Source organism: Lactuca saligna, chromosome 9 (genome assembly GCF_052625555.1).
Source record: "Lactuca saligna cultivar CGN05327 chromosome 9, ASM5262555v1, whole genome shotgun sequence".
In the NCBI taxonomy this organism is placed as follows: domain Eukaryota; kingdom Viridiplantae; phylum Streptophyta; class Magnoliopsida; order Asterales; family Asteraceae; genus Lactuca; species Lactuca saligna.
Window position 1 is genome coordinate 12,181,064 of NC_136425.1, and position 71,703 is coordinate 12,252,766.

Below are 71,703 nucleotides of genomic sequence, written 5' to 3' on the forward strand. Positions count from 1 at the left end.
GGGAGCAATTGCAGAGACAGCCTAGTACCGAGCTACATCTATATTATTTCTTGTATTACTTTGATGTTGTTATGAAATGTAAACTATGTAAAACTATTACTATTAATGCAATGGTTGTTGTACTTTGATTACTATACTGCATATGTTGTGATACTTGACATAACGTCATCTACCCCAGAACGTTTCCGCCGTTCCGGTTTTGGGGTGTGACATCACCGGAGAGTACCTCCCCCCTCACCTTCCCACCACACACACATTAACAACCACTCTCGCCCCTCCCCCCAAAGAACCTGTCGGCTACTTCGATCCCTAATTTCCAATCTATTTATGTCCTTGGTGCTTTATAATTCCTTTTAACTAAATAAACAACACAAAATCCATCAACAGTCCAAAACCCAACAAAAACATCATCGGAAACCTACAATTATTTCCCCTAAATCAATCCCAAAAAAGTACAAGTATTTTCCCCAAACTGATATCTGAAACACGTAGTTATCTCGAGAGAATGTTTGTTTGTAGACGGGTCTGGGGTGGAGGAAGGCGTCGGTGACTGCCACATATGAAACTTATGTGTTTTTTCGCAACTCCAACGATGTCACAACTCTGTCAACATGTGAGCTTGTACAACTCCGATGATGTCAAAGATCATGGGTCTGTTTGTTTTTTTTAAGAAAAAACACTTATAGCTGTGCCATGTAGCACACACGCAACATTTAGACTTTTGCAACTGTTTTTTTAGAAAACTTATGACTTAAAAACTATTGTGTGTGTTGTGTGACACAACACTGGATCCTACTCTTCAAACCACTTCTCACATTACTTTAAGTTATATTATTCAATATAAATTTTGTTTTAATTTTTTTCAACATGTTTATTATTTTAATAATATTATGAAAGATATTATTAACAATTCGAGTATGTTTTACATAATTTCAAAACCGTTTGATAAATTTCATATTAATATTTTTTTTATGTTACATTGTCTATAACCAAATATTAATAAATATCTTTATTGAAGCTAACTGGAAGAATAACTACCGTTTTCGAAAATTTAACAAACTGTTTGTTCACTAAATTAACAATTTTATTTATTGTTATTTAACAATAAATAAAATGGCCAATTTTATTTATTGTTATGTTTAATTATTTTATATAAACGTCTTTAAAAATCATGTCATCTCAATGATCTTTATATTTGATTTGCATGTGATTAAACTAAATAATTTTTTATTTAGAATTATTTTAAATTATTGTATGGTTAATTTTAAATTATTGCAGTAACTTGCAGACGTTAAAAAACAAACATAATTCTTATTACAAGTTGCAGATGTTTGGTCTATACGATGTTGCAGATGTGGTCATGTGTTTTCACTTCGAAAAAAACAAACACACCTATGTGGGTTTGTGCATCAAAGATTATGTGGGTGGTAGTGACGAATATGTGCATAACTTGTGACGATGGAGAATGTCAGCGATTTAGAGTTTGGAAGGGAAGAGACCGTGCTTCATGGGACACAAAGAGTGTGGGGTGGGGGAATTTATTTTGGTTTTTATAATAAAATTTTATAAAATGATTAAAAATAATGGGAAAAAAAATTAGAAAGTTAAAATAGACCCTTCAAGTTTTTTTAGGGATCAAAGTTATCTTCCTTTCCTACCATATTAAATGTTAACATGAATCATATTTAATGAAATTTGTAATATTTTAATCCGTTTGTCACAATTTAATATGAAGAGGATGATAATAGGAATAAAACATAAGAGAATATTTAATTTCTGTTTTTTTAAATGTTAGGAACTCACCACATCATTTTTTCAATTGTCTTGGTTTTATATGTATTGAGAATTTGAGATACGTCTTTGTAAACACCAAATGAAAAGAATTTATTGATATCGGGGTCTATATAGAATATGTTTGAAATTCAGGGGTTAGATTATAAAAATGGATGGGGAAAAGATATCCAGTTATCCATTACAAAACACCATCTTCACCATCACCAACAAATTCATAGCTACAATTGCAGAGTGAACGCCCCCTCCTCGGGCCATAATCGAAGCAAAAAGATGGCCAGCGCCACAACTACATGGAGCATGTCGTCTCTGAAATCGTCACTCCCTTCGATTTCTTGTTCGATTTCTTCAAATCCCCATTCTTCAGTTCGCTGTTCATTTCGGCCCCCAACGTTTACGCGGTCTAAACCTAATTCGAAGCCTGTTTTTGGATCTTTCCTTGGTCTCGCCCCTCTCCATCCACTTCTGAATCTCACTTCTTCAGGTAAAGCGTATAATATATTCGACTGTCTGTTCTTCTGTGCTATAATGTAGAATATGGTGTCGGTTTGATGTATTTTCTGCTGTGCATTTGGTTATTACTGATAATTTTGTGCAAATTTAGGCTGGTTTTAACCTTGTTTGCTTACATAAGTTTGATTGATTTGATGGATATAATTTTGGTCTTAGAAGGATGTTACAGTAGGAAGAAATTCTAGGTTTTATCGAATAAAGGACACAGTAAGGGCTGATCATAGTCTTAAACAGTAATATGATTGTCGAACATTGGAAGCAAGTTTTAGGTTATCAGTTTGCTGATAAACCTTACCCTAAAAAGATTCCACATTTGCATCAAATTAGGCAAAAGCAGAGTCTGGAGAATGTTTTCTTCACAAACAATCATCTCCATACCATGAATGTAAATCTTTAGCATGAACCAATGGTTTTGACCATAACTTTGTTTAGCCTTGCTATAATCTTGTTCAAATTTGGTATCAGGAAACAATGGTTTTGAGCATAACTTCACCATTATTGACAATGGTGGCCGTGTGTCTGCCATGAGACATGGAAGGCGGGTCCCGAAGCTGAATCGGCCACCTGACCAACGCAAAGCACTCCTTCGTGGCCTAACCACTCAACTTCTAAAGCACGGGCGGATCAAAACCACAAGGGCAAGGGCCAGTGCTGTGAGAAAGTATGTGGACAAGATGATCACTTTGGCTAAAGAAGGTTCACTTCATAAAAGAAGACAAGCTCTTGGCTTTATCTATGAAAAGCAAATCGTGCATGCGTTGTTTGCAGAGGTCCCTGAAAGGTATGGTGAAAGAAATGGAGGGTATACAAGAATTATAAGAACTCTGCCTAGGAGAGGGGATAATGCACCCATGGCATATATTGAGCTTGTTTAGGTTCTGTGATTCTGTTATTGTTATTGTTATTGTTACTGTTTAGACTTTTTTTGAACTTCTATCGGTGTATAATATGATTTTGGATGTGTTCTAATGCTGGTCATGCTCAATGCACTTATCATTGCTGACTTTCGGGTTTGGCCATTTGTTTTAAAAGATGCAAACTTGTGTTGTTTTTGTTGTTGAATGTGATATGGAGTTTTGTTTAGGGCCTATGGATGCTCTTTTTAGAGCTGGTTATGTTGTCTGTGAAGTCAGCAATTATCAGTTTTTAATGTTTGAATCAACTTATTGTTCTTATTATCATATTATATAATTGATCAACGTTCTATTAGTTTCTTTTTAATTAGGGATAATGTCATAAAAACCCTTAAGTTTGACAGAAAATGTTGTTTTTACCCTTTGACAGATTTTTAGTTTGTTTATGCTGCAAACTTATCATTTTTTTGTCGGTTTTGCTCTTTTACCTGTAATAATAGGTTTTCAGGTTACCGTGAATTATTTTTTGCCAAAAAACCTTAAGTTTCCAAATATTTTGCAAAAAAACCCTTAAAATGATAAACATAAAACTATATATATATATATATATATATATATATATATATATATATATATATATATATATATATATATATATATATATATATGATAAAACTAAATAATTTTTAAAAATTTAAATGTCAAAAGTTTATATCAGACTAATATAAGTTTTACTGGATTTATATTATTAAACAAAAATTTGAAACATATTTTTAGTTTTACGTACAATAAATTTTATATTGGTTCGGTATAAAATTTTTATTTTTAAATTTTAAAAAAGTTATATAGTTTTATCGAAATTTGAATATATTCCTTAATTCATACTTAAACTTTTCAAAGTAATATTAAAAACATCTATTAGCTAATAATTAACTATGCTAAAATAGTTAAACATATGAATAATATGATACTTAAGTTCAATTAATTTTTTAAAGGAAAAAAATATTTTTATGTTTAAAAGGTTCGTATTACAGAAATAATAATGTATCATATTTTTTGGAGTTGTTGTATATATCCTTCACTCCTAAAGCGATTTTGGAGGTGATCATAGTCACTATATGGTGACATAATTTCCATGCATTTTTTTTTAAAAGAGAATGAAAATATTTTATATGTTTAAAAGTTTTGTATTTCAGAAATAATAATATTATTATATTTTTTTTTCTAAAAATAAATATAGTTGTATAAGTTATTATTTCTAAAACAAAAACATAAACATTTTAAACATATAAAATATAAATGTATTTGTCTAATTTATTATATAAATATATTTATTTTTATGAAAAATATGATACATTGTTATTTTTGAAATACAAACCTTTAAACATATAAAATATTTTTATTTTCTTTTTAAAATAATTAACTGAATTTAATTAATGTCATATTATTCATATGTTTAACTATTTTATCAAAGTTAATTATTAACTAACAAACGTTTTTAATTTTACTTTGAAAAGTATAAATATTAATTAAGGAATATACTCAAATTTTGAAAAAACTAGATAACTTTTTTTAAAATTTAAATATAAAAAGTTTATATCGAACAAATATAAAATTTATCGTACATAAAGCTAAAAATATGTTTCAATTTTTGGTTTCATAATATAAGTCCGGTAAAACTTATATTAGTTTGATATAAACTTTTGACATTTAAAATTTTTAAAACTATTTAGTTTTATCAAATATCGAATATATATATATATATATATATATATATATATATATATATATATATATATATATATATATATATATATATTTTAAATTTTAACGGTTCAAAATATTTGGAAACTTAAGGGTTTTTTCGCGGTAACCTGGAAACCTGTTATTATAGATAAAAAAGGCAAAATCAACAAAAAAAAAAATGACAAATTTGCAGCATAAACAAACCAAAATTTATCGAAAGGTAAAACCGACATCTTCTGCGAAGCTTAAGACTTTTTATAACATTATCCATTTTAATTATGCATAAGATCTGATAAATAAAATACCAAACACATTTTCAATATATTTTATTATTCAAATTAATTATTTTTTGTATTATTTGACCAAAATAAAAATGCTCGAAATTACGGTATCCTATCATTTTAATTTTACCTTTTAGCAATCTCAGTTTGTCCATTTCTTCAACGGATTGAATATTGCATACTTCAAACAAACCCTTTGAAGTCCCCGCCGGTGATCTCGCCGCCACGAATTCAATTTGCTGACTACTCTTTTCCTACACCCATTTAGGGTTCTACCCATTTTTTAAATCCAACGACGTGTTCACATCGTAGTCAACGAATTTTCAATCCAATGCCAGCTCCATTATATTGAACAAATATGCAATCAACGATGGCCACAAGGTGCATTAGGGCTCGTGAACTCATTCTTCGGACTACAACCAACAAGATGATGATGGGTTCGAGCCACAGCTGTAGTAGTAGTAGCGTTTCTCGTTCACTCCTCCCACAAACTTTCATTAGTGGTTCACACAGTTTCAGTAATCGTGTTTTAGTCAGACAGCTTGCCATCCAACCGCCAAATTCATGGGGTGGTTCAAGGAACTCTACGCGCTTTTTCAGACAGTTAACTGCGTTTGTCTCGGATTTCTCCTCTATTCCCCCGAAAAAACCTGTAAGTTTGTGCGCTTACGTTTGATATTGATTATAAAGAATTTCTTGGGCAGGAGGTTATTAAAATGTTGGTTGGTCATGGCGTTTGATGAAAATCGAATGTATCATAGCTTTTTTGTAGTTAAATTAGTTTTCTGATGATTAATATTGAGATAAAACACTTATTTCTGCAAAAGAAAGTTGCACTTTTATGTTACAAAGTGAGTCATGTTTTAATTTGCTACTAATTTACATAATTGTAATTAGCAGGGTTCAGTGCCAAATGGGTTTGCTTCATTAACAACATCAAGCGGAGAACAAGGAACAAAGCAGAAAAAGGAAGATGATGAAAAGAATCTTGTTACAAAAGGGGATGAAATTAGTAACACCAAGATTCTTAGTACACTTGCAAAAATCTTATGGATGAAAGATAACTTGGAGTTCAAGCTGCGAGTACTCACTGCCTTAGGTTTCTTGGTTGGTGCCAAGGTGAGTGCTCAGGGCCATGCTGGCGGGTCTATCCATGCCCTATTGACCCGACCCAAAAGTTTACCTTTTTTTGACCCATACCCATTTTGTTTCAGGTAATGAATGTTCAAGTTCCATTCTTGTTCAAGCTAGCTGTTGATTGGTTAACAACAGCAACAGGGAATCCTAGTTCAGTTGCAGAGTTTGCAGCTTCTAATCCAACAGCTTTAGCTGTTTTCGTGAGTCCTGCAGCTGTGTTGATTGGTTATGGTATAGCAAGAACAGGGGCTTCTGCTTTCAACGGTACTTCACTATGAAGTAATTGCTTATGCTTGTCTTCACATTTATATATATCTAAAAAATTATATCTAATAATAAAACAAACTATGAATGTATGTTGCTATGTTTTGCTCCAGAATTGAGAACTGCAGTGTTTTCAAAGGTGGCACTTCGGACCATTAGATCAGTTTCAAGGAAAGTATTTGCACATTTGCATGAACTTGATCTACGATATCATCTAAGGTATATTATAAAAACCATAAATGTAACATTAATTCAAAATCCTGTTAGTGGATTTGTTTCTTATTGATATTTTTGTTTGCAGTCGAGAAACTGGGGCTTTAAATCGAATTATTGATCGTGGTAGCCGAGCTATTAATTTCATCCTTTCAGCCATGGTATTCAATGTTGTTCCAACTGTATTAGAGGTAACCTTTCTTTATCTATGTAATAATGGTTTAATCACTATAGAAAATAGTTAAAATGGTGAAAATACTCTAACATGTGTTTTCAGATTGTTATGGTAGGAGGTATTCTCGCGTACAAATTTGGATCAGTGTTTGCATTGATTACATCTTTGTCTGTTGCTGCATACGTTGCCTTTACTTTGACTATAACACAAGTATGCCTTTTTTTAATATAAGATTGCCTTTTAAGCTCTAAAGAAAGTTGAGAGAAGAATATGTTACTTATATGCACTTTTCTATATTTTAATTTTCTAGTGGAGGACTAAATTTAGGAAGATAATGAACAAAGCTGATAATGATGCAAGCACAAGGGCAATCGATTCTCTTATAAATTATGAGGTGAGGAGTTCTTGTGCAAATATAATATGTAAGATCACAATTTACCTTTCGTTATTTTTTCTTTATCTTACAACTTTTTTTTTCTCCTTTAGACTGTGAAGTATTTCAACAATGAGCAGTTTGAAGCTGATGAGTATGATAAGTATTTAAAGAGTAAGTAGTTTTTTTGCTACTCTCCTTACACAGATTTATGTATGTGGAAAGGGTAAAAAATTAAGTTTTATAATGTTTACCTCAGGGTATGAAGATGCTGCCTTGAAGACACAACGTAGTCTTGCTATTTTAAACTTTGGTCAAAGTTTAGTATTCAGTACTGCTCTTTCAGCTGCTATGGTGTTGACTTCAAATGGCATATTGAATGGTCAAATGACTGTTGGTGATCTGGTATTATACCTTTTTGAGTCTCATATAATTCTGACAAATATAATTTATGAAGTGGTGTTACAAACTATAAACTATGGGGATTATGCACAGGTTATGGTGAATGGGCTCTTATTCCAACTCTCTCTTCCTCTGAATTTCCTTGGAAGTGTGTATCGTGAAACTGTGCAGAGTCTTGTTGACATGAAATCCATGTTTCAGCTGCTTGAGGTACTTCCATAGATTGAAGTGTTTTATTGTTATTTTATATATGCAAGAAACAGCAATGTACTTTTCCTATATTTCATATAAACCGGAGCCTATGTGATAAATATGTCAGTAAAGAAGAATATATTATATATATATATATATATATATATATATATATATATATATTTTTGAATGTACAGGAGAAGGCGGAAGTGGGAAATGCAGATGATGCAAAGGCTTTAAAGTTAGGAGGAGGTAGCATTGAATTTGAAGATGTTCATTTCAGGTAATAAGTAATGATTGATAAAAGGTAATTATTTTTGGATTTAAGTTGCTGATATGTGGTCTGGTGTGGTTATTTTAGTTATCTACCAGAAAGAAAGATTCTTGATGGGATATCTTTTGTGGTTCCATCTGGGAAAAGTGTGGCTATTGTTGGAACTAGTGGCAGTGGTAAACTTTCTCATCTCTTTTTTTTAAAAGTAAATGTAAATGTATTTAGTGATTGTAGTACAATTAGGCTTCAAAATCATATATATTGAATTTTTTTTTGCATCAAAGTCACGTTTCTTATATATAAATGTGCAGGGAAATCAACTGTCCTTAGGATGATATTCAGGTTCTTTGACACCAATTCTGGCACGGTAAGTGATTATTTTTTTGCATCAAGTCGCATTTCTTCAAAGTGGTCTATCCCATTCCATCATGCATAGAGTTTTTTTCTTCTTAATTCAATGGAATAAATAATTCCATTCCTTTGTCAAAGGATTTAGTCACACCTAACTTACTACTTACTAGGTGGTATAATATCTAAAGTATAAGACTTTCCTATATATATGACAGGTGAGGGTAGATGGTCAAGATGTACGAAAAGTTACGCTCGAAAGCCTTAGAAAATATATCGGCGTGGTCCCGCAGGATACGGTAAGTTCAAGAAACATCACCGATCACGTTTTTATTATTATTATTTTTTTTGACTTATTTATTCAAGTTTTGAGTTGTTAAGTTATTTACATTTCTCTTTTAAGTCTTTAAGTGAGATTGAAGCACCCTTGTCTTTGTTTCTTTGAGCACAGGTATTATTCAACGATACAATTTTTCACAACATCCATTATGGCCATCTTTCAGCTACACCTGAAGAGGTTGTTCCTTTGTGACATCACTTAATAGTATGTATTAAAACGGGAGCTTCATTTTGATTTTTGACTGACCAATTGACTTAATGCAGGTGTATGATGCTGCTCGAAAAGCAGCAATTCATGACACTATTATGAACTTCCCCCAAAAATACTCCACTCTAGTTGGTGAACGTGGTCTCAAGGTAACAACCATATTAAACTATGATGAGTGGATATTTTAATACACAAATAATGTGTTGTTTTTCATATTCTTAATTGTTAACAGCTTAGTGGGGGTGAGAAACAAAGAGTGGCTCTGGCTCGTGCCTTCCTGAAAGCTCCTCCTATTTTGTAAGTCTCCATTGCTTTTCAACTGTAACTGTAAATGATTTTATTATCATAATAACATTTCTGTTTGATTGACACAGGCTGTGTGATGAAGCAACAAGTGCTCTGGATAGCACAACAGAAGCAGAGATACTGACAGCATTGAGGTCACTTGCCAATAACCGAACAGCAGTCTTTGTTGCTCATAGGCTTACAACTGCAATGCAGTGCGACCAGGCAACCCCCTTCCCCTTCCTCTTTTTATTTTTTAATTCTAAAAATAAAAAAATAAAAAAAAAAACATTTTCTTATGTTATCGTGGGCTAAATATTTGTTTGATTCAGATTATTGTGCTGGAGAACGGGAGGGTGGTGGAGCAGGGTGCTCATGAAGCTCTGTTGTCAAATGGTGGTAGATATTCACAACTCTGGTCACAGCAAAACAACACAGTTGATGCTCTTGATGCAGCTATCCCATCAAATTAGATTACAAGCTTTAATTATAATTATTATTATTCTTCATGTTGATGGATTTTTGTTTCTTTAAAAAACAAAAAAACATACCTAGTCAAATCATTTTTCAGCTACTTGTATAGTTTTTTCTTGTGTTAATGTTGATGGCTGTGTGATACGTTGTGTATATCTTCTCCAGTTTTACAATATCCAATTTGTTTCAACTAAGCCACATAGCGATTGTAAGTGTTTATAGCTTTGTGTATTTAAAACTCTCAACATCAAAACGCAACTTGATTTATAAAGCACTTCTCTTAATTCCAAAAAAATAAAAATAAAAACTGATTATGCACAATGCTAAGTAGTAAAACCTCATAAAACAAAATAGAAATAACATTTATAGATTCACATGACCTTCTGTTTTCAACTTCTTCCATCTTCACATAATCAATCTCTTCCCTAAGCTGTCTTCAAAACATCAAGCTCGATTGTGGATGGGGTCTGACCCTTTCCTTACTGTTCTTTTGCTTGATTGACAACAACTGAATTTCTTGTTTACAGCTTCCTCAGATGATGGATTTCTTTTAGGATCATCCATGTCAATCACTGCCTTAAGCATGCGATGATTCATCACTAATCCATGGTCTTGTTTTGTGAATCTTAGTTCAATCCCTACACTTCTGATGCCAGAAACCGTATATGGTTCAACTGCTAATATCCCAATGCAGGTAACAAATATGAATAGCTTATGACTACCAGGAATCATAGTTCATATGTAAACGAGATAAGTGGTAAGAGAGAGAGAGAGAGTGTGTTTCCTTTAAAACAAGAAGGAAACAAGTAAGACTGATAGCTTAGTCTTACATGTGTACATCTAATACCCGGATTTATATATATAGAGAGAGAGTAAATGAGGTGTAGGACCCACGTGGCCTAGAAGAAGTTCCAGATTTATTCCAATCATCAGCCTTCAATCTATAAGCAGAATAAAGAAAGTAAAAGAATCTGACTAGGATGAATAAAGGAAAATGGAACAGTACCCTTGAGAAGCTAAGCATCTTTTTCCTTCCTCTTTGCTTTTGTCTACTAATGAAAGACCAAACCATTAACCATTGTCTCCAACTCCATTATATATATCTTGCCACATCAGCATACCCATGTGGCAATATCATGAAGGGTATTTTGGTATTATTACTTTTGCTTAGTTAGTAAGAAAAGAGAGACATGAGCAGCAAAACACCAAATAGGCCTTGTGTTTGGCTAGTCGGAAAGAAGAATAGTGAAAAAGCATTAAAAAAAATTAGACAAACTTATAAAAAACATATACTTTATGCGCTTTGAAGATCTCACTTTAGCATTCCAAGCTCTGTTTCCCATGCAACAAAAAGAACAGTCTCAGATTCTTGTGCTAAATGTGTTTCTTTGCTTTTCTTTATTTTGCTCTCATTCAAAACTAATCGTGCTCTCTCTCATCATCATCAAGGTGGAACATTCTAATTAAAGCTCATGTTTTTATGCTTTATCGATCGGATTTGATGGGTTTCAAGATCAAAGGGAAGATGACAATTGTTTATTGATCTGATCTCAATAAGGATAATAAAGATTTTGGCAAGGGTACATAAAAGTTAGATTCAAATGTGATGTACTTATTAGATACACTTGCTTCCTCACTTAAAGTAGAATATAATGTCATGATCTGAATCTTTAGCATTTTATACTAGTTATATAAATAGAAGCTCATAATTCAAAAAACTTGTGAGATATTGGCTTTGCAGCTTGTAGATTCTCTCAAGCCTGGTCTTAAAGAAATTGCTTTTGTTAACTTTAGTGCAAATTTTGGGTCCATTATCAAGTTATGCATCAAAATTCAAAATACTCTCCACAATTATAAGCAAATAATAAAAAGAGAAACAGAAAATGAATATTCAGGGTCTATTATAAATTCATAGTACAACTATCAATGCAATGAGTAATCCCTATAATGGATTTATGGAGATGGGACACAAGTTGTTGCAAGTTCAATGGTTTTATGTAAATTGGAATTTGATTCAAAATTTATGCTAAAAGGCGGGTGAAGGTATTTTTGCAAGAGGACAATAGGAATGTCACTATTAATGAGTTCTATGCTAAAGATGAATGCTTTATTGGTTACATTACCACCATTTATTCTATATGTTTTATAAAAGCAAGATTTAGATACGTGACATAAGACCGAGAGAGAGAGAGAGATATTGTGACAAATATAGAATTCAAGATCTTCGATAACAGTTATTTTTATTGCTTGAAAACCTAAACATAAGTTTTTTAGACGCTTACTATTATCCAAAGGCCTCGCAAAAACTTTATGCCAAACAAGCAAAATCTATCACAAGCTCAACTTGCTATTATGGCAATATGGCCCCACCCGAACACCCGCTTCATTTGGTAAATTGCAGCTCAATTTTCATTTTGTCCACAAAATAAACCCAACTTCTCTACCATTATAAAAGGCAAATTATGTGGAATAGCAACCATAATGTATAAAAGCAAAAGCCATGTAATTTGATTTCTTTACCCATACTAGCTTTTTCTTTTACCGATATAAAAACAGCATACTTTACTTATTACCTACTTAATATTTTTTTACCCATATTAACAGAAATGTACTTCATTTTTTTATGTATCACAGAAATGTAAGTATGTTGCTATTATATGTAACGCAAAACATAATCACGATGCTATTATGGTTTACGTACTGCTATTGCTATTATCGGCAAAGAAACATAACATGTGTTATGATTATGTGTAAATAAATGTTAAGTATATTGCTATTAAGGGTAAAAAAACAAATACATTGCCTACATTGGTAAAAAAAAGTAAAACATGTCAGCTGTTTCCTACAATTTGCCTCGATATAAAAAACAAAATACAATAACTGTGTCATCTTTTTTCCACCACAAAGATGATCCAATCCAGCATATAATAAGTGTTGCAAAAAGAAATGTAATGATTGAAGTACAAATCAAACAGAAAATTTTACGCCCTCATCATCTGTTGAAGTTCCCTTGAAGATTGCAAGTTTTCCTTTGTTTTCCAGAAGTTTAAGTGCCCTCACTAGAACAGTTCGGTCCATTCCATGGATATCTGAGATAGTTTCAAATCTTTTTAGAGCGATTGATTTGATTTCATTTTTTTTTAATCCGAGTAAATTTACATTTTTTGTCCCTAGATGTAGCCGGTTTTTGCAAAATTTGGTCCCAAAAAGTTTTATCATGCAAATTTGGTCCGTATTGAGGTCCTTGTAACGTTTTTGGTCCCTGTTCCAAGTGAAAGGACTATTTTTGGTCCCTGAATATAGCTAATTCTTTTTGCCAATTTTGTCCCAATAAAATAGTTACTTTACTTGGGAACAAGACCAAAAATGTTACAAGGATCTCAAATAAGGACCAAAACTGCAAGAGAAATTTTTTTGGAACCAAAGTCGAAAAAATCAGCTATAATTAGGGACCAAAGATGTAAGATAGTCTTTAAATTATTTTTTGCAAAAATAAATGGTCAGTGAAATTACCTGTTCCACGTGACTCGATCCCTGAACGTATTTCCTCAATTGTCATTACACTATCCTCTAATCCATTCTCCTTAACCTAATAAATCGATAATCATTAAAAAAAACATCCACTTACTCTGATAAATGAAAAGAATAGCATAGTACATACAAAGCGTATGATGAGGTCAGCCCAATCTTTTATACGATGCCACAAGATAAGACATTGCCTATGACTCTTGTCCATCCATTCTGCACGTCCTGTTAGGATATTACCATTTCAAACAGTCAGGACATGACATGACACAACAGGTGGTACTGTGTTTAACATGCCTCAGACTGTGCAGTCTGAGACCGGTGTCAATGAGACAAAAATGGTGATAGTTTGTGCCACCCAAAAAAGGTGGGGCAAGGATTCACTCTCAATCTAACATATGTGCAAAAGACATAAATGCCCTTATCATCCGCATCATTGAAAATAGCCCTAGAAAGCTTGTCCAGTCCATTGTTGTCCCGTGTAACAAACACAGCCTATATTTCTTACTAGTTTTACATATTATATTTATAATTTAAAGGAAAAAAAAAACTATTGTTGAATATGTGTGACTAGGAATCCTAACAAAAAGGGATAAAGAAAATCAAGAAAGTAAAATGGACACGAACCATCCAAGACTATGGCTGACAGGAAAGCTTCTCTTGCTTCATGATTCAGAGACCCTGCACTACCACATTCAAAACTTATTCACCACTACAGTTGAATAAATCAATCATAAATAATTTCATCTAATTTTAGCAATTTTGTCAAATCATTTCAAGAATCAAGTTGATATCTTGTTTAAGACTACCACATTGAACACAATGAAGCTTTGGTTTTTTCTTGGTTTTAAGGAAGTCATCAATGACATTTTGACAACTTATCATATATAAGAATCATCAATACTAATCACAAATAAGATACCAAAAAAAACACACACACACAGTACAGTCTACAGCGTGCAAAAATGAGCCATGGAACAATAGTTTATTTGGAACATAAAACGAAGTACAACGGTATGGAAAGTCGAATATGCCTCCAAGGACTATTTGACAAGTGAAAGAAGGGAGTGCTTACTTTCAATTGCAGGGTTGGAGAACAGGGGAAAGTCTTCTTCCAATCCAATTATAAATATCTTTTGTGTTCGACAATAATCAAGAATAAGTTCCTTCCATAGTTGTATTTGCTTCTCTCTTGTTTCTCTCACAGGCTGCAACCTGATGAAAGATGCAATGTAAATACAAAACTGATCCCAAACAGAGACCAAACCATGTCAATAGGGATTCTCAAGAAAATGCTCAAACCTAGTTACTGGATACAATTAACTTCAAGAAGGCAATAAACACTTATAATTTTTTTACGATAAACAGTTATCTTATCAGTTGTAGTGTAGCTTTTTCAATATCCAATTTGGGATTGCACGCATAATAGTTCTACTTGTCTTTGAAAGATCTTTGACTATTTCTACCTTCAGAAGGTACATCTTTTCTAACAATAACAATACAGGGACAGTAGGCGATTTATAATTCTCCATATAGATGGCTAGAGTGAATTTAACAATAAACGTAGCTTGGAAAAAAGTAAGTCATTACGTAAAGTAGGGCGGATAATTAAAGAAGTGGGGCAACTTATGATCGCCAAGTGTCTGCATCGTCTTGCACTCAGAATTAACTTCGTAATCCTGCAGAAAAATCAAATATGATGCTTGTTGTTATTTAGAATTGAGAAAAACCAGTCCGATTTCTGAGTGGTACATAAGTCATATAATCCCTTAAACTCTAATTTCGCAAACGAAATCACAATCATGACTCATAGTGCCTTAAAGTACAAATCTCAATTTCACCACCAAAAGCAACAGAAGTCGTAAGGAGTGTAAGAGAGGAAATGTTACGATAGCTTTAAGCGAGCAATCACAAATTGCGTTACTGTGAGCGTTCTTTTGCAACACGATGATCAATTAGATGTATCTAGACGAATCGGTTTGACCTAATAGATGTATCTAGACGAATCGGTTTGACCTAATTTCCCAGTAGAAAAGCTGTCTATGTGTTGGAGATACTGGTGATAACTGGTGATATCAGGTGACCTATGGATAGATTTGCGTAAAAGTAATGAACTTAAATTAGTTTAACTAGTTTAACTATGTGATAATAAAAATTTAATATCAATATTTAAACATTAAATATTTTATAAAATAATATTTTTAGGTAACATAATATAATCTTTTAAAATATTTATAAAAGAAATCAAATATTCTTTAAAGCATTTATGAGATTTTATTATCAAATTAATATAATTATTTTCTTTTCTTATAAAACTTGGTAGAAATTTGTGTAATTTTATTATAAGAAAATGGAAATTTTCAAAAAATGACAAGTGTAAAATAATAATTGTAAAACTCCTACAAAATTACATGTGACAAAACTCTTAAGAATTTAACAAGTAACAAAAAAAACCTTCATTTATTAGGGAGGATTGATCCTAATGTATTTTTCTTGCCTGAACAATGTACACATTGACGTGCTTAGTGGGGTTGGATATTTGCTTTTAGAATGATTTTTAATTTTTTTTAAAAAACTAAAAAAATGTTTGGGTAATAGAAAAGTTCTTTTAAAATGACTTTTTGCAAAGGAAATATGGGTTTCAAAAAAACATAAAAACCTGATTTTTTGTGATTTTACAGGTAAAAGTTACACGAAAAATCATTTTTTTAATCGAAACATATTTTAAATAGCTCATTTTGCAAAAAAAATCATTCTACAAAAAGGACTTTTGACGTTCAAAAACAATCCTAAACACCCCCTTAATTGGTCCTTATTACCTGATTTGTAAAACGAATCTAATTAAATCATTTATCTCCAACGCACCTTTTCCAAATCAAGGTAAAAAAAAAATACCATTTTTTGCAATTTTAAGAGCTTTGCAGAGGAAGTACACGTTGACCTACTTGGTGGGTGTTTGACATTGCTTTTAGAATGACTTTTAACTTTTTTTAAAATCCAAAAGATGTTTGGATAATAGAAAAGTTCTTTTGAAATGACTTTTTGCAGAGGAAGTATAAGTTTCAAAAAGTCATAAAAACCTGAATTTTGAGAATTTACATGTAAAAGTTACACAAAAAATCATTTTTTTTAATCTAAACACATTTTAAATAGTTCATTTTGCAAAAAATCCTTCTACAAAAAGGACTTTTGACGTTCAAAAGCAATCCCAAACACCCCCTTAATTGGTCCTTATTACATGATTTAACTAACTGGTTTGTAAAACGAATCTAATTAAATCCATTATCTCCAATGCACCTTTTCCAAATCAAGGTCAAAGAAAAACACCATTTTTTGCTTTGATCAGAACTCTTTTTTTTATATTTTTTTTAGGTTTCGCTTTTGCATTCAGGAGATTCAAAAACAATAAAATATTCAAAAACAAAATGAAAGCAACTTAATTTCATAGAGATTATGTAAGAATAGTAAAAGTTTGTGTTTTGCCCAACCCCAGTGCAAAATGGTTTTGTATAGTCGAATTTATGGGAAAGGGCAGAGTTTTCTATGAAATTAGGCGCACTCTCAATCACACCATATGGAATTGTCAACCGATAGAATCGCACAGCAAATGGGCAATCGTGCTTGAGAAATCACATATGAAAGGGTTGTCACGTACCTTAAGCTGCTGCAGGGATGAGTATTTGTATTCTCACAATAGGGGGCGTAAATAGAACCCTAGAATCAGACCTGGGTTCGAAGTTGCAAAGGGCAGGGTTAATTCGAGATTCTCGAGTCACACCAGAGGAAGTGTTGTATCTGGTAAGCGCTGATTCTTTGAGCCCTAGCAGTCGATGAGAAGGGCGTTGGTTAAAACGATAAGCTAAGGGAAGTAGCTGTTTGTTTTTTAACATTTGTGGGTTGTTAAAATAAACTAAAATCTAATTAAATTAAACTAATTAAAAACACATAAAAAAGTTTTTCAATAACTAAAATCTATTAACTTTTATCTACCATTATATAAAAAGTAAAAATAAAATTGTACAAATTAACATATATATTTGATAAAAACCAATAAACTATGATCACAAAGTTATACCTAAACATTGTAATTAGGGATAAAAAAACTTAATATATAAAATTGATGAAAATAAACTTTGATTTTAAATGAAATTTTTTAAAATTATCATTTTACTTTTTCAATTAAATAAATGATATTGTATTAAATAATGTTTTATAAACTTGGGGTAAATTACACGGATGGTCTCTATGGTTTAGGCTCCTCAACTCACCGAGTTTTCTCATTAAACCCCGCAACCCAAACAACTTCTACTCGCCGAGTTGAGGCCCCTCAACTCGTCGAGTAGACCCTTTAATCTTCATGATTCTTCATTTTCGACACGTCGAGTTGGCTCCTCTAACTCGCAAAGTTCAACTCCAAGTTGAGCTAAATGCCTAAATTCAACAATTAACCTTCTAGATTCTGGGTGTTACAAACAAAATAATTAATAAACAATTAAATATATATGACAAAATTGCAAAAATGGTCCTTGTGGTATGCATTTTTTTGGGGTTTCAGTCCAAAACCTCGACTTTTTTTATTCATGGTCCTTTTAGCCTAGTTTGTATGTAGAAATGGTCCCCCGACTTAACTTCCGTTAAGTTATTACTGTTAACCCCCTCATGTGCATCTCACATGAGGGTATATTTGTCTTTTCACATATAAAGGACCATTTTTGCACCTAAAAAATATATCCCCTTTTTTTAAAATAAAAATTAATACCTATTTATTTATTTTAATAATTAAAAAATTAAAAGGCCTCTCTCTCTCTCTCTCTCTCCACCCAAAACACAATCAACAGTTTTGATTTGTGTATGTGTGTGTTTTCATTTCTGAAGGTGTTTCTGGGTTTTGTTTCAACCACCATCTCTAACCCTGGTTTTTAGATTTGTAATAAATGTAGCTTTTTAGATCGAGTAAGGGAAGAAACGAGTGAGGCGGACGATTGGAGTCTCCAACGGTGGCTGGTGATCGTGAGGAGGGGTGGCATGGATCTCCGGCGAGCCCTCCTTCGTTGTTCCTTTTCCCGATCCGGCATCAAAACACACATGGGAGGAAGGAAGTTGCAGTCGCCGATCAAAGGGAGTGTCATAGGTGCTCAATCGGACTGATGAAGGAAAAATAAGATCGAAGGTAGCAAGGGCTGCTTAAGCATTGATCTGTGAAGGAGAAGGAATGAAGGAAGATCCGAGTGAAACAGGTAAGCTACGACAACAACTTCTGTAAGGAAAGGTGCAAAAGGGGGAAGATGTGATGAATAACCGAAGGAGGTGGCAAGGCTGCTCCCCGGCGAGTCTCATCGTGGTTTCTTTCTCGTCATCGATAGCAACGATTCGGAAGGGAATCAGAGCAGCTGCAACAACAACGATTGAGGTGGGGTGTTTGGGGTTGTGCTTTTTCGATTGTAGGAGGGTTGCAGAGGTGTTGAACATCGATTGCAGTCATCGAGAGGGTTGTAACTCCTCTTGATCTCACCGGAAACAACCATCCAAAAGTGTGTTTATTTGTTTGATGCTCGACAGGGGATTTTGGGTGATGCTTCTTCAACAATGGTGTTTGGGAAGAATGTCACAACTGGAAATTTTGTGTCATGTAATCTATACATTCAACCTAATGTGAATCAAAAACTTCAATCAAATACAATATACAAGCACTACAAGTAGTCACCAAACAATTGGAGACCCTAGAAGTTCTTGTTAAGTCCATTTTGGACTAGGACTTCCTATTTGGATCCAAATGGACCAATAAGCTTCCAATTGGACTATCATGGGCTTAGGACCCTAATTGGGCTCTAATTGGACCCACACTAATTTATTTCAACATTTTAGGTCATATTGGGCCTAGAATGAAATAAATCACAAGCTTTGATCCATAATTTAACCTAACCTAGCTTAATAAAGCATAAAAATCACAATTTTAATTTATAAGGCCAATAAATACCCTAAACTACCCCTAATGTTGGGCTTAGGGGCAAAAAGCCCAATTTTTCCTTCTTCCCTCCCCATTCTCGGCCCAAGCCCAAGGAAAAGGGAGAGTTGACCTTGGGTTGCCACCTCACCTTTACATGTTGGACTTCCATGCATATAACTCATGTTTCCAAGCAAACATCATATCAAGATCACTTCTTTTTCTCTCCTCTCTCCTTGTTTCGGCCGAGAGCAACACCACACACACACAAAACACTCACAAACTCTCTCTAAAATTCACTCAAGGCTTCCTCTTCTTCCCTCTCCAAAATCTCGAGTTCTAGGAAGCATTCAAGAGGAAATCTCCACAAAATTCTTCATCTAAGGTAAGATTATGCATAGATCTATGGTTTAAATTCTTTTGTTATCAAAATCCTTTCCTAATCTATGCAAAAATCGTAATCTTGTATCCTAGAACCATCTCAAAACTCGAGATCTTCTTCAAAGGGAGCTAAGGCCAAAAACACTTCATTTTCCTTCCATTTTTCCTTGCAAAACCGAATCAACACCCCAAGGTGAGCTTCATACCCCCTATTTTCTGTTTTTATGAGTTTTGTGGGGGGGGGGGAAATACAAGTGAAAGTGTAGATCTATATGTGTTTTGTATGCCTTGTATGATTTCCATGCTTATATGTATGCTTTTATGTGTTTTTATGTTGGATCTAGCATTAAAACCCATCAAAACCGAGATATATCTTGTGTTAAATGATTTTAGCTTCAAATATATTTCTAAACACAAAGTATTTCAAGAAAAATGGCTAAGTGGTTTAGTAATAATTTTCTTTGGGTTAAAAACACAAATTTTGGGCCTAAAATGTGAAAAATGCAAAAATAAGGGCCCAAATTGACATTTCACAGATTCTGATGGATGAAGTGTGCCAAAACAGTTTCCATAAATAAATTTCTGGAAATATACTCATTTAGGGGATTGAAAACATAAATTCCAAGCTTAATGGGCTAAAAATGAAAATTTCGGCCCAATAAGGCCCATTATGCGAATTTTTCTGTTTTGGAGGGCCAAAACTGTAACTTTCTGTAAAACAGCAGACTATAAGTGTTCCAAATCCTTTTCAAAGGTTTAAAATGCTTTTTAAATTTAAAAAGGACCAAAGTTGCAAAAATTTTCCAATTTGGGCCAAAATTGTCAAAGTTGCGAAAAGAAGGGATTAAAACCGAGAAAACTGCATTTTCAAGGACTTAAACTGTTTTCTATGAAAAATATGCTGAAAAATATTAATTTCAATAATTTTTGGTGTTAAAATGTCAAGAAAAATAGTTTAAGGACCAAACCGGGAAGTATTTAATAAAAGGGTTGAAAATGTAAATTTTACAAATAATGAGGGGCTGACAACAGGAATATTTCAAGGCTAGTTCAATGTACACAATTTGATCAAATAATTGCACCGCGACTATCGACGAAATACAATACATTACAATACCCAAAAGTCGTTGTTAAACGAATTGGCTCGGTCTCGAGCCAATAGAAATCTACAACTACTAACACTACGACACTACGATTCATACAAGTAACGTTTGGTAATACATACACATGCGAGTGTGCACAGACGTCTACGCACCATCTTTGGGCCCCACAAGTGTAAAATCTTGTTCGTTGAGCCTAGCTAGCCCAATGACCTGATCTTAAGGCTCGAAGACATTTTTTTTACGGTGTGTTGGGTTTTACCGATCCGACACAACGTAAATGGACTTTCAATGGCTTGTATACCACCGGTCCCCAAGGGTCCTTTGGTATTGCTAGTAAAGTCTACATTTCATGCGAGGCGGGTCGGGGACCCCTCGTACATTTTATCCCCAACCGGCTAATGGAGTTACCGGGGTCTTCGTGACCTCTTTCTCTTCGGATGTGGGACTACACCTAGTCAGGGCGATTGGATAACGCGATTAGTACTGACGACGCCTTCGGAGTCGTTAGTATAACTATAAACTGGGCGTTTGTGTAACGCGGGTTTGTAGTAAATAATCCTGCTCGAAAACCTTCCAACGTCGCCTGGGACTGACACTATACGCTATGCAATGGTTTCAATGTAACATCACGTAATTCAAGGAACTAGGAGAACATCGGGTTTTCCTAGGGTTTTCAATACTTACAAATTTGAAATGCATACATTCTAAACGAACATTTTTTTTTTTTTACAAGTATAGAAACAAACAAGCATACCTATGGATCTTCACAAACGTTTTCGGAAACTTATCTTTTCAGAAAATATCGGATTTTCTGGTGGTTCTTCAAACAATACAAAAATTCGATTTCAAACACTACTTATGAACTCACCAACATTTCATATGTTGACGTTTTTCAAAATACTTGTATTCTCAGGGAGCCAGTGAATCAAGGGAAATCATATCCAGTGACGGTTGCGGTTTATTTTTGTATGAATTGAACAACTTAATTTTTGGGGAATGTAATGTTTAAACAATGTATGATATGTAAACACTACTGGTTGTACTATGTTGATGAATGGTGACGAATGTTGTTATGTTTCATATATATTCAATGTTATGGTATTCAATTGAGTCACGACAGCCCCGGACGTTTCCGCCGTCTGGTTCGGGGGTGTGACAAAGAAGAAAAGGGAAGATAGAGTGAGGAAGACGAGAGAGAGAGAGAGAGAGAGAGAGAGAGAGAGAGAGAGAGAGAGAAAGAAATATGGTCCCTTAGGTATTAATTTTTTTTTATAAAAAAAATAGTATTAATTTTTTAATTATTAAAATAAATAAATAAATAATATATTTTTTTTAAAAGAGGGATATATTTTTTTCGGTTGCAAAAATGATCATTTATATGTGAAAAGACAAATATACCCTCATGTGAAATGCACATGAGGGGGTTAACAGTAATAACTTAACGGAAGTTAAGTCGGAGGACCGATTCTACGTACAAACTAGGTCAAAATGATAATGAATCCAAAAAAATCGAGGTTTAAATTGAAACCCCAAAAAAATGCATACCACAAGGACCATTTTTGCAATTTTGTCTATATATATATATATATATATATATATATATATATATATATATATATATATATATATATATATATATATATATATATATATATATATATATATCACAAAAGTAACGTTTAAACAACAAAATAAAGTCACTTCAAAAACAAACTAAAAAAACAATTTCATTCTTAAAATGAAACACAAACAATAAACCATTAAAATTGCCCTAATGAAAACATTTAAACATAAGAAATTGAATTAGAATATCGAATCACACACTAAAACTAAGGCATAAACACATTAGATTTTAGTAGCTAACAACACAACAAATTCTTGTGATTCGGCCATGAAATATGTTCACCACCAAATTCTTATGGTTCATCATCCAATTTGTTTTCTCTAATTCATTCACAATCAGAATACCCATTTTTTAAATTTGTTCATCTTTATTGTTTTATATATTATATTTGTAATGGAAAAGTTCGCAAAGAAAGACATCAAGTGATTCCTTTGATGTGTTTCTTGAATACCCTTCATCTTTGTCATCAAACTCATCATTGACCACAAAGGTTTAGTCTCATTCATGGTATTCTGCATCCAAATATCTATCTTCAAATTCTAAGTCACATACGTCTGGAGTCTGAGTCTTTGTAATTGTCATTTTCACTCTAATTACTCGAAAGTTAATAGAAATTTACTTTTTTTCACCAAACACACTTCAAACATTCAATACATTTCAGTTATGGTCTTCAATAGTGTAATTTCACGATCGAACAGTCTTCGATGTGTGTTCCGCTCCAGTTCATGATCTTACCCACTAGCCAAACTTTATATTGAATAAGTGGATGTTTAGAATTGAACTAGGTGTATGCTTGCTTTGAAAGAGATGTTTTTTATCCAGGTAAGTAATGATTCAAAGGATAATACTAACATGATAAAGACTGAGAAACAAGTAACTAAACAATTATTTGGTCAACACTTAACAAAATTGAAAAATAAGATTTTTAGTTTAGAAAAAAAGTAATTGTCAAAATCAAGAAAAAACAAAAACTTATTGTCTTTTGACAAAATTGCAAAAATGGTCCATGTGGTTGACATAATTCTGTAGTTTTGGTCCAAAACGAAATGTTGATGCACTACTGGTCCAATTTTAGATATCTTGTGTGGTTTTGGTCCTTATGGTTGTATTTTATTGTGTAATTGGTCCACATCCCACCTAAAATGACTAATATTCCCCTTAAATAATTATATTTTAATTTCTTTTATTTATTTTCTTATTCTTATAATAAAATGAAAAACAAAAAGAAAATAAACCCACCACTCACTCACTCGCACACACACACACAAACACACACACACACTCTCTCTCTCTATCTCTCTTTCTCTCTCTCCCTATCTCTCTCTCTCTCTCTCTTTATATATATATATATATATATATATATATATATATATATATTTCTCCTATTATTTCTTTCTCTCTCTCTCTCTCTCTCTCTCTCACACACACACACACACTCTCTAATACTTCGTCTGCTATGAAACATAGGTTGTGGTGGTGCGTCGGTAAGCCACCGAGACAACAACCTCATCTCTCGCACTTCTTTTCTCCTCCCATCTAGGAAACTCCACCGAACCCCCACCTGCCTGCCTTGTTCCACCGAACCATTCTTCTGTCCACATTCCCTTCGAGTTTCATCGTTGGATGCCGCCTCTGTTCTTATTTCTTCGAGCGACCCAAGGTCCGTGAGTCAGTTACTTTGTGTCTCTTAGATCACTGCCGAAGATGAGGAAGAAAACCCCATGAAGGGTCACCACTCTCGAAGAAATGCTTCATCCCTCTCGATAGAAGGACCTCTTCCTTGTTTCCTTTCTTCATCACAATGAACACAGCAGGCCCTCATGTTCTTTTCAAAATGCTTTGTTTATCCCCTTTTTATCCTGATTAAAACAAGAGATGGGGCTTATGAGCCCTAATTTCATTAAGCTCCATGTATTGATGTCACTCCTACGATAAGTTTTTTTTACCAGAAATCATCAATTTCTCCTCTATCAATTTTACATGAGTTTTCCAAAATTCGATCTTACTTTCAATAAAAATCGATATTACTTTCAGTGGAATTGATAATCTGAAATCGATGAAACCAGAAAAATGGCGATGTTCATGCGAAGCTATGTGATTAGGGGATAAACAACTGATGATGGAGTCGATATCTTCATTTTTCAGATATCAACGTTGCCACCGCCACCATCTGAATAACCTTAACCCAAGTGCAAATATAGAAAACTCCTTTTGTTTAAAACACTATCACTAGGTGGCGTCCGGTGATTTCTAGGTGGATATGGAGGTGCTTGAAAGTGGTGATGGTGGACAGTAGTGGCACTTGGAAAAACTAGGAAAACTCCTAGTGCAGATATATAAAACTTGTAACGCTTGTGTTTCTGAGCCTGTCATTAATGTTGATATAATAGTATAGGTTAACATTTGTAACCCGTTTTGAAATAATATAAGTGTATTGTGACAACCCGAAATTTCCATTTGTACGAACATTATCTATTCAATTGAAATTAGTCCAATTTCAGTGAATTTCAGACTTTTCCGTATAAGTTTGTGTACATTAGGGTTTACAGTTATGGAGTTATCAGGAGAGTGGATGCTCATGGGTTTGTGAAACTTGAGCCTTTCAAACTTCATAATGTTAGAATCAAATTTCGGAATAAAAATATTTTTTGTCAAAATAATTCAGGACTATAAATAGATTTCTGAACTAAATTCATTCATTATTCACATTTCCAACTAGAGAAAATCCATTTTCTCTCTCACGGATCTTCGGGTTTTCATCCCAAATCGTGAGTCTACTTTCCTAGATGTGTTTTAATGCTTGTTATATGCTTAATAACATTGTTTACATGTCAAATATGTAAGATCCGGGAGTTTACCGCCCAAGAACGTTCTTGGGGAGTAAACTCCAAAACGAAGCCTAAAGGCTATCTAGTCTCGTTTCCTTGTTAGGTAGCTAGTTAAGGACATTGTGTAGAATCATTTGAGGCTAGAAATCAATCAAGAACACAAAGCTTTTGGAGTTGACGACCCAAGAGTTTCTTGGACCGTAAACACCAATTTCAAGGGGCTAAATGAGCCCTAAACACCCCTAAGGCTTTAAGACAATTACCCTCTAATACTTGTAGCTAATTTGGAGACTTAAACTCATCAAAATCATCCCTTAAAGGGAGTTTACAGCCAAGGAATATCTCTTGGTCCATAAACTCCAAGTAAAGGCACAAAAGTGTGCCTAAAGTCCCCTTTAGCCTTAAACAAAAACCTAGAAGCTATCCTTTGTGTGCAAGAGGCTTAAAAGAATTAAAACAAACACCCCATAGGAGTTTACGGCCGTAAACTCTAGGGGTTATGGTCTTTAGGTCGTAAACTCCTCCAAGGAGCATTCTAGGGCCCTAAACTACCTAAAGGATTAATCTACCAATGCTAGGCTTATTCTAGAATTCATTTAGCACACTTAAACACCCAAAACCACCAAGACAAGAGTTCACGGCCGTAAACTCAAGGGTTTACGACCGTAAACTCCTTGTGTGGATTTTATTGGGTGGTAAACTCTTATACAAGGTCCTTGGAAGCTTTTCAATCCTTTTGCCTTATCCCATATCGACTTAGATGCAACCCTTAGGACCTATAACACTTATACAAAGTGTTTACATGTTACTAAGTGTCCCAACTTATTTCATTAAGTTATTAATTGGCTAATTAGTTATATATATATATATATATATATATATATATATATATATATATATATATATATATGCTCATTATATGATAACTAGGCTCGTGCATGTGAACAAGTCTCCGTTTGCCACCTAGCACGGTATCCGATACTTCAATCCAATCCACTCACCACATGTGAGTTCATACCCCTTTAATTAACCTTTGAAATGCTTTTAAATGTTTTAAATACTTTAGGGGGGATACAAGTTAAATACTTATAGTTATTACATCAATCACATGTGATTACATTAATCACATGCGATTAATAACTAGAAAACCAATGATTTTATCACTGTTCAAACTGTTTATCAAACTGTTTCACTTCAAAATGTTTTACAAACTCTTTTACTTATCAAATGCTTTTATTAAACTTTGTTTTACTTCTTATAAATTGCATGCCCATATATGTATAGATATATAAGAAATGTTTAAAGGGCTTAGGAAGGCTATCCACCCTATTTCCTTTTCGCGCATTGAGATGTGGTCTGGTGGGATTTCGGGTAACCATCCGAAGGTCGTTTCAATATTAATTATATATCAAATATACATATATAGACATAAAAGTACTTCCATATTCATACTTATCAGTACATCATTAGTAAGTTACCATCGGGGTAACACAGGATCATACTACTACAATTTCTAGATCAACGAGTCAGTTCATTCATGAGTCAATACTTATTACTAAGAGAACATATACAACGATACTAGAACAAGTAACATTATATTACATATACACGAATACGTTAACAATTGTGATCCACTGTATGGGAGCATGCCTTAATTGTCATGACCCGAGTTATAGCCAGAGTCTCTTGGAGGGAGAGCGTGAGTTTGCGTATAGATCTATACTGGATTGACTATCCTACACCTCGCTGCTAGCTACAGCAGGACCGACAGGTCTGCGGGTGCCAAACGTCATACCTTATTTTTCGACTATACATTGTCGTTGTTACCAGTCGATAGTATTGTGCAATTTATCACATGATACCTTAATATAAATCCGGTTTAAGGTAGTTAGTACAGCAGTAGTTCCTATAATACAACACTACAATACTACATTAATTTACTCTTTACACAATTAGTGATCTTTTCACTTAAACAATTATGTACAAACTATAATTTGAAAATGATAGTTACACTTGAGTAAATTACACACTTTTACAACAAACGAGCATACAAAACAATTAAGCCTTGGTAGAAGGCTACTTTAATAGAAAATATAGGTTTTTCTGAGAGATTCAAACTTTTACAAACACTTACAAACATTTACATACATTTTACAAACTTACACTTGATAGATGTTCAAACGTTTTTGGATGACAAATACCGACACTAAAATACTTATGAACTCACCAGCTTAATGCTGATAAACTCTTTCAAAATAACTTGTATTCTCAGGTCATCAGTAGACAGGTACCGATGCCAACTTTTGAGAAGATGGAGCGCATCCAAGACTCATCTTATTATTTTGATATACATTATTGTTGGTGTCTATACTGTACAGAACACGTTTGTATTAAAATTATATATTTAATGCAATGGATGATGTTGTTTGTTTATTTACATTTACTGTGTTGTGATACTTTACATGACGTCCTCCACCCCAGAACGTTTCCGCTGTTCTTGGTTTTGGGGTGTGACATGTATTATTTGAGTATTATGTGTTTTGTGCTTAATTGCTTAATTATGTGGTTTGATTAATTAAGAAAAAAATAAGCATCAAAATTTAAGTATAAAATAAACTTGATATCTTTGGATAATGTTGTAGTAGTTGAAACAAGGTTTCCGAAGATATAAAGAATGCCGAAATCCGAGTTGTAACGAAGAAGTTATGACCTGTCGAAGTTTCACGACAGAACCGGCAACGCTGAATGACGTAAAAAGTGAAATTTACATTAGAGCGATATTTAGCCTTAGTGATCTAAACGAGAATCGAAGATCTCGTTGTTGGTATTAAAGCGATAAAAAGTTAGGCGAGAACGGACGTCAAACGAAGAAGTTATGAATTTATAACGAAATTTTCTGTCCCGGGCTATTAAAAATAAATAATAAAAATAAAGTCAAAATTAGCCGACGGAGTCTAAACGAAAGTTGTGGAGTGTAGTCTCACCTTCGCGTGGATATAAAGAACGTCGAAAACGGAGTTCGTATGAAGAAGATATGAATTTTCGAAGTTTATTAAATAATTAATAATTAAATTTAATTATTAAAACCGGCCTTATCCGAAGGGGAGTCACCGATCTGATCCGAAGTACGCCCAACGTACTAGCGTACGCCCCGCGTACAGCGAAGCATGACATGCCTCGCACTCGAGTTCTTCGGATGACACATGCAGTGACGAATTCGGAGGCTTACTCCCCGCGTAAGGTAGTACACCCCGCGTACTTCGAGGCTCCAGCCTCCTATAAATAGGATGCGAGGGCAGCCGACTCTTTTGCTATTTTTCTCTCCTCTCTCTCCCGTTTTGCATCGATTTGCGTGCCAGAAGTACCCCGAAGCCTCGGTAATATTCCCGAGTCCCGAAGCAAGTCCCGAGATCCCGAAGATCCCGAGAAGTGCGGTTTCCGAGTCGAAGCTCTGTCCGCGAGAAGTTTGATTTTTGTAGAGATCTTCCAGATCTCTACAATAAGGATTACTACTTTTACAAGCCGTAGTGCTGTCCGATCATCTTCTGATCAAGTGAGTGTGTAGTTACTTTCTTCTAACGCATAATTATGAAGTATTTTATACGAAATACGTGTTATGTGTATAATTTTGTTGTTATGTACGTGAATGTATATTCACTCTCTTCAATCTCATAGATCTGATTTGTTTTCTATGAAATACGTGTTATGTGGGTATGCCTCATATGTTATGTGAAATATGTATTGGATGAAAATGCTATACAGGTTTTAAACTATGTATAAAAATATATATTTTTATCTACTAATATGTTGGGTAGAACATGGGTAGATAGTTGATGTGTAATAAACAGATGAGAGGCCTCGATATTGTTGTTGTTGACCTAGTTATTCAGCGGAGTATGGATAACGACCACAGACTCCTTCTAGACAGTCTCGTGGAACGCTAGCAAGTTCATAACCTGTAGGTGTTGTGAACAATGTGTTCACCGGTGTACTCTATCCCCCTCATGGTTGCCTTTAGGATATCTATTGTTGAGGAAACCCCTTAGCAGTAATGTCCGTCCCGATGAAATCGTAGATTAGGTCCCTTGAGATAGATGTTGTTTTAAGGACGTAAAGTGAGGATAACGGGAATGGGTAATCGAGATAGTGATTGGTTGGTGAAATTAAATATAATTTATTTATTATGGGTTGAAAACCCTATATACTCACCAGGCTCCCAAGCCTGACCCAGTCAGTTTTATTTGTATTACAGGAAGTGGCGCAAGGGCGTAAGATGGATGAATCATCAAGTTGTTTTGTTTACAAGTCTGTATATGTATATATTTGTTGAATGACTTGTAATGTTATCGTTTATGATTTATGGTCTGTATCGGAACATGACACCCCGAGTTTTAATTATATAATGAAAATGCATCTCTTGATGAAATGCTTTGATAAATATTATTTTATCATGTTTTGTTTTGGGAACAAATTCCGTAACACTTTTAAATCAAAAGGATTTACTCTAAAATTATTTTAAAAAGCATAAATGAAATCGGTCTTTTCTGCCCGTGATTTTGGGGATGTCACAAAACTCCTCCTCTTATGTGTGTTATTCTTGAGTATGCATCTTTATAAATTTGTGTGTGTGTTTAAGAAGACGAAGTTAAAGAACCCAAATGAAGATTGAGAGAGAGAGAGAGAGAGAGAGAGAGAGAGAGAGAGAGAGAGAGAGAGAGAGATGTGTATGTCTGTGTGTAAGAAAGAGTGAACAGGATGATAGTGAGTTTTATTTTTTTTATTTTGAATAAAAATAGATAATAAAAAAATGGAAAAATAAATTATAAGGACAAAAAACAATAAAAATATCTAATTTTGAATTAGTGGTGCACCAACATTTCGTTTTGAATAAAAACACACAAAATTGTGTGTTGTCAACCTCATAGACCATTTTCGTAATTTTGTCTTGTCTTCTATATCATCTGCCTCTAAAAATATTATATTTTATAGTATTAAAGGAAAGAAATCGATAGTTTGTTTTATTAAAGGATAATATGAAGTATGATGCATAAGTGTTTTGAAATAACAAAAATAAATTGTATATTTTTTATATTTAACCCCTAAAAAATATTGTTATAAATAAAAAGTGCCCGTTTTTACATTTGTAGCAGTCAATATATGAGAGGAAGTGGAACTGAAACCTGTTAGGAAATCGAAACGTTGACCACTTGAGAGCTATATACAGAGGGGCTGTCGGTGGCAGAGACTCGACGGGAAAGGGAGTCGCGGAAATTGCTTCTATATCGGAGTTGTTGACCAAATACGTGTATCTGCATCGGCACCTACGTATCTGAAGCGGTGGTGACGGTGGTGGTCGTGGTGGCGGAATAATTTTGTGTGCAAGTCTATGGCGTATAGGAGACGTCAAGGATTCGTGAAGGATTCGACCTCTGCGGAAGAATTTAGAATTCCTAACCCTGATTCTAGACGTCACAGTTCTCCGACTTCGCTAGAAGACGGTTCATCCTCATCTGCCGCCGCGTCGGCTACACCGTCTCTTGCAGCTAAAGCGATCAGAGCGTCATCCGCCAACCGTGACTCTGCCCTCTCTTCGGCTTACGGTCAACCCGCTATTTCACCAAGGACCGCCAAGTCCAATCCACTTCGATCTTCTCAGTCCTCTACTCCCAAGGTCCTCTCTTGTTCTGTACCTAATTGTATCGTTTCTTGTATGTTTTGATTTCTCTGTTTTATATGCTTTTGATAAAAAGCTTCAAGTTTGATTGATATGATTTGTGCAAACAATCCTCCCATTCAAAAAGAAAGTCAAATGGGGTACTATTCAATTCCAAGATCTATGTGGATTAATAGACATGTGATTTAATTTTCACAAGTTAAATAAAACTTTATCTTCTGCTAACAAACAATAACAATCGATGAATAGCAAGAACAAATAATCATAATGGGAGTGCTAAGTTAAATTGCAGCAAATTCACAAAAGCTTCTTTTTGGAGTTTCCATTTACATGTAATAAGCTAAGTTGAATCCGAGAGTAAAAGCATTACAAGCAAAGTTCCATAGTAATTACCAATCACTCTGCTTGCTTAATATCATAATTAAGAAAAAGAAAAAGAAAAGTGCAATTAGAAATATCAAAGCAAAGAATGATGTGAAAATGTTGTTATTGTCCAACTTGATTGTATGCATATGGTGTTTGAAGTGAACATCTGATGTGATTTGATGAACATTATGTTATAGGATGATTCCATGAAATATGACTACACATCAATGAAGAATTTGGAAAAATCCAAGCCTGGATTTTGGGGTGGTTTGGCTAGAAAAGCCAGATCTATCATTGAAGACGATGATGAACCTCAACAATACGAAACACCAGAAAGGAGGAGGCAGCAAATGTCAGATCCCAAGGTAATTATGATTAGATATAAGAAGAAATTTTTAATGCTAAGTTGTTTACCATGATTCATACCATTATTATTATTGTTATTATTGTCTTTTTCAGAATTCTAATGAGCACCAGTTCCAAGAAAGTCATGAAAAAACAGAGAATCCCGGATTCCAGAAGGGGTTAGGAGCTATTGCATCATCTCTTAATTACATTGGTGGTACAATTGGTAATGCTCTTGAGGTAAGTTTCTAGTTTCTACTATAAATAATAACCCCCCCATTTGAAAAATATTTAGCATCTAGCTTGTTTTGTCTTCTAGGAGGGCAGAACAATTGTGGAGAACAAAACTGCAGACATAATTCAAGAAACACGCAAACTACACGTAAAGAAAAAGAGTGGCATCATCCCTGAATCTGATCAAACTCAAACTTCAAATAAGCAGTTGCAGCCTCCTCAACCCTTGCTACAGACTGATGTAGAAATTCAACTCAAGGCATCTCGCGACGTAAGGTGTACCTAATCAAACAATCATTAATATGGAAATTGGAACCTGTTTTTATATACATCAAATTCAAAATTGGTTTGGTTGGTAATAATATAATATGGCTTTTCGGTTTTTTCCTCACACAGGTTTCAATGGCAATGGCTGCAAAAGCAAAGCTTCTACTTCGGGAACTTAAAACTGTCAAGGCTGATCTTGCTTTTGCAAAGGAGCGTTGTGCTCATTTAGAAGAGGAAAATAAAATTCTCAGGGAGACTGGTGGAGATGGAGACAACCAGGAAGACGATGATTTGGTATGTTATGTTATGTTATGTTATGTTATGTCTGTTAGTTTTAAAAACTATATATAATAGAAACAAAACTTTAAGTTTATAATTTTGTCTTTGTAATATGTGAATCGACACATGGCAACTTTACTACTTTGCACTTGAAGCCAAAGTTTAATCTTTTTTAAAATTTCCCACCATCCCCATTTGGAAATGAGATCAGGCTCAGTGTATGTGAGCATGTGACTGGAATATTATATTATTACTATTAGGCATCAAATTGTCATTTTCCTGTCCCATGAGGATTGCAACTTGCTTAAATAAGAATGTACTTTTGTTTATTTTTTTATTGTAGCATCTTACTTTCATTTCTTTCTATTACAACAACATTGTACTTTTACAAATCTATCTAATTGGATAGATTTTTTGAAAGTGGGATCCTATAATTGGGTAGATTATTCAAGTACAATAATAAATTATTAAAAATACAATGTTGTGAATGGTTTCTTATATATATATATATATATATATATATATATATATATATATATATATATTGTTGCAGATTCGGCTACAACTGGAGTCGCTTTTAGCAGAGAAAGCTCGGTTGGCACAGGAGAATTCAGTGTATGCAAGGGAAAACCGGTTTCTAAGAGAGATTGTTGAATACCACCAACTCACAATGCAAGATGTTGTTTACATTGATGAAAACACTGAAGAGGTCACCCAAGTATTCCAACCCCCTATCAATAATCTTTCATCAACACATGATTTGCAACTGCAACTGCAATCAATCATAATACCAACTTTACCCTCAACACCTCCCAACACAAACCCACAGCTACAATATCTTTCTCCCAAGACTCCCTTCGCCCCGAATACTCCTTTTATGTAAATAAACCATTTTGCACCTATTTCTTTCACATGTAGCTTCATTGTTACTTTTTTTTTTCCTTTTGAGAAAAATTTGCTGTTTGTGAAATGTTGTTTTTTGTAAAATTGGTGACTTGTTGCTATCATATCGTATTGTACATGTAAATGTAATTTTTATGTTTTGAATCTGTTTTTTGGTATGTTTGAATCATTTTATTTTGTATTTGCTAAGGGGTAGTTTAGATGTTTGACTATTGTTAAAGATTTTTGTTCAACTGTATGTAGGTGTCTGAGTGTTATCTATTTCGGAGCCAAGGTTTATGTATTTTTGGTGAAATATTCAATTTTTTTATAAAAGTTCCAACTAAAATTCATAGTCCATACAACACGCAACATAAGGGTTACTAAATGAATGGAGGTGATAATTTGTAATTATATATAGGCAGATCGTTGAAGTAGGTTAATTTGTTAAAGCTAAGGATGAAATAAGTAACCTGAAATAGAAACGGGTAATGTGCTAAATTATTAATGCACGAAGTATTCACAATTGATTCATTCATAACGTTAGATGTCATGTATTTTGTATCTTTTTAAATTCACACTTTAACATATTTATTATTTATATGAAAACAAACAAAAAAAAAGTTGTCTGTAGGTCGATCTAATTTGACTCGACTAGCTATAACATGTTACCCATCTTATTCAACCAGTGCATTCTGTCAGCAACTGGATTTATTACTTGATGTGGTCGTGACATACAATCATTCAGCTGCTGCATCTTATCTCAAATTTTCATTCAGTAAGGTGGCATTATATGCGATGATAAATGTAAATCTTGTAAACTTAGTTGATCAAAATATAGAATGCCAAAATTATATAGAGATAAGTTTTAATTATTTTATAACAAAAATCAGTTAATTAGTGGTATTGAGAACGTCTTTGGATACTTTAGATTAGTGGCTATAAAAGATGAAATAGCTCAAAATGGTAAACATTTGTTTTTGTGGAGTAAATTGGGAGGTGGTGTTGGTGGTCTAAAATTGGAGGTTTGCTAGTGGTCATGATGGTGCTGGCTTTATTTCGCCAGTGTCAGAGAACAGTTCACTATGTCTAAATAAAGTGGGGGACCTTTATTCCTCATTCGATGAAGAGTAGATTATAGTTTTGGTCCCTGTTGTTTATATTTATCTGCAGTTTTAATCCAACTTTTTAGTTTTTGACATGGCTTGTCTTGTGGTTTCTAAAAGCTACACTCATGGTCCTTTCCATAACATAGTTAGAGTGTTCTATTAAGTCCATTGTTAAAAGACTTTTTTTGCCTTGGGACAAAGTTTAATAATTTTTATACTCCAATGATCACATCTGAAAACTCTGTAAAAAATGAAATAAAACTCCAAATAATTAGCATCCATCGTTCTCCCTAACCATTATACTCCTTTGCTTCCCTCGAAAATGCTTCCGACCAACCACTATCATCAATGTAGCTTGGCACTGTCGTCCACAACGGCGTTGTCGTCTATAATGGTCAAGCTGCCATAGCAACCTCCTTCCCGTTCCATTTTTATTTGTTGTTATTTGTGTCTTTCTCCCATTTTAATGCCGCTATTGTACCTGATAGAACTATCTAACACATCTCCCATAGTTGGAACAGGAGGATCTTGAATGTTCAAACTATTTCTAAAATCCAAAAACAATTGTGTAGGTAGGTCATTAGTAAAAATGGTTGCATGTTGATAAGCGGATGGAACATGTAAAACACACACATTACCAATCGCGGCACGCTCCCTAACAAAATGGAAATCTACATGTTTGGTTCTTTGGTGCTATACTAGATTTGAGGTTAAATACATGGCACCGACGTTGTCACAAAAGATAAATGTGGCACGGGATAAAAGACAATATAACTCGAGAAGGATATTTCTAAGCCATGCAATTTCAACAACTACCTTAGCTACCCCCCCCCCCCCCCCCCTACTCGGCTTTAGTGCTAGACCCAGAAACAACATGTTGGAGCTTCGATGGCTAGGAGACGAGATTATCGCCAAGATATACACAAAATCCACATGTGGACCGATTAGTAGTATAAGACAGCCAACCCAATCAACATCGAAATAAGAGACCAAATGATCAACGAATATGAAGACCATGCGTTAAGGTACCTTAAGATGCGCTTAAGAGCCTGGAAGTGCGGGACACGCGGGTCATGCATGAATAGACAGACCTGCTGAACAACATAGGAAATATTAGGACGAGTGAAGGTAATATATTGCAAGGCTCGTGCAAGGCTTTGATATAGAGTCGGATCAGAAACCGGCCCACTAGCAGACGAGAGCTTGGATTTCGTTTCATCCGTTGTGCTACATGGATCACACGTGACCATATCAGAATGAGTAAGGATTTCCTCAGCAAACGCATATTGCAAGAGAAAAAGAGAGGAGTCGGTGCGAGTAGCAACAATCCCCAGAAAGGAGAGAGGACCAAAAATCAAGATCACTCATTGGAAACTCCGAGGAGAGACGAGTGATAACCTTGGTGATGAGAGTCGAAGAAGAAGTAGTAAGGATAATATCATCTACATATATATGGAGATAAATAATATCTTTACCGTGATGAAAAGTGAATAGAGAACTGTTAGACTTGCTATTATAAAACCCAAGAGACGAGAGAAAATGGAAAAACACCGGTACCAAGCACGATGAGCCCGATTGAGACCGTAAAGGTCCTTACAAAGGAGACAAACATGATCGGGAAACTAAGAGCTAATGTAGCCACGAGGTTGGCGCACATCCACAGTTTCAGCAAGATCCCCGTGAAGAAAGACAATATTAACATCCAGTTGATGAATAGGAAAATTCTTAGAAAAGGAAATACCCAGGATGGTTAGAATGGTGACAGGTTTGACGATAGGACTAAAAGTGTCATCAAATTCAAGACCACGTTGTTAGAAAAAACCTTGAGCAAAAAGGCAACGTTTGTAACGATATAAGTGACTGTTACTGTCAAGTTTATGATGATACAACCAAGAACAACCAACAATGTTGGAGTGCATGGGTTTAGGAACAAGATCCCATGTGTGATTGGAGAAAAGAGCGGGCATTTAAGAGTCCGTCGCATCTCGCCAGTTGGGATTTCACTTAGCCTGAGTAGTGGAGTGAGGAATCAAAGAGACATTAGAAGTAATATAAAGATTGAAGATCTGGCGAGGTCTTAGAGAACCAATGCGATATCTGGTGACCATCAAGTGGCTAAAGGGAGGAAGTGGTGGTATCCGATGTCAAAGAGTCGTTAGTAGGAGAATGGGGAGAGGACGAAGGCGAGTCCTCGATGGAAGTAGAGGAGGGAGGGTTTAAGGTGACAGTTGGAGGGGAGAACGTGGGCATAGTAGGAGTATCATCATCCAAAAGGAAGGAGTTAGGAAGGAGTCATAATCGTTAAATGTAGGGGAAGGATGAAATTCAGAATAAGGGAAGCGAGTTTCATATAAGGTAACATGATGAGAGAGAATGACCTTTGAGTGATAAGATCGGTACATTGATACCCTCGATGATTAAAGGAAGGTCCAAGGTAAACACAAGCAGATGAACGATGATAGAATTTGTGAGTGGCAGTGGATGAGAGATTTGGGTGGCAGAGGCACCCAAAAACACGAAGGTGTTCATAGATCGGAGAAACCCCGAAAAGAAATTCAAAAGGGGTTTTGAGATGAAGGGTATTAGTAGGCAAGAGATTAAAAGTATGAGCAACAGAAAGAAGGGCTTCAGCCCAAAACGTAGGAGAAAGAGAGGCTTGAGTTAAGGACGTGCGCATAATATTTTTAATGGTACGGATGGTGCGCTCAGCTTTCCCAATTTATTGAGAGGTATAAGCACATGAAAATTGGATTTGTATGCCATGATCATTAAAAAAAATCTAAAATTGGCTTGTTGTTTAATTCACAACCATTGTCACATTGAAAAAGTTGAAATATCGGTTTTAAATTGATTAATGACATAGGCACATAATGTTTTAAAAATAGAGAATACTTCAGATTTGGTGCGCAATGGAAATATCCATAAAAATGAGAATGATTATATAAGAACAAAATGCAATATTTGAAGCCCCTGAGACTTGAAATAGGAGAAGTCCACAAATCATAATGAATTAATTCAAACACACGACTAGTTTTAGTTTGAAATAATGAAAAAGGTTAAACGACAATGTTTTCCTAGTTCACACACATGAAACAGAGACATGTTTTTATTTGGACATGAAGTAAAATTACACGATTGAAGAAATTAAAAATGGAGGCGCTTGGGTGACAAAGTCTTTGATGCAAAATGTCATGAGAAACAAAAACAAGCACAGTAGATGAGTTACAACTAGCAACGGGAGGAAGAACATGATAGAGATTGGAATGATTACTATCGCAAAGTTGAAGAGGAGTACCTATGCTAAGATCCTTGACAGTAAGACCAAGCGAGTCAAACTCAACGGAAACATAGTTGTCAATAGTAAATCTACGAATGATAGTATCAAACTTCTCCAAATACAACTCCAACTCCAACACCTACATCCACCAATGACCCACTTCCATAAATTCTCAATTACCAAAATACCACTAGAAGTCAAACTGCTCAACCCTTGGTCAAAGTCAAAGTCAACGTTCAAGGTCGATGATCAACTTTCCTCATTATTATATCATGACGTTGTGACCTTCCCTGACTCACATCGTATGAGTCAACTCGTCTTGGATCGACACAGCATCCCTGGCTCACATCGTATGAGTCAAATTGTCTTGGATCGACACAGCAAGTTAACTCAGTTCACTCATTTTAGGGTTTCAGATCGGGGCAAAGTTGTGCTCTCATCGTGAGACCATCCTTCTCACGCTGTGAGAACTATTCTGTGAGCATTATGCTCTTAATCCTTTTTTATGCATGTCGGGACTTTCAAGGATACCATATATAGCCTAAAGGACCATACAAATCATATCTTTTCGGTCATGCATGTCTCATGCATGACTTAAACACTAGTTAGGTCGAAAGATGGGTATAAACATTAAGATTCAACTTTGGAGTCCAAAACTTGCACCAAAATCTAGATCCCTGAGTTCTAACACAATAAATGACTCAACGGTCCATAAAGTTGCAAACTTTATGGACTTCATGCATGATAATCCAAGATCCCATGCAAAGAAGGTAACCATAACCTAGATCTAGCAAGATTAGAAGAGAGAGGTGATATATTTGAGACTTACAGAGGCTTATGAGCTCAGAAATGCCACTAGGAGGAGCTTATCTTGCCAAAGGAACCACCACAAGAGCTTCTTCTTCTTCTTCTTCTTCAAGGAAATTAACCACTATAAGACACCAATACCACCAACAATGGCTCAAGGGCTTAAGCAGGCTGAATCTAGGGTTTTTCAGTGACTTGAGAGTGAAGGAGGCTGAGGATAGGTGACCTTAGTCTCCTCATTCTGTTTTATACTCGATTTTTAGGGTTTGGAACCATCAGGCCTAGCTGACATCGTGAGGTCTTATGCTTCACGCTATGAGGTTCGAGAACATGGGTCAAACAATCAATAGTCCTATTCACGATGTGACCACTATGGCTCACGTCGTGAGCCTCTTCCAAATGCAATTAAACTTAAATTAATATTTTTAATACTTCAAAACTTGGATGTTACAACTATGAAGGTGGGTTGCACCTGATCCCACATCGGCTTGGAAGGAGAATGGAAAAGTTTATTATAAAGGGATGTGGATACCTTCCGTGTGACAACGTGTTTAAAAGTCGTGAGGGCAGCAGATCCCATAAGAACTCTGCAGTTAACCGTACCCCGACAAGAGCAATCTAGGGATGGGTGACCCCTTGGGAAGTTTTCGTGCTGGGAGCCCAAAGCGGAAAAAATTATGATACATTCAAGAGGGGGATGTTACAAATGGTATCAGAGCTAGGTCACAGGTTGATGTGTTCGATAGAGACGTCGAACCCTATAATGGGGGGTGAAGGTGGGTTGCACCTGATCCTACATCATCTTGGAAGGAGAACGAAGCACTTTATTATAAAGGGGTGTGGAGACCTTCCTTGTGATAACACATTTTAAAGCTGTGAAGGCAGTAGATCCCACAAGAACTCTACAGTTAAGTGTGCCCGAGCAAGAGCAATCCATGGATGGGTGACCCCCTGGGAAGTTTTCACATTGGGAGCCCAAAGGGGACAATATTGTGATACATGTCATAGGGGGATGTTACATAATTCATGGTTGCAGTTTATATTTTAAACAATTTGATAAGAAATCGAGTTATGTGTTTTTTTTTTTTTTTTTTTCTGTTCTTCCTGGTTGCAAGGGATTGATCTACTGATTACAAACTTTTTTTTTCTAATGCTTGATGTGTTTTATATTCTCCTTATGAATCTGATTACACACTTTTTTCTGAATGCTTTTTGTGTTTTATACAGGTATAGAACTTATATTTCGAAGTTTTTTTTTTTATGTTCTTCCCGGTTGCAAAGGATTGAGTTACTAATTATAAACTTTCTTTTTTCTAATGCTTGTTGTGTTTCATATTCTCCTTTTGAATCTGATTAACACACTTTTTATGTTTGCTTGTTGTGATTTACACAAGTATAGAACTTATATTTATTAATTTTTTTATGGTCTTCGATATTGTAGGGACTGGGATACTAAATTAAGTAAAAGTGTTAACAAAAAGAGGGATGACACAACACTTAGTAAAAGCACGAGAGAAATGCTACAGGTAAGAAACTATTTTTAGTAATTAAATATTTTTTTATTACTTTATTCATAAGCTCTTTTTACTTGTATTAATTAATTTTCTGTTTTTTAGGTGTTCACAGTTTATGAAACTAAGGAGTTTGATTTGTCTAAAAAATCACAATTAGAGATGTACCTAGATGAGCCAAGAAGTGATATTACTGAAGATATAAATGTTCTTTCTTTTTGGAAAGCTCGCCAATATTGTTATCTAGAACGTGCTTGCACGGTTCGAAATATTTAAGCATCCTCATCTCCAATGTAGCATTCAAATCAACCTTTAGTAATGGTGTTTGTGTTTTTGATAATTATGGAAGTTCATTGACACATAAAATTGTTGAAGCTATAGTTTGTGCAAAAGATTGGTTGTTTGGGATCGACTTATGCCTTATGTCGTTTGACGGATCGGGATGAGCCCGAGACTCATTAGAGGCTGATATGTAACACATGGAATCTTGTGGAATAATTGTGGAAAGAATTCCCCTATGTAGGGTTAGAGACGATGTGTCTAAATTGAAGAAACGCGAATTTCTTTAAGGCCAACACGGTGTGTTTATGGAGCAACATGGCGTGTTGGTGGCTGGTTGAGAAAACTCTAAATTTTAGGGTTTTGCACCCTATATAATCTCCTTAAGTCCCAACGGGTTGTCTTTTATCAGCCTCCAACTCCCCATATCGACCCTTGAGAACCCTAATTATCTTTCCCTCTTATTTGTGAGCTAGTGTGGTGTTTTTGGAGCCAAAGAAGGAAGGAGTTGGAAGAAGGAAGTAAGGATCCAACAAGCAAGTCCTCATCCTTCAGTTTGGCACTCTTCTAGACCTTGGTAAGTGTCCAAGATCTGATTTTTATTCCTCTATGTTGCTAGATCTTGAATTTTGGCCCTTTTACTTGTTCATGAGTGAGGGAATGGTTGGATCTCATAAAGTTAGCAACTTTATGAATCTCTAGGTGTAAGCGACCTTGTAGAGTCCTGGATCTGGCATATAGTTGAGTTTTGATGCAATGCATGGAGATTAGGTCATAAATCCCCATTTTGACCTATTTTAGGTTCAATACATGCATTGGACATGCATGTATACAAAGCACCAATCTTTGGGATGGTTTTGGTGCTAGAATCTCTTCTGGAAAGGACGGGTTTCTGACTTCAAGGATTTAGTGCTTCTTGGTTAAGCCTTTGAACCTTAAAGCCTTGTGGTTGGGTTTTGGGGCCCTTAGAGTAGTCCCAAAGGATGAAGTTGGAAGCTTTATCCTTCTTGATAGCTTTTTGGGTCCAAATCTGAGCCTTGTAGTCCCTAGAATCGAAGAAAACAGTTGATTGTATTAAGCTGCTGGAACTTGGGCAAACACGATGTGTTTGCAAAGCCAAAATGACGTGTTGGCTGGAGTTTTCCCGGTCTTCTGAATGCTATCGAAACATAACATGTTTTCTAGTAAACACGACGTGTTGGGTCAACATGGACTGTTGACCTTAACCATTGACTTTGACTTTGATCAAGTTTGACCTTGAGGGTATTTTTGGTATTGCTAGGTTTTTGATGGAATTGATCATTTCATGGTTGTAGGCATCTGATTTGAGAGCTGAGACTCGGAGTTGGGCCTTACCAGTTATGTGCTGCTTATGAGGTGAGTTTCCTCACTATACTTTCGGGTCGAAGGCACCAAGACTGGCCTATTGGTTTGATAACCTGATATTGTTGATATGCTAAGTATGGGATATATATATATATATATATATATATATATATATATATATATATATATATATATATATATATGCATGCTAGGTTTGATATGCTAGTCTGGTAGATCTGTAGGACTACCTATTATTTCTTTCTGCATGATTATTTGTATATGTTTGTTATCTGTTGGCATATTATGATAGGTTGAGGTTGTACTGCTTCGTGTTGTAGCCAACAAACCCTGGAGTATTCCAGATATGAGCCGATGGGCGGGTAGGGCATGCCAAACTCATACTGAGGGCTCAATAGCATTCCAGATATGAGCTGAGGATCTGGTGGTATGCCAGACTTGTACTAAGGGGTTGAAGGTATCCCAACAATCCAGATATGAGCGGAGGGCTGGGTAGGGCATGCTTGACTTTTACTGAGGGCTTAATAGCATTCCAGATACGATGTGAGGACTCAGTGGTATGCTAGATTCATACCGAGGGGTTGAGGGTATTAGAGCAATCCAAGCATAAGATTTGGCCCTCGGGGGCAAGCCAGATTTATGTTGTGGGGTCAAGGGCAAGTAAGATATGAGATCTAGGTCCGTTAGGCAAGCTACACTCGATCGATGGGCTCAAGGGTAATCCAGTGTTTTAGTTGTGAACCCAGTTCATGTTGTTATATTATGTGTTCTATTTGTTTGTGTGTTGGTACTTTAGGGGAAGTCACTAAGCTTCGTGCTTACAATTTTGGTTTATGGTTTCAAGTACTTCAGTGGACCGTGGCAATGCGAATATGTGACTGTACACATCCTTGATTTTACAACTAAATGGATCTTGGGAGACTCTAATTTTAAATAATGTTTTGGAAATAATAGTTTGTAAACACTTTTATTAATAAAGGGGTTGCTTTTGAAAGGTTTAAATTTATTGAAATTTTTGGGATGTTACATGGTAAATTGGGTTGAGCCCGAGAGTCATTAGAGGTGTATGGATTGAATCAATATCGAGAGTCATTAGAGGTTGATAGATCGGGTCGAGCCCGAGAGTCATTAGAGTATTTGGCAGATTCACTTACCGAATTGTGTATTGGACGATTTCATGTGTTGGAGATTTTTAAATATAACACCCGAGTCTCGAATTATGTATTGGAGGATTTCATGTTTTGGAGGATTTCATGCTTACCGAAGGCATGACTGTACACATCCTTGGTTTTACAACTAACTGGATCTTGGGAGACTCTAATTTTAAATAATATTTTGGAAATTATAGTTTGTAAACACTTTTATTAATAAAGGGGTTGCTTTTGAAAGGTTTAAATTTATTGAAAATTTTGGGATATTACAAGTTGGTATCAGAGCCTTGGTTTGAGTGAATTGGAGGAATATTCGTGTGAATCCAATCTTAAACTAAGAAAAAAACGATTTTCAAAATAAACAAGGAGGATGCGATGTGTACGATCAGTCGGAGCCAGCAAGTAGACCCCAAATTACCACACAGTTATTTGAGATTATGTTGTGATATGTTAGAACAACATGCTAGTAATAGGATAGGGATCTTCAGGAATTGTATGATAGAATTGCATGATATATGATGCTTTATCTCTCGTAGAATGCCTTATTTATTGCTGTATGACTCTTTCATGTGCGAACTAACTATTGAGTGAATGCGCTAAGTCACATACTACATGAGTTATATGGCCTTATGGTAAGGGATTTGGTCCTGTTGCAAAACTCTTGTCTGAGTCCAACTATGGCAGGATTGAATCGTTTAGCATAAGATTATTTAAGTTGTGTAGTATGTGATAGTGTTCATGCTATAGTTATATGGCACCAATGGAGGGTCGTGGGACAGTTGGTGGTAGGATGAGTTATGTGGGCAGCCAACCAATCGTGATATGTTTAGCCTTCCTCTAGGGAGTAAGGATAGAGTGAATGAGTATGCTAGTGTGTATCCAAGATGTTTGGATATAGAGATCGAAATTTCATGTGAGAATCTGTCTAATTTTATTATGTTTAATGTTAGTCGACTCCACTGCTCGAATGTTGCTTGCTTTGTGCTTTGTGGGGCTCCTAAGTGATGTGAGTTAGCTATTGCATGAACATGTAAGGTCACATTTAATCAAGATTGAATAATCTTAGAGTGATGGGTTTGACCCTATTGCGTAGCTCTTGTCTGAGTTCAATCATTGTAGGGATGAGTCTTTTACTTGAAGGATCATCTGAGCTTTATTACATGTGATTATGTTCATGGAGTAGCTAACTAACATTATGAGGAGTTTTTCAGCAACTGATAGCATAGGAGATGGGGATCCTAGGTGAGCCTAGGAAGTATTTTAGTGAGGTTGTTTCACTGTTGAGCGGGTTTTGGGAGTATTATCATGAGTAGGTCTTAGAGGACCCGAGATGATCTATGGGGAAAGTATGGATAGGTGTGGAAGGTAGTATAAGGCCCATACTACTGGAAGCACATGATCCATACTCGAATTAAGGAGAGTTTTGGGGATTCTAAGGGTAGGTCAGGAGAAGATAGCATGGTTGGATACCATGATCCGTGGCAGTAGCTTTGTATCTATCAATCTTGGTCATGGTTGTTTGGGCATGAGGTCGGGTCTAGTAATGGTCCAGACCCAACAACGATATTGGTTTGGATTAATTAGTGCAAACATAGATGAGCTTGTTAGTTTTGAGGTCTCGAGGGTTCTGCTCAAGACCATGCAATTGAGTCGTAGGACTCAAGGATGGATCAACCATTACGACCAGTTTGGGGATTGCAGCTGGAAGTCGAGTGGTTGATTGATGGTTGGTATGTCATTATCTACGGTGGGGATTTGCCCTTTCAGTTTCTAAGTTCATGGAAGGAGTGAGTAGGCTTGTGACCTCCAAGGTTGGTCTGTAAGCCCAACTTGGGGTCTGTTGGTCGTGGTGTTTGGAGACAGGATGTCAGCACAGTAGTTTGCATATAGGTTGATGTGGTATGGATGCTTTGTGATGTGATTAAGTGTTCGTGTTTTTAGGTTATAGCAGGACAGGCATTGGTCTGGCTGTTAGAAGTGTAAGAAAGGAGTGTATGTTGTGGGATCATAAGTCGGTGTTGGTTTATGTTCTTGTAAGGGATCCTTAGTGTTAAGTGGTCATGGTTGAGAAATTTTGGAGATCTTTAGCTGAAATTTAGGATTCTCTTTGGATTTATATCTGGAAGACCACCATGTGTGTATTATTCACTCTCGGAGTCTGAGGATGGTTGTACTAGGTTGAGCAGGGTGAGTTATTGGTTAGTTTCACCACCAATGAGTAGTAGTTCGAACCCTAAGTGGGGGAGAACTGGGTATTCTGCTTGGAGGATTTTCGATCTATTCGGGATCGTAGTATTAAGGAATGGTTTAGGGACCCACGGTGCGAGTATGTGGAATCTTGGTTCAGGGCTTGGTCAAGGAAGAGGTATATAATAGGTAATGATCATATACATGTGTAGAGGAGACTCAGGTTTTCGCTCATCGGGAAGGGAGTGATCAAGGAGCTCGTTGCAGATATTGTTTCCTATTGGGGGTACCAATGAATAGGTAAGAACCATTGGGATTACTTAGGTCGAGTATCGATGACGGAAGGAAAATTATCAGCTAGCTGTAAAGATTTCTAATTATAGTCTAGTGTGAGGTAGGGATTGATCAAGGAATCAATTTTGGAATTTGGCGTATTCAGTCCCGCAAGGGCGTTGGTTCTTTCGATTTAATGTCATGTGTTCGCGCTCATTGGTCGCATCATTTGTTAAAAGCAAAGGGTCCTTGAAGGTTTGGGGTATGACAGTTGAAGTTCTCTGGATGTGTCATCTTATCTTTAGGTTTAGTATGTTTTAGGCTCCTTTGGTCTCTGGGTATGCTTACCCTCTCCGACAGTGTGGAATTTTGGTTCATAGCAGTCTTGGGTTGGGTGGCAATCAGATCCGTTTTAGAAACCTTCTTAAGTCGGGTGCATGTTGGTGGAACCTGTTCAATTTCAATCAATTGTGGAATCTTGTTTTGATTGATCATGAGGATGTCTTATGTGAAGATTGATGTTCGTTGTTCGATAGAACCTTGGTATTTCTACCCTTTTTGGATGAGGTTATGGGTTCACCAGGATATGTATTGTAGAAATCCGTTGTGTGTTTGTGGACTGGATAAGATATCATTGGGCTTGGATCGAATTATTCTCTTGGTGGTGATAGCCTTGAATTTGGATCAAGGGCACAACCAGATATCCTATTTTTGATCGGGTGTGACCATGATTTCGTTGAGTTTTGCATTGGTAGCAACTTGTTCTGTGAAGGAATTGGGTGTGGTATAGTTATGGCATTTTTATGCTCGGTTAGTGTTGAAGGGATGTTGTTTAGGTCCCTGCAAGGCATGGGAAAGAGGTTTAGAGCATGTTGGCCCTTGATGTGGGTCGCAAGTGCCAAGCGGAATATGTAATGTCAACAAGATCAGCGTGATAGCGGGACCATTCCAGTCATGGGTTGAGGGTTAGGTGAGGCATTCCAGATTCATGCTGAGGGCTCAGTGGCAATCCAGACTTGTGGTGAGGACCTTGTTAGGGTATCCCATACATAGGCTGTGGGCCCAGTGATCATTATTGTTGATTTCATCTGAGTATGGTACTTTTGGTATTGATGCATTAATGGAAGTCGAGAGACATAGTCAGCTGGTTTATTAAAGGTGGTTGGAAGTATCGTCCGTGTATTAGAAAGTCTCTCGGAATGTTTGCATTATAATCTCGTTGCCCTCAATCTGTTATAAGGGGTTAATTTTCAAGGTCAGAAACCAGTTATGAAGTCTCAAATCAAAGTTCTTCGTTAATATATATCGGGTGATTTGCTTGATGGGGGTACATCTGAATTGTTAAGGAATGGAGGTAAATGTGGGATTCCTGGAATTCTCATTCTTACTCGTAGGAGTAGTGGTTGGAGTGGCGTGTCAGGGAGTCACGAGTTAATTAAAGGATTTTGGTGCATCTTAGGGGCCTTGGAGTAGTGGAAGATTCGCGATTTATATGATTGGGTTTTTTCAGATAAGGTATTGAATTCCTGGTTTTGAGCTGAGTAGTGATGGTTGTATTTTATCAGGGATCTGGTAGGTGGTCGGGGATTTATGTTCTCGGGTATCTATAAATTCGTTCAAGATGGATAGGTTGTTCGGTACGGGCTGTGAAGTTGAGTTCTTGTGGGGATAGTTTTGTTTGATGCTATCTGTCATGGAATCCGACATTGTTCAGGGTTTTCAGTTTCAGGTATAACGGTTGGGTATCTTCTGATTTGGACTTGACAGCAGTAAGGGTGGGTGGTTATCTTAGTGGGGTGACTTCCCTAGTCATTTCGGGGTTCAGGGAGTTCATTTAGTATCGTCAGTTTGGTAGGAGAGATTGTAAGGAATGATTTCAAGGTCGAAATCTAATTTACGTGGGGGGAGAGTTGTAAAACCCAGAATCTTTGGGAATAGTTGTGGAAATAAATCACCTTTGTAGGATTAGACACGATGTGTTGGAGGAACCAACATGGCATGTCTAAATTGAAGAAATGCGGCTTTCTTTAAGGCCAACACAACGGGTTTATGGAGCAACATGACGTGTTGGTGGCTGGTTGAGAAAATCCTAATTTTCAGGGTTTTGCACACTATATAATCTCCTTAAGTCGAAAGGGGTGGTCTTTTATCAGCCTCTAGCTCCCTATATCGACCCTTGAGAACCCTAATTATCTTTACCTCTTATTTGTGAGCTAGTATGGTGTTTTTAGAGCCAAAGAAGGAAGGATTTCGAAGATGGAAGTAGGGATCCAGCAAGCAAGTCCTCATCCTTCAGTTTGGCACTCTTCTGGACCTTGGTAACTGTCCAAGATCCGATTTGTATTCCTATATGTTTCTAGATTTTGAGTTTTGGCCCTTTTTCTTGTTGTTCTTGAATGAGGGAATGGTTGGATCTCACAAAGTTAATAACTTTATGAATCTCCAGATCTAAGTGACCTTGTAGAGTCTTGGATCTGGCCTATAGTCGAGTTTTGATGCCATACATGGAGAGTAGGTCATAAAACCCCATTTTTGACCTATTTTGGGTTCAATACATGCAGTGGACATGCATGTTTATAAAGCACCAACCTTTGGGATGGTTTTGGTGCTAGAATCTCTTCTGGAAAGGATGGGTTTCTAACTTTTATAATTTAGTGCTTCTTGGTTAAGCCTTTGAACCTTTAAGCCTTGTGGTTAGGTTTTGGGACCCTTAGAGTAGTCCCAAAGGATAAAGTTGGAAGCTTTATCCTTCTTGATAGCATTTGGGTCCAAATCTGAGCCTTGGAGTTCCTGGAATCGAAGAAAACAACTAAATGTATTAACCTGCTGGAACTTGGGCAAACACGACATGTTTGCAAAGCCAAAACGACGTGTTGTATGGAGTTTTCCCGATCGTCTGGATGCTATCAAAACACAACATGTTTGTCTGCACGATTATCTGTATATGTTTGTTATCTGTCGACATATTGTGATGGATTGAGGTTGTACTGCTTCATGCTGTAGCCAATAAACCCTATAGTATTTTAGATATGAGCTGAGGTACGAGTAGGGCATGCCATAATCATACTGAGGTCATAGTAGCATTCCAGATACGAGTTGAGGACTCGGTGGTATACCAGACTCGTACTAAGGGATTGAGGGTATTGGAGCAATCCAGATATGAGCTAAGGCCGGGTAGGGCATGTCAGACTCATACTGAGGGCTCAATAGCCTTCCAAATACGAGCTGAGGACCCGATGGCAAGCTAGATTTATGTTGTGGGGTCACGAGCAAGTCATACATGAGTTGTGGGCCCTTTAGGCAAGCCAAACTCAATGGGTGGGGCTCAAGGGTAATATAGTCTTTTAGCTGTGAACCCAGTACATGCTGTTATATTATTTGTGTTATTTGTTTGTGTGTTGGTACTTTGGGGAACTCACTAAGCTTCGTGCTTACAGTTTTGGTTTATGGTTTCAGGTACTTCGGTGGACCTTGGCAAGGCGAAGGCGTGACCATACACATCCTTGGTTTTACAACTAATTGGATCTTGGGAGACTCTGATTTTAAATAATGTTTTGGAAATAATAGTTTGTAAACACTTTTATTAATAAAGGGGTTTCTTTTGAAAGGTTTAAATTTATTGAAAATTTTGGGATGTTACATGATAAATCGGGTTGAGCCCGAGAGTCATTAGAGGTTGACGGATTGGATCAATATCAAGAGTCATTAGAGGTTTACGAATTGGATCGAGCCTGAGATTCATTAGAGTATTTGGCAGATGCGCTTATCGAATTATGTATTGGAGGATTTCATGTTTTGGAGGTTTTTAAATATAACACCCGAGTCTCGATTATGATTTTCCCAACCTATGATTTGTGGTTTTAAAGTCCAAGGAAATGTAGAAGTAAATTGTAAAGTTTAAACGAGTTAATTGTAAAAATCTAAAAACCGAAAATTTGTGGATTTATACTAGGGCGCCATGGCTCCATTTATGGGGTACGAGGCGCCTAGGCCCATGGGCCGAATGACTTTTAGGGTTTTTGGGACTATTTAATGCACCTCAACTCCTAGGGTTTGTCATTTATCATCCTCTATTAGTCCTAGAACATCCATTTTATAGAACCATAGCCTCATTTGAGTTGTAACATCCCTCTCTAGCACGTATCACAATATTGTCTGCTTTGGGCTCCCAACACGAAAACTTCCCAGTGGGTCATCCATCCCTGAATTGCTATTGTCTGGATATGCTTAACTGCAGAGTTCTTATGTGATATGTTGTCCTAACGACTTTAAAATGTATTGTGATAAGGAATGTACACACACCCTTTACAAGGAATATTTTGTTTTCCTTCCCAACCGATGTGGGATCAAATGCAGGTAGCTACCCACTTCCCCCCCCCCCCCCCTCCCCCTATAGAGTTCGACGTCCCTGTTGAACACGTTGATCAATGCCCCAGCTCTGATACCATTTGTAATATCCCGATCTGACATGTATCATAATATTGTCTATTTTTGGGTTTCCGACACGGAAACTTTCCAAGGGGGTCACCCATCCATAAATTGTTTTTCTTTGGGCAGACTTAACTGCAGAGTTCTTCGGCTGATGTTTTATATCGGTTGCCGGTTCGAGATGTGCCCAAGAGTCATTAAAGGTTGACAGATCGGGTTGAGTCTGAGAGTCATTAGAGGTTGACGGAGCGGGTTGACCCCGAGAATCATTAGAGGTTGAGGAATCGGGTCAAGATAAACAGTTTTTGATTGAAATACTTGAAACAATGAGAGAAAAAAAAGATTTTAATGACCAAGACAAAACATACCATTTACTTTTATATGATGCTAATATTTAAAAGGTGTTTCATTTGTTGGAACCAATTGTATTGAGAAAACCTTTTACGGGTGTGAGAAACTAAAAGTTATAACTTTCTTTTTGGCTAAATTATAATCGAGAAGCACTTGTACGGATGTGAGATGTGAGATATCATCCGAGAAATTGTATTGATGATACATTGTGACTGAATACAGGATCCTTACACACATTCAACTTATGAAACGAATGTACTTATTCTATAGCTACGAATTTGTTAACATGGGGAATCCTGTTGGTAAAGTAGTCAAAATGTAATACATTTATGTATGAAGTACCAAAGTTTTATATACTGTCTAAAAAAATATTGATTGCTCATTTACTCTCTTCCAAAGGTTTTACTTCTATTATAAAATATGTATAAATAATATATTTATACTAAAATTACATCACACTTATTTCAAGAACCAACCGTTGTGCTCTCTCATACGGTCACACACCTACTCTCTTTACTCAAGATTCCTGATGCTTGAACCAAAAAAGTACTCATCTTGACGGAAACCCATGATTTCTTTTGCTTCTTTTTGTGTAATTTTCTCAGTTTTATTTACAACAATCCCATCGGTGAAATCTCAATCATTACGATCCACCGGTGAAATCTTTTTTTCACCAAGATTTCTTGATTCCGTTCTCCAAGACTATGCTTTCCGAGCACTTTCCCGGCACCGTCCGAGGACCGGAGTTGTCTACGACGGTAATGTGCCGTCTAATTTGACTGGAAGTACCGTCTCTGCCCTCCGCCTGAGAAGTGGTAGCTTGAGGAAAAGAGGGTTTCATGGGTACAAAGAGTTTGATATCCCCAAGGGCATCTTGGAGAATCCGTACGTTGAGAGGGTTATTTTGGTCTATCATAATTTGGGTAACTGGTCATCGGTTTACTATCCTTTACCAGGCTATTCGTTTTTGTCGTCGGTGGTGGGTTTATTGGCTTACAATGCAGTTAATTTGACGGCAAAAGGGTTGCCGGAGCTGGATCTCCGGACATCGGAAAACCCCATTTTGATAAAGTTCAAAACTTTGGGGGTTGCGCCAGATGGGTTTTTGCCAAAATGTGTGTTTTTTGATTTATTTGGTGGAGTTGCGTTTGATCGTGTACAAAATGGGAGCATTTGTTCGAGTGTAACACAAGGGCATGTCGGTATAGTGATAGAAGAAAGGACACCGGCGCCAGTGCCGGCGCCACCAAAAGTGCCGGAGTATCCTATTGCTGGTGGCGAAGGTAGTGGTCGTGGCGGAGGGAGGAAGAAAGGGTGGTGGGTTGGTGGTTCGGTAGCCTGTGGGGTTTTGCTGGCGACGGTCTTGGTGGTGTTGGTGTTGTGGGTGAGGTGGTGTAGCGGGAGGAAGAGAATAGGGAAGATGAAAGCTGCAGCGGAGGGCGGTGCTCCGTTAGCGGTGACCGCCGTTGGTCGTGCTAAGGTACCGGTGGCGATGGGTACTCGGACAAAACCAGTTTTGGAAAATGAATATGTAAGCTAGATTATTAATTCTAAATATAAATTTTTTAGTCATAAAAGTAAATATTTAATTTCCACAAAGTGTTCTATACTCTATACTTTAGTGGCAGTTATATTTATTTTAATTGGTTTTTAATAATCGTTTCATCATTTATTGTCTTGATTTATTATCCCATCTATATCATAAAAGTTTCACTATTTTTCTGTAGATGCAAATTTTCATTTTCTAAATATTTTATATATTTGCGTAGTGTATATTATGAACTTTTACTTTTATATCGCTATGTGTAATTTGTTTTATAGATATCATCGCTAATAAATAGAAATAATTTTACCACATGTCACTTTTTCGTTAATTTGAACACATATATTTTTTTTGTATTTTTGATTAAATATTTTTTTCATTTGTTATTTTTTTTTTTATCTTTTCTTAATTAACAATTATATTTACACCTCAATTAATAATTATCTTAATTAAAAATAACCAATAAATTACCATAAGTATTCATATAATTTTTAATATTTTCCTTTTAAATTTTATATTTCAAATTTAAATAATTTTCTGTTTAAACTTTTGACATTTCTTCAAATTTCTACCGCATATATCAACATTCATTCCATTTTGATGCCACGTTACCTTTCTCTTTCGGTTTGTGGAAAAAACTTATTTTGGATTATGTACTTTTAGTTAATTGTCATTGTAGGTAACATACTTTAAGAAACATGCTTATCGAATTTATAAAAAAAAAAGATTTTTCATAATTAAGTCTTCATTTAATTATAGTACTTTTTTTAATAACATTTTAATAAATAACCTACCATTCACATATTACTCATTTCGTGGTGGACCAACTGCAAATTTGTAAATCGATGTCGTTCTTGCCAATGTACGATACAAAATGGCCCTCTTCTATGTAAATCCGTACGAAATGAGACCACCGCAAAATGGAATCACTCTGAAACGGGCACACAATAAAATATAAGCATTCCAAACGTACAAATATAAGCATTCCAAACGTACAAATGAAATCACTGTGAAACGAGCACACAATAACATATAAGCCATTCCAAACGTACAAATGGAATCACTGTGAAACGGGCACACAATAAAATATAAGCATTCCAAACGTACAGTTAAATCGGGCACACAATAAAATATAAGCATTCCAAATGTACCGTTAATTTGGTTTTTGGGCCTCTAAATAGATAGACTTCGTTTGAAATTTTAATAATTAAAGAGTTGTTTGATAGTTGTTGATTTAGTTAGAGCAAACTAAGTGAGATGATTGAGTGAGATGGGTCGGGTCTGATTGACCTGTCACACCCCCAAACCGAAACGGCGGAAACGTTCGGGGGTGGAGGACGTTATGTACAGTATTACAACAATTGCATCATAGTAATCAAAGTAAATACAACCATTACATTGAAAATATAGATATTTACATCAGTTTGGTACATAGTTTGTATACATTAAAAGTATATTAAAATATAAAAGACGTGACTCTATACTCTCCGTCTTCTCAAAAGCATGCGGGAGTACCTGTCTATTGATTTCTTGAGAATACAAGCGATTTTGAAAGAGTATCATCATTAAGCCGATGAGTTCATGAAAATGTTTTGTAATGTAAACCTGTCATTGAATCTGTAAAGAATGTTTGTATGTTTCTAAAAAAATCCAATATTTTCTAATGTATATGTTTGTTATAGTGTTCCATAAAGTATTAGTCCGTATGCCTGGTTACTAGCAACTGTTTTGTATAATGTTGTTTTAAATGAAAACCATTTGTATGAAAACCCTGGCTATCACTAGTAATGTAAAGAATGTTTTGTTTGAAAACCCTAGTTACACCCAGTATGTATCGTAGTTTCATTACTTAGCATAAAACCATGAATTGTATTCTCTGGAATCCTCCTGTGTAATTTATAGTAGTTCTATTAATTAAAATAAAACTAATGAAGAATGAAATCCCATAAACAAATGTTAGTTTATACTATTGTAAGTCGTATAACCATGCTTGATATGACTGATGACCTCTGCGACGTTCTTCAGGCATCGGACGGTATGATATTTGTGACCCCAGGCATGCCCGTCTAACTGTAGCTAGCAGTTCAGGAGTGGGGTTGTCAGTTCCGAATAGATCTATTCAAAAATCTTACGCTCTGCCTCTAGGAGACTCTGGTTACACTAAATGATAGGATTTAGTTCGTACCCCGAAGGGTACAATTAAAGAGATTTCTTACAATCATGTATCAACTAGTTTACGTGTGGTTCTGTATTGTTCTCTTGTATTTGAATCTGTTTGTATACCTTGTAGAGTAATAATAATTATACTTAAATAATTATTTAATGTTGTACTCTTGAAATCCGAAAGTAGTAATGTATATCATAAACTAAGTCTGCTATGTTTGTTAATGTATAAGCTCTGAATTTGTAAAACTGTGTATTGAAATCCCAAACTATACCTATTATAGTTTGCATGTATGTTATGTACTTGGTTCATGTATTGATCTAAAAACTACACAATTATGGCTGTAAGTTGAAAACGTCCATTATTCTCAACATATTACAAAATGGATAAAATATCTAAATATTTTATAAAATATGGAAATCTTTTGGTTGTATCAATCGCATACGTTTTAAGCTTTTTGAAATTATTTTGTATAAATTCACAAAATCATTTGTGTATGGCTTGTATTCCCCCTGAAAACGTTAAAAATAGTAAAAGCGTAGGGGTATGAACTCATTGTTGGTTGCGTGAATGTGTCGGACTGTGAAACTGGAATGAGGACCCTCGAGTTGTTGTTCGCGGAATTAACGGAATCCTAATAATAATTAAACACATATATGCGTTTTATTAGTGAAACCATTAATTATAGTGTTGGAAAACACTTGCTTTTGGTTTAGGAATGTTACCGAGACTTGTTTGGATCGGAAAAAGTGGGTTTTCAGCTAAGTTTTCGTTTAGGGCTGATTGCGGCCGTGAACGGTTCTCGGTCGTGAACATATTTCGACCCTTGAATGGTTTATGGCCCTTGAATGGTTTACTGCCTGTTCTTGGTGTTCTTGGCGAAAATATGAAGATTTGAAGGGTTCACGGTCGTAAACCCGAAAATGAAGGGTGTTTGATTTTGATGAAATGATGAATACTGGATGCTCCAAAAACAAGTTCCAAGGTGATTTTCGGATGGTAGATGAGAGAAATCTTGAGTTTTCGGTTGGTGGTTTTAGAGAGAGAAAGTAGTTTTCGGCCAGCCTTGTAGAAATGAGGGTAAGAACATATATATAGATTGGGTTCACTGTCGGAGGTGGGTCCAAGAACTATGAATGGTTTACGGTCATGATCGGGTTCACGTATGTGAACACCGAGATGGACAAGACTTGGCTGTTTTTTGAAGAAAAACTCGGGTTTTCGCGCGATTTGGTTCCGACTTTTATATTTAATTTAATTATATTAATTAAATGATTTTCTAAACCATAAGAATTTAACGGAGCAAATAAAATTCAAAATTTTATTTAACGAAATAAGATTAACGTTGGCGGAAAAATGTTCGAGTTGTCACAATGATAAAAATAACTATTTTGTCATTTTGTTATGTTTGCAACTCTACATATGTTCATAAAAAAGAGGTGCAACATCCTAACATCAAACGATATAGATTCATCTTTTTTACATAAATACATAAATGGTATACATTTCAGTTATTGAGCATGAATAAAACTCATCGGTTCATCACAAATAGCAAACAAGATGATTACCACAACCAAACTTTACTAGAAATATTGTTATTCAAGTGACCATACCCTTGTTACTTTCTGCTTTTGAACACCAAGCATAAAACTAAACAAATAGCAAACAAGAAATGAAGTGCAAATGTAGACAAGTGATCCTACTACAAACTACAATAACTCGATTCCCTTTCTAGACCAACTTTGAGTGATAATACTACGTTTGCTTTTAAATTAAATGAAACTAAACAAAAATGGGAACATTAGATAACAATACATTGGATGCTCTTTTTCTTGAGTTCAAATAGACACTTCATTTAGACATTTACTAAGTCAAATATCTAATTCCTGAAAATACATCTCACATTTCTTAGGTCAAATATAGCTCTATTAGGTGATAATAAACTCAAACACCAATTAAACTACATTATTATTTACAGTGTAGCGGATAAGTTCCTGCTATAACTTATGATGCTAGATCTCACGTAGTTACTACTAAATTTTACAAAGGAATAAGATCATGTTCCTAATGTAATCCGAAATAATAAACCCATATGGAGCTTCATAAGTGAATCACTCCAATTTTGGTAAGTTTTCCTTTTTTTCTCCTCAACCTTTGAATTTTGCATTTTGACCTTTGCAACTAGTACGCGGGACATACCCATATGGTACGCTTAGCGTACTAGCCGAGAATGAATCATGACTTCAGGAACGTACGTTGGGCGGACACGTGGATTCAGAAAACCCTAATGTGGGTTGTTGCACCCTATAAATTCATCCCCAACTTTTATACCTGGCCTTATTCCATGTCCCTCACCCTCCAAAAAAACCCTAAACGTCCTTCTTAGCCTCCCATCTTGCATCTTGATCTTTGAAAGTAAAAGTTGGTGTGTTTTGGTCCAGCCTTGAAGAACTTTATAAGGAAGTGAAGTCTATAGCTTGGTGGGATATTAGAGATCCAGAACCTCTGACTATTTTGCAAGGATTTTGAGGTATTAAGTTCTTATCTTGAATACTATTTGCTTAGATCTCTTTTGGGGTCAATTTGTTATGTTTTAAGCCATGTTTAGGTGGATGATTGGTTTAGGTCTTCCCAAGGACTTGTCCTTTCAGATCTAGGCTTTCCATGGCCCCCTCATGCATAAAGGTGCCATCTTTATGAAGTTAAGAGTCTCATGCAATCATTAAGTCATGTATTAAGCCCTTTTTGAGCTATAGAGCCTTGTTTAACCTTGCATGAACATAAAGTTAACAACTTTATGTGTTTTATCAGCTCAATAAGGTTAGATCTATGTTTTGGGGTGTTATCTTAAGGTATTAAGAACTTAATGGGAGATTGGTCTTAGCAGGGGAGTACGCCAGGCGTACCAGCGTGTACTCACATCGTACAAGCCTCACAGTGTGTACGTCAAACATACAGCTGTGTATGGGCTACATACTAATTCTGTGGGATTGTGGTTTGGGCTTTTCGAGTAGGCTGCCTTTTGGGCTTAGATACTTGGACTTTCGTTGGGCTTTTATATATGTGTATTTTTGGGCTTATTGGAAAGTTGGACCTTAAGATAAGGCCCAATATGGAGTTGGACCCAATTTGGAAGATTAGGCCAATTATGGTTCGTGAAGTAAGTTGGTCCTTTTGGATCAAAGACATGGACTTGGGCCTTGGACCAATTAAGGAAAGGGTAAAATGGAAAATTACCCTATGTTTGGCCCCTTAGACAAGAATGGTATCCGAATGGTTAATTGGGTGTTTGTTTATTGTGATAGTTAGGGATTTTTTTGTGAGTCAGCAGTCAGGGATTTAAGTGCACCTTGACATTTGAGAGGTGAGTCTTCCTCACTATACTTTCGGATTGAAGGCACCAAGACCGAACCTTTGTATTGCTATCCTGATTATCGTATGATTGAGTACTGTAATGATTTGGTAGATCTGAATCCTGGTCAATAGGATGTTGCTATGCTTATTGATCTAAATAATCTATGTGTGACTGTTGATTGATTATATGTTATGAGTTATGTATATGTCGACATGTGTGTGTGGCTGGGTTGAGGCGGTCCCGATTTGTGCTGAAGTCCAACAGACCCACAACGACTCGGATAGACTGAAGGCCTGCAAGGCAGACCAGTCAGGACGAAGGCCCGGAGAATGGTCCAGACAGTCTGGACAAGCTGAAGGTTCTGTATGTGTGATGTTGCTGTGAGATTTATGATTGTGTCGTGGTGGTATTTTGGGGGAACTCAGTAAGATTTGGGCTTACAGTTTGGATTATGTTTCAGGTACCTCAAAGGATCGCGGGAAGGCGAAGGTGTGATCGTGCACCTCCTCATGTTTTTGTGTTACAATTTTGGGATTTCTCTTACGTGAAACTTATTTTGAAAACGTTTTGTAAACAATGATGATTTTGGGTTTGTATAAAAAGTTTAAAATTTTCAAAAATTTTATGAATACTACAAGTTGGTATAAGAGCCTTGGTTTGAGTGAATTGGAGGAACACTCGTGTGAATCCAGTCTCAAACTAAGGAAAAGATTTTCAAAACACTCAAGGAGGTTGCGATGTATACGATTAGCCAGAGCCAGTACGTAGACCCCAAAATACCATATTGTTATTTGATATTTTGATATGTTAGAACAACGTTTTAGTGATAGGCTAGGGATCTTTAGGAATTGCATGATAGAATTGTTTGATTATATGAGCCTGATAGCCTAGGGTCTTCTTTTATCAAATTGACATCGTTACTATAGTTGCTTGGTGTATGCATCATGGTTATATATAACTGAGATCTTAGAGCCTGGAATGTTTGTTTTGGCCTTATTTCATGTTCTTGTTTAATGAAGGGGTTAAGGTAGGATCAAATATTCGAATGTCTATAAGGTCCAGTGTTATGTATGGCTAGCATACACAAGTGTTGCAGGGTTGGTGAGTCATATGGGGTCAGCCGACCAGTCGTGAGATGTTTAGCCTTCCTTTAGGGAGTAAGGATTGAGTGTTCGCCTATGGTTATGAGTATTAATAATGTGTTGTGATGATCCTTGAGAGAAATACGGGTAGGTGTGGAAGGTAGTATGGGCCCGTACTAGTGAAAGCACAGGACCTGTATGTGTAGCAAGGAAGTCACAACCCCTAGGGCTTCGTTGGGAGTTGGTTCCCTGTTATGATATGTGAACCGTCTGATATCTTTCTGGTGTATTTTCAACATGGTGACTACGAGATGAGTTGAGGTCAGATCTGCATCAGGATCAGGAGCTACCAATCAGGGTGGGCCAACAGTGTCAGAGGACCGTGTCAAAGAGATCATCCATGAGGAGGTGGTTGCTATTGTCTGGACTCAAATTCCGGAGGTGTTCGGGTCTATCCAGACCGTGATGACGGAGTTATTTGATGATTTCTAGGAAACCATTACTGAGATGACTGTTGTTGCTGCCATCGCAGCCATAGCGGTTGTAGGTGCTGGGATAGGGCGGGTATTTTAGTACTGGGACTTCGATAATACGAAACCCTTGACTTTAGATGGATTTCAGGAGCTGATCATGGCCATGAGGTGGCTATCTGATGTGAAGGGGTGTTTCTTCACTTGTTCATGCCCTGCTGACTAGAAGTTCTGGTGCGCTCTGAACCTTCTGAGGTCCGGAGCGAAGGATTGGGGGAGACTTGTTACAGGTTCGTATTCTGCTAAGAAAAGGGTTGTGATATATTGGGATTAGTTCATGGAGATGTTTCATACTTGCTATGTTCCAAAGTTCGAGCGAGAAAGGTTGGATCAGGAGTTTTTGGACCTGAAGCAAGGATCGAAGTCGGTGACGGAGATCACCTGAATGTTTACTGAGAGGGTTATGATTGGCCCTGAGTTCGAGCAAACTTAGATGACCTGTTATCTGAGCATGCTCAAGATGGATATCAGACAGTTTGTTTCTACCCAGCGGTGTGATTCTTTCTTGGAGTTGCAGGAGGCCACCAGGCGGCGTGAGCTTGAGATAGTGCTTCAGTTGAGAGAGCGGAGACAGGCCCTGGCACAGTCACAGCTGGCACGAAAGAGGTTCAAAGCCGTTGATTCTAGGTCTGGAGGTCAGCAAGACCGCACTTGTGGGAAATGCGGGAAGGTTCATGTAAGAGCATGTCGATCTAGTAGTGTGTGCGACAAATGTAGCACAGAGGGGCATTATGCAAGGGACTGCCGCCTTCCATCCCCGGTTCGTAGTATGAAGATTTGCTACCATCGTGATCCGGTTGGCCATGTGAAGGTCAACCGTTCGTTGCTCATTGCCAAGTTCGCGCAGGCACCTACGCCAGTTACTATGAGGATCACTGACAGGATTCAGGGTAGGGTGAAACCTTGAGGGCTCGAGGTCGCACTTTCCAGCTTAGTGTTGAGGAGGCTAGAGCAGCACCGGATGTTGTGACTCGTATGGTTGTATCACTTATCTTGTTGATTATGTTTATTTTATGCTCATATGTTTTTACCTTTGGTAGGTACATTTCTAGTGAACTCCTTACCTAATTTAGTGTTGTTTGACTCAGGCGCGATTCGGTCCTTTGTTTCTTGGTCTTTTAGTAGGGAGTTCACTTTGCCCATAGGGAGTTGGAGTATCCGTTGCGAGTTTCTATCGCCAAAGAACACAATATTTCTGCTTCTTCACTTTATCAGGGTTGTGTTCTGGAGATTTTCGGGTATCCTTTCTAATCGATTTGATTCCTATTCCCATTGGGATGTTTGCATGATTGTGGGTATGGATTGGTTGAGCCGTTTCGGTGTCGTGATCGACTGTAAGGGGAAGCGGGTGATAGTTCGCACCCCAATTGGGGGAGAACTGATTATTTATGGAGAGGACACCAGGATGGGTTCTGGGTTTTGTTCTGCAATGAAGGCTCATCAGTATATTTAGCACGGGTGTGTGGGTTATTTGGCTTTTGTAGTGGATACATGGGTTGGGGATCATGTGTTGTTTGCTGATGTTCCGATTGTCAGGGAGTTCGCTGATGTTTTCCCAGAGGAGTTACCTGGTGTGCCACCTAAGAGGCAGGTTGAGTTTAGGATCGACCTTGTGCCAGGTGTGGCCCCTATTTCCAAGGCGTCGTACCGATTGGCATCCACTAAGATGCAGGAGCTATCCACTCAGCTTCAGGAGCTGGTAGCAAGCAGTTCATCCATCCGAGTAATTCTCCGTGGGGAGCATCGATTCTGTTTGTCAAGAAGAAGGATGGTTTACATTGGATGTGCATCGATTATCGAGAGTTGAACAAGTTAATGGTGAAGAACCGTTATCCCCTTCTGCGTATTGATGATCTCTTTGATAAGTTGCAGGGAGCATGTTGGTTCTCCAAGAATGATCTGAGGTCTAGGTACAATCAGGTCAGGGTGAGGGAGGAAGACGTGGAGAAGATCGTGTTCTGGACTCATTATAGGCATTACAAGTTCGTGGTGATGCCATTTGGGCTTATCAATGCGCCTACGGTACTCATGGATTTGATGAATTGGGTATGCAGGTCGATGCTCGATCGCTCGTTCATCGTGTTTATTGACGATATCTTGGTGTATTCCAAGACCAGAGAGCATTATGAGGAGCATCTTCACGAGTTTCTGGGGATTTTGAGGCGAGAACGACTTTATGCTAAGTTCTCGAAATGTTAGTTTTGGTTGCAAGAGGTTCAATTCCTTGGACACCTCGTTAACCAGGATGGGATTTTGGTCGATCCGGCCAAAATCGAGGCGGTGATGCAGTGGGAGGTTCCGAAATCTCCCTCGGATAACAGGAGTTTCTTAGGTTTGGTAGGGTACTACCGAAGATTCATTTAGGATTTCTCCAAGATTGCGGTACCCCTCACTCATCTAACGAGGAAGGGGGTGGATTTCTGATGGGTCCCTGAGCAACAGGCAACGTTTGTGACCCTTTGATAGAGACTTTGCGAGGCCCCAGTTTTGACCCTCCCTGAGGGAGTCGAGGATTTTGTGGTTTTCTGTGATCATCACCGGGTTGGGGTTTATCCTCATGTAGATATGATGGGTGATAGCTTATGCTTCGCGGCAACTGAAGCTGCATGAGACGTGATATCCCACGCATGATCTTAAGTTGGGTGTGGTGGTTTTTGCCCTCAAGATTTTGAGACATTACCTTTATAGGCCCACTGTACTATATACACAGATCACAAGAGTTTGAGACACATTATGGATCAGCTGAACCCTAACATGAGGCAACATAGGTGGTTGGATGTGGTTAAGGATTATGATTGCGAAATCCTTTTCCATCCGGGTGAAGTGAATGTGGTGGTGGATACCTTGAGCCGCAAGGCGGCTGGACTTTCTGTGGAGGTGATTTTGATGGACTTCATTACCAAGTTGCCGAAGACGGCAAAGGGTTTTGATGCTATTTGGTCATTGTGGATCGATTGACCAAGAGTGCCTACTTTCTGGCAATTCAAGAGATATCATGGGCCATGAAGTTGGCCGATATGTATATTCATGAGATTGTTGCTCGCCATGGAGTTCCGGTCTCTATTTTTCCGGACCGTGATGTTCGGTTCACTTCCGTATTTTGGCAGAAGTTCCATGAGGAACTGAGCACGAGGCTACACTTCAGCACAACTTATCATCTGCAGACCGACGACCAGAGTGAAAAGACCATTCAGAATCTCGGGGATATGTTGCGAGCATGCGTTATTGATTTTGGTAGGAGCTGGGACTCCTACTTGCCTCTTGCAGAGTTATCCTACAACAACAGTTTCCACTCCAACATTGGTGCTCCGCCTTTTGAGCTTTTGTAAGGGCGGAGATGTCGTACCCCAGTCTGTTGGGGCAAGGTGGGTCACAGGGCCATGGGTCGGACCGAGGTGGTTCTACAGACTACATAGATGATTCAGCAGATCAGGCAGAGATGCACACTGCTCAGAGTCGGAAAAAAAATTATGCTGACCAGCGCCGATCTAAGTTGGAGTTACAAGTCGGTGACATAGTGTTGCTGAAGGTCTAACCTTAGAAAGGTGTCATTCGCTTCAGAAAGAGGGGGAAATTGGGCCCCCGATGTATCGGGCCATTCCGGATTGTTGCCAGGGTTGGTAAGGTTGCTTATAAATTGGATCTTCCAGAGGAGCTCCGAGAGATTCATAGCTCTTTCCCCATTTTGCAGCTGCGAGAGTGTGTGTTGGATGAGGATGCGATTGTGTCATTGGGTGATATTTAGGTTGATGAGCGCTTGAACTATGTTGAGAGGCCCATAGCTGACTTGAAGAGAAAAGTGAAGGTTTTGCGGAGCAAGGAAGTACCTTTGGTAAAGGTACGTTGGCAGCATCGGAGGGGCTCCAAGAGGACCTGGGAGCCAGAGGCTGAGATGCAGGAGCATTACCCGGAACTATTTGTTGCAGCGGACATTGAGGATGAAGTCTGAGTCAAGTGGGGGAGAGTTGTAACACTCCAATTTTTTGAAGTTTTCCTTTTTCCCCCTCAACCTGTAAATTTTACATTTTGACCCTTGCAACTAGTATGCGGGGCGTACCCATATGGTATGCTTAGCGTACTATCCAAGAATGGATCGGGACTTTAGGAGCGTACGCTGGACGTACCTTATGGTACGCTAGGTGTAACACTCTAAATTTTCAAATAAAATTTTCATTTTTAAATTCACACGAAATATAGTTTAACTTCTCTCATATCCAATTTATAAATGTTTCAAAATACAAACATAAAAACTGTTATCACATATCCCTGAATCCTCAAAACATAAATCAACAAGCTGGTGTGTACAATCATGCCGACACCTTCCCGCGATCCTAAGATGCACCTAAAGCTCATTTCACACAACACTTTAATCACAAAGCTTAGTGAGTTCCACAAAATACCACACACAAACAATTAGCCTCTCATGGCTATATCTCGATAAGGACCCTCCGGTCATGTGTCTCAGTGAAGACCTCCGGTCTCACAGCTTGAGTTGGACCCTCCAGTCCTATATATCAGTGAAGACCCTTCGGTCTCACAACTCGGTTTGGACCCTCTGGTCCTTGCTTAATAAGGCACAAAATAGTATACCACATAAATCACAAAGACAAAATGCATAATATCACATAACTCAGTATAAGCACACACTGCTTCGTCACGTTTCCTCTTAAAATATTTTGCTCATTAGAAAATCATTTCATTTTAGAAAAATTCCTCAAATCCTCAGTTTGAGCCTAGACATACCCGAGGGTACATCAGAATCCCTCAAACCAAGGCTCTGATACCAACTTGTAACACTCAAAATTTTCAAATAAAATTTTCATTTTTAAATTCACACAAAATACAGTTTAACATATCTTATACCAAATTTATAAATGTTTCAAAACGCAAACATAAAAACCATGATCACATATCCCAGAATCCTAAAGAATTTAACAAGCTGGTGTGTACAATCATGTTGACGCCTTCCCGCGATCGTGAGATGTACCTGAAACACATTTCGCACAACACTGTATGCACAAAGATTAGTGAGTTCCCCAAAATACCATACACAAACAATTAACCTCTCGTGTCTATATCCTGATAAGGACCCTCCGGTCATGTGTCTTAGTGAGGACCCTCCGGTTTCACAGCTCGAGTTGGACCCTCCAGTCCTGTATCTCAGTAAAGACCCTCCAATCTCACAACTAGTTTGGACCTTCTGGTCCAAACTCAATAAGGCACAAAATAATATACAACATAAATCACAAAGACAAAATGCATAATATCACACAACTCAGTATAAGCACATAAGACCCTCCGGTCAATAACTCAGATAAGACCCTCTGGTCGCACAATAATTACCACTCATGTAAGTATAATGAGTAGACTCACGTTGTATGTAAAGCAAGAATGTCTCGCACTCAACTTTCGGTCTAGACTCCACCTACATATATCACAATCACCTCTAATTAAAAATTTATATTAACAACTCCAAAGATGTTAAGCTAACTCCTCTACTAAATCCCAGAAGGGTGAAAGACCATTTTACCCCTCCATGGTCTCCAAAGTTCACAGCTTGACCAAACCCTAAACATCAACGGAAGTCTGCACTCAAGTCAACAGTCCATTTTGACTCAACTCGTCGAGTGCATCTATGCGACTCATCGAGTTCCTTCTGCTCTCAGAAAATCAATAAAATTCGACTCAACTCACCGAGTTGTCTCACCAACTCGTCGAGTTTGCACATTGTCCAGAATATCATGGAAAACCTTAACCAACTCGTCTAGTTGGCTAACCAACTCGTTAAGTTTCTTCGGTCCTTTCTCTCATTCAGACGATTTTAAGTGAGACTAAGGACCCAAACTCTAGATCTAGCCTTCTAAGTCTTAGATACCGCATAAATCTACAAGCTTTATGTCCATGCATGGAATTTAGGGCTAACTTTGCTAAAACACGGCTCAACAATGGGTTTAATACATGAAGATTGGCCAAAGCTTGATAAAGCTTGAGTCGTTAGGCGTAAAGGGCCTAATAGTGTCCAAATCTGAAGTCTTAGCTTCAAAGCATGCTCGAAACCAATAATGACTCAAGAAGACGCTAGAATGACCATAAAATCTCTAATGGAGAGATCTATCAAACAAATGATCGAGATAATGGCTTTTTACCTCCAAATGGCTACTAAAACAAAATGGATGGCGGATCCAAAGTCTCCTTCTTGCTCCATGCCCTCAACTCTTCAAGTTTATTCAAGAAATGTACAAAAACACACACACTCTTAGCCTTACACACTCTCAAAATGGAAGATAGGTCGATTAGGGTTTGTCTCAGGGTGATAAGGTGATGAGGGAGGCGGGATAAAGGACTTAAGGTCCTTTAAATAGGGTGTAAACCCTGAAAATTAGGGTTTTCACACTCAGTTCCAACTCGTCGAGTTGGGTCTAAAATCAATTGGCCAATCTTAAATCTCTACTTGAAGAGTTGGGGGCCTCCAACTCGTCGAGTTGCTCTATTAATATGAATATAAAACAATTTAATTTATACCTAGGAGTCGGGATGTTATAATTCTCCCCCACTAGAATCAGACTTTGCCCTCAAAGTCATTCTCTGGAAACAACTCTGGGTACTGCTCATGCATCTCAGACACTTGCTCCCAAGTCCACTCGAATCCCCTTCAATGTTACCGCCGAAACTTAACCAAGGGTACTTCGTTATTTCTCAAGACCTTCACCTTCTTATCCAAGATCGTCACTAGCTTCACAATGTAGTTCAGGCGATCATCAACGTGAATGTCCTCTAAAAGGACCACTGCCGTCTCGTCGGCTACACACTTCCTCAGTTGGGATACATGGAAGGTGTCATGAATCTAGTTCAACTCTGTAGGTAGCTCTAACCTATAAGGTACCTTACCTACTCGAGCAATCAATCTAAAAGGACCAATGTATCTAGGTCCCATCTTGCCCCGCTTCCTAAATCGAATCACCCCTTTCCATGGGGATACCTTCAGGAGAACGAAATTACCAACCTAGAACTCTAGCTCAGATCGTCTCTGATCTGCGTAACTCTTCTGATGACTATGTACCGTCAACAACCTATGTCTAACCTGTTGGATTTTCTCTGTCATCTTAAGCACTATCTCAATACTCCCCATCACTCTCTGCCCGACCTCCCCCCCCCCCCCCCCAACAGATGGGAGTCTGGCACCTCTTACCATATAAAAATCTTAAAGGGAGGCATCCCAATACTAGAGTGATGGCTATTGATGTATGAAAACTTAGCCAAGGGTAGGTAGGAATTCCAACTCCCACCGAAGTCCAAAACACATGCGTGTAGCATGTCCTCGAGCGTCTGAATCGTCCGCTTGCTCTGCTCTCAAACACTGAATGAAAACCTGCAGATCCACATGGGACTAAAGTCCTGTACTAGGTCTGACCTCTTGCCAGACTGGACCATCCCACTACCAATCCTAGGACAATTCAGCTTCGGCCCGGAAAAGAATGACCATGCCCAACCGAAACTATCCCCTGATATCCGAAATATAACACCGACTACCTTCCAATGCTGAACACCAGATCCGAATATAGGATCGACTCTCGACCCAACAGATGGATTGCCAATGCTACCCTAGCACATCCGACAATGCGACTCCATAGTCGTCCAATCCAACCGAGCTATCTTAACCAATCACACTGTACATGCAATCACTAAGTTCGCTTTACCCCAAGCAAATATTGCAACAGATCTGCAAATACACATCATCTCCGACCTACATCGTCTATCGCTTGCTGATCCCAAGCATTTTGTAGTCCTCCTCAAGCCAAATGAACCGACCCACCTAGGTCTAAAACATCATATGGAAATCATAACCACTCAAAATGTAACCCATCTAAAAATCCACAATCCTGACCGGTCTATCCTTTACACAGATAGAGCCAAACTTAATCACAAGGTTTTGGTCCGACTACAAAAGTGGAACCACTCGTATCTAATCTGATACTCAACTCTTGATACGATATCCGCGTATCTACGCGTGCATTACTCTCCGATCTTTCCGATTTGCGACAACCCCTCCCTAAATTGAGATATAACGGTTCCCGACCATCCTTGAGACCTAGTCTAGCTCGTGGTCCGACCACCAGGTTCCCAAAGACTCAAATGGTAAGACTACCCAGGCCTAAGAACCCCCTTTACGTCACACACTAACTAGTGAATCCTAAGGATCCCCGTGGCCTTACAACACTCTCTCACTGACTCGTGAATGCTACGGCTACCCGCAGTCTTACAACACTCTCTCACTGACTTGTGAATGCTACGGCTCCCCGCAGTATTATGACACTCCCTCTCTAACTAGTGAATGCTACGACTCCTCGTAGTCTTACAAAGCCTTCTTTCAATTGTGGTTATTCCTTCAATGATATATTGGAGAAGCTGGTATTCGGTGATTTCGTGTTTTAGTTAACGGGCACAAAGTTTGTTGAATCTCTCCCAATATGTGTGAAAAGCCTCTCTTTTATGTTGCTTGATTCCAATTATTTCCCTCCATAGGGATGAAGCTTTCATCTCAGAAAAGTATTTGTCTAAAAGCAATTGTGCAAGATCTACCCAAGTAGCAACCGTCCCCGGTGGGAGGTCATAGAGCCAGTCTTTTGTTGCATCTTGAACCGCAAAAGGGAATGCCCTGAGTTTTATTTGATCCTCCGTAACATTGTGTGGCTTCATTCCCACACATACGACATGGAATTCAGTTAGAAACTTGTGAGGATATTCATTTTCCATGCCTCTAAAGGTAAGGAGTAAGTGGATGAGTCTAGATTTTAACTCAAGATTTGTGGTTGTTGGATATGTGATGCAAAGAGGTTGTTGTGTAACCTCCTCCCTCGCCTATTGGCGAAGGGTTTGTTATGGTGGTGGATTTGGAGGATTTTGATTCCCTCCATGGTTATCTCCTATTGTGTGAGTAGTGGGTGAAGTTTCTGTGGGTGTGGTGTTTGGAATGTTATAAGTAGGTGAAGAGGGTGGAGTGGTACTTTTGGGTGAGGTTGGTTGAGATGAGAGTGATAGGCTTTCTGTTTTGGATGTGAATACACTTGAGAAGGGTATGTCCTTCTAAATGTTGATTACTGGAGGGTTAGATGATGAAGAAGTCTCGGAGCCCGGTTGCTTCTTACGAAGCTTGGCTTGCTTCCTTAACTTCTTTGCAGTCTTCTTCATATTTGAGTCAATTGGCAGTGGTGTACTTGTACGGAAAGATCTGGGCATAAACAAGTAGTAACACCATGTCCCCAACAACGACACCAATTTGTTAGCATGTGAAACCCAACGAATAAACAAGTACGATATACTCGAAAAGAACACTACTATGTTGCACGAAAATATAGTACAAGGCAAGCAGGGTCGATCCACAGAGACACAAGACAATCAATCTATATCTCTTTGCACAAGGTACTTTGATCACCAACAGTAAAGAGAGGGGGTTTTAAATGCAATGATTGAACAAATAAATTTAAGACACAAATAATCGACCAAATGAGTAAATTATTTTAGAAATTGTAAGGACTCCAACTCTATGTATGACAACTTATCAATGTGATTCAAAGATAACAAGATATTTGTTCAATTCTATCTAAGTTGGTACTTGAAAGTTTTAACAAGCTACAATACTTCCCATTCACCATATTAATTAACCAAAACAAGCTCTTTGATTAAAACTAACCTTACTAACCTAATCTAAACAAGATCTTAGAATTAGATCAAAATATTGCATTAAACTTTATGTGAATGTTCCCAACAGCACCCAATACCCCTCACAAGCTCAGGAGTGTAAGAGTGTGTGAATAAGATTTACACTAAATTCATTCAATGGAAATCAATTTAATACTTGTTACTTAGTCAAATTCATAAAACAATTATGGATTATTCAATCAGATAACTTGAATGACCTAACGCTAATTCAAATGGACAATAAGAATCACAATTAGAATCAAACATTTGATTAAAGTAAAATTGAATTCACTAGATAGAAATTAAAAGCAAACATCAATTCAAATGATTGAAATCATAACTAAGAAGTGAAAACATGAAATTGGAGAAACTAGGGTTCTAGCCAGACATGGCTAGAAGAAAAGCATAATTCAAAAGATGGAAATAGTATGCAATTACAACTTACAAATAAGAGAAATAATGTTTCCAAATGAAAAATGATCAAACCTTGCAAAAACCTTCGAAATAGTCTCTCCAATAATGCTCTGATATCATGTGTGTTTGTAAAAAAGACCCGATTCCCGTGATATGGAAAATAGGAAAACCTGCCAAAAGTTGGTTTCTGTGGAAAAATGGCACTCGATCCTCGATTTCCACAGGTTGTGTTTAGTGGAAAAATGGCATTCGATCCTTGATTTTCATTCCAAAGAACAATGCAAAAAGTTGCTCAGTTGGGCCAACACGACCAGTGTCAAAATAGGCTAAACTGATACGGGTCATGTTCAACAAGGTCAACATTTTCTTTTATGGTCAAACACGACCCGTGCCCACTTTGTAGAGTAAAACCAGCACGACTCGTGTACCCCTCTGACTCCGAATCCAAACTTCATTTTTTCAACTTTTCTATTTTTCGCCCGATCATCACGAAATCTTCACCAATGCTTCCCGACACCTCCCAAAGCATGTTCCAACCTCCGGTTTACCAGAAAAGAACATGAAAGTGTGAAAATAAGGTTGTTCTAGAGACTAAGATGAATATGATGAAATGTAAGAAAAATGAAGAACAACTATGCTAAATAGATGCATAAAAATGGACTAAAAGGTATGCAAAAAGGGTGCACAAAATGCACCTAACATATGCACCTAAAATTTAGGGTTTGCGTCTGGCTAGCTTATGCCTAACATACGTATGGGTACGCCCAGCATATGTAGGGGCTTCCTCTGATTCGCGCCTCACCTTTGTACGTCGTGCGTACACTATGTACGCCCAACGTACGCCCCTCCTCCCAAAAATAATATTACTACTTGAATAAGCAATAAAAGGAAATACCTGACAACTAGGGCATTACAATAACTGTAACATTTGATTTTCAAGTATTTTCATTTTAGCCCTTGGCCTATTTTAAGTTTGTACTGTTGTTACCTTGTTGCTAAAAGATTTTCACTTCAGTTCGTATGCAGGGTGTACGTGAGGTATGTGCAACGTACTTATGAGAGACCTAGATCGCGTAAGCCATGCTAGTACACTGGGCATACATGTGGTACGTGGAGCGTACTAGCTCAACCTCCAAACCCTAATTTTAAGAGTTTGCTCCCTATTTAATCCACCTTATGCCTCCCTTGGACATTTCTTATCATCCTCCCTTACCTCAAAATTCTAATCTTGAGTCTAAGCCTTGTGTGTGAATAGTTTAAAGCTTATTAGTGATTTTGGTGGTCTTTGTTGAAGAAGAAGGCTATTGAATAAGGTGATGTTGCTTGCAAGCTTGTAGATCCAGAAACTACCTCACTTTATACATCTTTTGAAGGTTTAACGTTTATACTTTGATGTGTTTCTTTCTAGATCTCCATGGATGATTTTTTATGAACTTTTGTCCCAAAGCTTGGAACTTTGTGATTATGGAGTACTCTAGAGTGTGATGAGTTAAGTGACTTAGAGTGTGACGGATGTTAGATTTTTGTATATTGATCACTTTCTAGCCACGCAAAGGCTTAAAGTCGGTGACTTTATGGGTTAAGACATTCTATTTGTTGGAGAAGGTGTCTAACTCCATAACTATTTCTGGTATGTACATGACCCGACCCGGGATGATCCATTTGGGTTGCATGGCACCATGCAATTGGATAGACTAAATAAGAGAAATAACACTGGTGTTTTATTAATATATTATAAGTTCTAATATATTAATAGTATTATTTAATTAGTTTGATCAAGAATTAATTTAGAATTAATTAAGTGATCAAAAGATAACTAATTAAATATATGGGTTGATTATGTAAATCATCCATCACTTGTATAGTGGGCTAAGAGGCTCCATGGATTATCAAGTTGGGTTAAACCCATAGGATGCTCCATGGGAGTTACAAACCCATAGGTCATGGAAATGAAGAGTCATGACACATTAGAGTTTACATGGTGTAACCCTAGATGTGTCAACACTATATAAAGACCATCCCCTCCACCAAAATAGGCTACACAAGTACAAGAGAGGGCTAGGCCGATTTTCAAGTGTGTGTATTCTCTCAAAGGTCATTCCAAAGGCATTTGGTGTTGTGTGAAGCATTTGAGGCATCACACTTGGGGTGCTAGGCTCACAAGGTTTCAAGGATCATAATCAACAACAAGTTAAGTTATTCTATCTTTCATTCAAGTTAAAAATGTTCCCCGTGTATGCTAGATAAGAATATAACCTTGGAATTCAACTTTGCATAATAATTAGACAAACATAGATCCAAGGTTATTACGGTTGCATGTACACTTAGGAAGTGTTAGAATGCTCAAAACCCATCAATGGTATCAGAGCCTAGGCATATTTGTTTGTTATTTGTGTAAAATTGTGTTAAAATCGAAAAGATTGATGTCTGATCAGTGAACTCGCCGAGTCCATGGGGGGACTCGACGAGTCTAAGTGAATATTCATCCTACTCGTCGAGTAGGTTCATACACTCGATGAGTAGGAGGCCCTAACAGCATATTTTCGACTTTTGTTGCTGGAAATGGACTAGAAACATTACCCTAAATTGTTTTGGTACTTGAAAACTTGTTTTAGATGGTGTAATGTTTATGCTAATCGATTTACAATGGCAATTATCAAAATTACAAGGTTTTAAGTGTAATTTTTTTTATTCTTGAAAGTGTTCATATTCATGTTCTTGAACTTATGAAAATTAGATGATCATAGGAATTGCTTGTAACCTTCATGGTAGTTTAATTCATGATCATAATGTGTTTTAATGGAGTCCATAACTTGTCCTCAAGTTATGGAAAACCAAAAGTCACACTTTTATTAAAGCCATTAAAAGAACACAAGAG

The 71,703-nt window shown here is 37.0% G+C and overlaps 6 protein-coding genes across 9 annotated transcripts; 4 read left to right on the forward strand and 2 right to left on the reverse strand.

Annotated features, from left to right (window-relative positions):
* Positions 1-1,983: 1,983 nt before the first annotated feature.
* Positions 1,984-3,307, forward strand: LOC145017225 (Ribosomal protein L17 family protein). Its single transcript, XM_078975287.1, has 2 exons — positions 1,984-2,275; positions 2,770-3,307. The coding sequence occupies exons 1-2, from the start codon at positions 2,065-2,067 to the stop codon at positions 3,177-3,179; spliced, it is 621 nt and encodes a 206-aa protein (XP_078831413.1). The 5' UTR covers positions 1,984-2,064; the 3' UTR covers positions 3,180-3,307.
* A 2,030-nt stretch (positions 3,308-5,337) lies between these two features.
* Positions 5,338-10,022, forward strand: LOC145015162 (ABC transporter B family member 25, mitochondrial-like). Of its 2 annotated transcripts, none has more exons than XM_078973610.1 (19): positions 5,338-5,837; positions 6,083-6,304; positions 6,400-6,586; positions 6,700-6,805; positions 6,888-6,990; positions 7,077-7,184; positions 7,285-7,368; positions 7,461-7,521; positions 7,607-7,752; positions 7,843-7,959; positions 8,139-8,224; positions 8,303-8,391; positions 8,527-8,582; positions 8,782-8,862; positions 9,015-9,080; positions 9,167-9,259; positions 9,343-9,407; positions 9,485-9,620; positions 9,728-10,022. In XM_078973610.1, exons 1-19 carry the CDS (start codon positions 5,544-5,546, stop codon positions 9,866-9,868), a joined length of 2,241 nt encoding a protein of 746 aa, XP_078829736.1. In that variant the 5' UTR covers positions 5,338-5,543; the 3' UTR covers positions 9,869-10,022. The 2 variants fall into 2 exon arrangements, with proteins under 2 accessions (XP_078829736.1, XP_078829737.1); XM_078973611.1 differs by having other exon boundaries at positions 6,086-6,304.
* A 291-nt stretch (positions 10,023-10,313) lies between these two features.
* Positions 10,314-10,601, reverse strand: CLE45 (CLAVATA3/ESR-RELATED 45). The gene has a single exon (XM_078974448.1). It carries the CDS (start codon positions 10,599-10,601, stop codon positions 10,314-10,316), a length of 288 nt encoding a protein of 95 aa, XP_078830574.1.
* Positions 10,602-12,652: 2,051 nt separating this feature from the next.
* On the reverse strand, positions 12,653-15,478 carry VPS25 (E2F/DP family winged-helix DNA-binding domain-containing protein). 3 transcript variants are annotated; one of them, XM_078976102.1, is made up of 8 exons: positions 15,411-15,429; positions 15,284-15,378; positions 14,985-15,073; positions 14,470-14,609; positions 14,022-14,075; positions 13,531-13,619; positions 13,383-13,458; positions 12,653-12,958 (listed from the first exon to the last, which is right to left on the reverse strand). In XM_078976102.1, exons 3-8 carry the CDS (start codon positions 15,041-15,043, stop codon positions 12,837-12,839), a joined length of 540 nt encoding a protein of 179 aa, XP_078832228.1. In that variant the 5' UTR covers positions 15,044-15,073; positions 15,284-15,378; positions 15,411-15,429; the 3' UTR covers positions 12,653-12,836. The 3 variants fall into 3 exon arrangements, with proteins under 3 accessions (XP_078832228.1, XP_078832227.1, XP_078832229.1); XM_078976101.1 differs by having other exon boundaries at positions 15,284-15,478; XM_078976103.1 differs by lacking the exons at positions 15,284-15,378; positions 15,411-15,429 and having other exon boundaries at positions 14,985-15,277.
* A 15,030-nt stretch (positions 15,479-30,508) lies between these two features.
* LOC145017107 (uncharacterized) lies at positions 30,509-33,500 on the forward strand. Its single transcript, XM_078975187.1, has 6 exons — positions 30,509-30,945; positions 31,512-31,679; positions 31,774-31,899; positions 31,979-32,164; positions 32,290-32,454; positions 32,993-33,500. Exons 1-6 carry the CDS (start codon positions 30,661-30,663, stop codon positions 33,320-33,322), a joined length of 1,260 nt encoding a protein of 419 aa, XP_078831313.1. The 5' UTR covers positions 30,509-30,660; the 3' UTR covers positions 33,323-33,500.
* Positions 33,501-50,473: 16,973 nt separating this feature from the next.
* LOC145014188 (uncharacterized) lies at positions 50,474-51,706 on the forward strand. The gene has a single exon (XM_078972560.1). It carries the CDS (start codon positions 50,607-50,609, stop codon positions 51,576-51,578), a length of 972 nt encoding a protein of 323 aa, XP_078828686.1. The 5' UTR covers positions 50,474-50,606; the 3' UTR covers positions 51,579-51,706.
* Positions 51,707-71,703: the final 19,997 nt, after the last annotated feature.

Bases quoted from the DNA above. Each gene is read 5' to 3' on its own strand.
- LOC145017225 (XM_078975287.1), top strand. From the start codon at position 2,065: ATGGCCAGCGCCACAACTACATGGAGCATGTCGTCTCTGAAATCGTCA. The intron at 2,276-2,769 runs GTAAAGCGTATA...ATTTGGTATCAG, and splicing joins TCTGAATCTCACTTCTTCAG to GAAACAATGGTTTTGAGCAT.
- LOC145015162 (XM_078973610.1), top strand. From the start codon at position 5,544: ATGCAATCAACGATGGCCACAAGGTGCATTAGGGCTCGTGAACTCATT. The intron at 6,305-6,399 runs GTGAGTGCTCAG...ATTTTGTTTCAG, and splicing joins GTTTCTTGGTTGGTGCCAAG to GTAATGAATGTTCAAGTTCC. The intron at 7,369-7,460 runs GTGAGGAGTTCT...TTTCTCCTTTAG, and splicing joins ATTCTCTTATAAATTATGAG to ACTGTGAAGTATTTCAACAA.
- CLE45 (XM_078974448.1), bottom strand. From the start codon at position 10,601: ATGATTCCTGGTAGTCATAAGCTATTCATATTTGTTACCTGCATTGGG.
- VPS25 (XM_078976101.1), bottom strand. From the start codon at position 15,043: ATGCAGACACTTGGCGATCATAAGTTGCCCCACTTCTTTAATTATCCG. The intron at 14,076-14,469 runs GTAAGCACTCCC...GTGGTAGTGCAG, and splicing joins CTCCAACCCTGCAATTGAAA to GGTCTCTGAATCATGAAGCA. The intron at 13,620-14,021 runs GTTCGTGTCCAT...ATATCCTAACAG, and splicing joins GTCAGCCATAGTCTTGGATG to GACGTGCAGAATGGATGGAC.
- LOC145017107 (XM_078975187.1), top strand. From the start codon at position 30,661: ATGGCGTATAGGAGACGTCAAGGATTCGTGAAGGATTCGACCTCTGCG. The intron at 31,680-31,773 runs GTAATTATGATT...TGTCTTTTTCAG, and splicing joins AGCAAATGTCAGATCCCAAG to AATTCTAATGAGCACCAGTT. The intron at 32,165-32,289 runs GTAAGGTGTACC...TTCCTCACACAG, and splicing joins AACTCAAGGCATCTCGCGAC to GTTTCAATGGCAATGGCTGC.
- LOC145014188 (XM_078972560.1), top strand. From the start codon at position 50,607: ATGATTTCTTTTGCTTCTTTTTGTGTAATTTTCTCAGTTTTATTTACA.